Source organism: Cebus imitator, unplaced genomic scaffold (genome assembly GCF_001604975.1).
Source record: "Cebus imitator isolate Cc_AM_T3 unplaced genomic scaffold, Cebus_imitator-1.0 Scaffold770, whole genome shotgun sequence".
Classification (NCBI taxonomy): domain Eukaryota; kingdom Metazoa; phylum Chordata; class Mammalia; order Primates; family Cebidae; genus Cebus; species Cebus imitator.
In genome coordinates this window covers 50,192-113,130 of record NW_016108085.1, presented here as the reverse complement: position 1 = coordinate 113,130, position 62,939 = coordinate 50,192, and the positions used below count along the sequence as shown (strand labels likewise).

At 50.0% G+C, this 62,939-nt stretch overlaps 1 protein-coding gene across 2 annotated transcripts; it reads right to left on the bottom strand.

Moving 5' to 3' along the window:
* Nucleotides 1-20,333: 20,333 nt before the first annotated feature.
* Nucleotides 20,334-44,099, bottom strand: MAL (mal, T cell differentiation protein). Of its 2 annotated transcripts, none has more exons than XM_017519717.1 (4): nucleotides 43,870-44,099; nucleotides 26,027-26,194; nucleotides 24,523-24,648; nucleotides 20,334-20,937 (listed from the first exon to the last, which is right to left on the bottom strand). In XM_017519717.1, the coding sequence occupies exons 1-4, from the start codon at nucleotides 43,960-43,962 to the stop codon at nucleotides 20,863-20,865; spliced, it is 462 nt and encodes a 153-aa protein (XP_017375206.1). In that variant the 5' UTR covers nucleotides 43,963-44,099; the 3' UTR covers nucleotides 20,334-20,862. The 2 variants fall into 2 exon arrangements, with proteins under 2 accessions (XP_017375206.1, XP_037591206.1); XM_037735278.1 differs by lacking the exon at nucleotides 43,870-44,099 and adding an exon at nucleotides 27,728-28,047.
* Nucleotides 44,100-62,939: the final 18,840 nt, after the last annotated feature.

Below are 62,939 nucleotides of genomic sequence, written 5' to 3'. Positions count from 1 at the left end.
AGTTTCGCTCTTGTTGCCCAGGCTGTAGTGCAATGTCGTGTTGTGATCTCGGCTCACTGCAACCTCCGCCTCCTGGGTTCAAGAGATTCTCTTGCCTCAGCCTCCTGAGTAGCTGGGATTACAGGCACCCACCACCACACTTGGCTAATTTTTGTATTTTTGTTAGAGATGGAGTTTCACCATGTTGGCCAGGCTGGTCTGGAACTCCTGACCTCGTGATCCCCCCTCCTCAACCTCCCAAAGTGCTGGGATTACAGGTGTGAGCCACCATGCCAGGCCTTCCCCCTGCCCCCAGACGGAGTCTTGCTCTGTCACCCAGGCTGGAGTGCAGTGATGCGATCTCGGCTCACTGCAACCTCTGCTTCCCGGGTTCAAGTGATTCTCCTGCCTCAGCCTTCCAAGTAGCTGGGACTACAGGTAAGCACCAGCACAGCTGGCTAATTTTTGTATATTTAATAGAGACGGGGTTTAACCATGTTGGTCAGGCTGGTCTCTAACTTCTGACCTCAGGTCATTCACCCTCCTCAGCCTTAAAAAGTGCTGGGATTATAGGCGTGAGCCACTGTGCCCATGCCCAGCTGATTGTGATTTTAAAAACAACCTGAAAAAGAAAAAACCCATGAGCTTCACTTTCAAGCATAAAGTGGGATACCAGGAGTGGGTGGCATTGGAATGCTTCAGAGAGTTCTTTCTTGGCTCACAGCGCATTGAGAGACTCTACAGACTAAGGGTCACGAAGAAAAAACAATTTGCTATTCAAATGATGAGATAGGGTCCAACCTGAATGAATAATAAAAAGAAGGTTGAGTGGCCTGGGGCTGCTCTTGCTTCCTCTGTGTCCTCAGCCTCCCTATCTGTAAAACAAAAGGACAGACCAGACCCCATGATCCTTAACTGGGGCTGAGGCTACATACAGGCTTAGCCTCCAGGGTGCAGATCTGGATATTCCCTGGGCACAGTGCCTGAGCACGGTATCCTTTCTGGGGAGATCAACTCACATCCCCAGCAACCCTATTTGAAGTATCTGCCCGAGCAAGCAGCTCTGAGCCCTTAGCTGAAAGTTCATCTTTGACGATGGGATTCCCTGGAAAGAAAGCTGCCCCTTAAACCCGGGGGCTGCCCTGGGGTGCCCACACAGCAGGGCTGCAATATTTTTTTCTTATCCCTGGAAAGCAGCCCAATTCATGTCTAGTAAACACAAACCGGGAGGCCCTTTCTTTATGAACATTGAATATGTAATTGAAAAACAGGCTCAGATCTTCATCTTACAAATGCAGCTGCTGCTTCAGACATGGTGCTGCACCCAGCCCAGGCCTATGGGGATTCAACTCACAGACTCATGAACACACACGTAACCCACGGGACCCTTAAGGCCTGGGACAGCAGTCCAGAGCCGGCTTTCTGCCTCCTAAGCCTTCGAGTCCACTAACACCCAGATCCTTTCACTCAATGGAGGGCAGGCTGAGAACTCTTCTAAGAATCTAAGAGCCTGAAGTGTTGGGTGGGTTGGGGCCTCACTAGGATGGCAGCTACGGTGCCCTCACCCTCACCCTCACCCGAGGCAGTTCCGTGGTCAAAAGTTTCACTCTGTCCCAGGCCCTCCTCTCTAATGCTGCCCTCCCTATCACAGACTGGGATGACTCAAGTCCTGGACCGCACCCGGGCCAGCTGTCACCCGAGTGGGGTGGGAGTGGGGTGACTGCCTGCCCAGTAGCCAGGGTGGCAGCCACCCAGCTGCTCATTAACTCAGAGGTGGCCACTGACTCCAGGGAGGCCCTCTCCCTAGGACTTCCCAGCCTGTCCATGCTTGAAGATCTCTGTTTAATATATATATTTTTTAAATTCGCACATTGGTCCTCTATTCAAGACACATGTTAATAGTAGGTACACTTCTAGTAACTGTTGATGGAGACATAGGTTTGTAAAAAGTTGCTCTGAGGTTAGCGGTGTTTTTAATGTAGGTGCCACAAACACATGTATACACTTTGAGAAACAGCCCTGAAGGCGCTGGACTACAGTTGGATGTGCAGAGGTAGTCCCCAGAGCCCTCAGGGTGGAAGCCACAGGTTTAGAGTCCCCTTTAGTTTCCAGTGAGAGCTGGACTTGGCTGTGTGCACCCAGACACACACATTCTTGCTCTACTTGGGTTAGAACTAACACTAGAGGATGAGGCTGTAAGGCCCAGGGTGACCATGCCATCTCTGAGACCTTCCAGGCGCCCCTCGATCTCAGTGAGGCTGAGACCAGGACCTTCCAGTACCTTCTTAGTGGTTTCCAAACCTGGCTGACCATAAATGAACCTTCTGAAAAAGCTTTTTAAAAATGCAGATTTCTGGCTGGGCCTGGTGGCTCACGCTTGTAATCTCAGCACTTTGGGAGGCCGAGACGGGTGGATCATGAGGTTAACAGATCAAGACCATCCTGGCCAACATGGTGAAACCCCATCTCTACTGAAAATACAAAACTTAGCTGGGTGTGGTGATGTGCACCTGTAGTCCCAGCTACTCAGGAGGCTGAGGCAGGGGAATTGCTTGAACCCAGGAGGCAGAAGTTGCAGTGAGCTGAGATTGTGCCATTGCACTCCAGCCTGGGCAACAGAGTAAGACTCTGTCTTAAAAAAAGAAAAATGCAGATTTCTGTTCAGGTGCAGTGGCTTACACCTGGTATCCCAGCACTTTGAGAGGCTGGGGCGGGGAGACTGCTTAAAGCCAGGAGTTTGTGACCAGCCTGGGTGACATAGCGAGACCCAGTCTCTACAAAAAATAAAAATTAGCTGGGCGTGATGGTGTGCAACTGTGGTCCCAGCTACTTAGGAGGCTGAGGCGGGAGGATGCTTGAACCCAAGAGTTCAAGGCTGCAGTGACCTGTGATTGTACTACTGCACTCCAGCCTAGGCAACAGAGAGATAAGAGAACCTGTCTCAAAAAAAAAAAAAAAAAAATGCAGATTTCAATGTCCATCATTTGGCAACTGGATCAGAATCTCCAAGGCTTGGGTCCAGGGCTCTATTTTTTAAAGCTCCCCAAGTCTGGGCAACACACAAAAGAAAAGGGCATGTCAGTTCCATGAAGGCATCCAAAAGCCAAACTCCCCCAAAATTATGGCACATCTATAGAACATTACAGCATTTCTGTGGTGGAACCTGCTGAAATAGGAATTATTTCCTTTTCTGGGTGAAGCTTTTCTTTGATTCCTTTGGTATCTGAGAGATGAAGTTTTGAGACACCAGCAGATGGAGGCCAGTTAAAAGGCTGCTCATCTCTGGTCATCTCTCTTCTAAGGTACAATTTCTCCTGAGCCTGAATGTCCTGGACTCCAGAGCTGGCAGCTTATGTGGCCCCATAAGTGGACACAGATGGGTTTGGCTGCAATCCACAGACAGGTTCTGAGAGTGGGACCCAGTGGGCATGGGGTGTTCTGGCTCTTGGTTATAGCCCTTAAAGCAGAAAGCACAGGTCTGGGCCACAGTGTGCTTGACTCCTTCCTCTAGGACCTGAAGTGGGTCTCTGGTCACTACACAATAAGGAAACACAGCCTTGGAAGAGAGATTCAGCCAGGAAACTGCAGACCCACATGACACAGCAACCTGAGCTGACCTTCCCAGAAAGAGGTTCACAGATCGTGGTGGAACTTTTCTGAGTTCATGGGTCCTGATTTGATCTCTGCCTTTCTCCTTGCGAAAGAAAAATCCTCACATAATGGGGTTGGGGTGTCCCTAGGACTACCAGAACAATGGCCCCAGGACTGGTTCAATCATAGTCTATAACTGTAATTTACTAGAGCATCGGTTTAAAAGAAGAAAGGCTTGTGGTCATTCGCTCCAAGAGAAACCCCTAAAAACTGATAAAAGTCACACCTATTCTTGATAAGTCTCTTGGCAAACTAGGAGTAGAAGGGAACTTCATTGAGATAAATGGTGCTTACTAGAGTAAGCCTGAGATTGAATGGTGAAACTTTAGAAACATTTTTTCTTTTGCTGCAGGGAATAAGACATGCATGTTTTCTCATTCACCATTCAATATTCAATTCTGTCTTGGGAGCTGACCCAGCACAGCAAGCCAAGAGGAGGGACAGAAAGGAACAAAGCAGTCTTCATTCCAGGGGACATGATTGTCCACACAGATAATCCAAAAGGATCAATGGCAGACTCTTAGAGCAAATGCAAGCAAGGCTCAAGGTGACCCGATACAGGTGACCTCATAAAAAATCTCAAGGTAGCCAAAGCCCTAGCAATGGCCAGTTAAAAAAAAGTGACATGAAAGAGATTCCAGGCCAGGTGCAGTGGCTCATGCCTGTAATCCCAGCACTTTGGGAGGCCAAGGCGGGTGGATCATGAGGTCAGGAGTTCAAGTCCAGACTGGCCAACATGGTGAAACCCCATCTTGACTAAAAAATACAAAAATTAACTGGGCATTGTGACTCAAGCCTGTAATCCCAGCTACTTGGGAGGCTAAGGTAGGAGAATTGCTTGAACCCGGATCCAGGAGGCGGAGGTTGCCGTGAGCCTAGATTGCGCCACTGCACTCCAGCCTGGGCTACAGAGCGAGACTCCATCTGGAAAAAAAAAGGGGGGGATTCCAGTCATGGAGCACAAGTTACAAAGCACAGGAAGCAGAGGACTTTATGCTAAGTGAAATAGTGAAATAAGCTAGACACAGAATGACAAATACCAAATGATCTCACTTATATGTGCAATCCGAGAAAGTCGAACTCATAGAAGCAGAGAGTAGAATGGTGGTTACTTTGAGGAGATGGTAGTCAAAGTATGCACAATTTCAGTGGGGAGGAATAAATTCAGGAGTGATCTGTTGCACAACATGGTGACAACAGCCACTACTAATAATGTATCATATGCCTGAAAATTGCTAAGAGAGTAATTTTAAGTGTTCTCACTACAAAAAAAGTGAGGTAATGCATACGTTAATTAGCTTGACTTAGCCATTCCACAATGTACACATATATCAAAACATTGTGTTGTACACTATATATACAATTTTTGCCCGTTAAGTATGCTTAAATTTAAAAATATATATACATTAAACTTGCACTGCATACCAGACATTCTTTTCAGTGTGTTGACTATTCTGTTCTTGCAACACCTTTAAGAAGTTGGCATTAATTCCAGAATAGGCAAAGAAATTAATGGACCAGGCTAGGCTCAGTGGCTCACACCTGTAATCCCAGCACTTTGGGAGGCTGAGGTGGGTGGACCTCCTGAAGTCAGAAGTTCGAGGCCAGCTTGGCCAACAGAGTGAAACTCCGTCTCTACTAAACATACAAAAATTAGCTGGGTGTGGTGGTAGGTACCTGTAATCCCAGCTACTTGGGGGGCTGAGGCAGGAGAATTGCTTGAACCTGGGGGGCAGAGGCTATAGTGAGCCAAGATCACGTCATTGCCTGGGCAACAAGAGAAAATTCCGTCTCAAAAAAAAAAAAAAAATTAATGGAACAGAATAGAGTTGGAATGTTAACCATACATGTGTGGGAATTTAGAAGATCTTTCAGGTTATCTGTTGGAGCAATTGTTTATCCAATTTGGGAATAAATAAAGTCAGACTCCTACCCCACAGTATTGACTAATTAACTTCGCGAGAAATTAAAAGCAATGATAACCAAATTTAATACCACTATGTTAATAATACTTGTTAATGCATGTGCCAGTTAGTCATTGATATTCTAGCCAACAGCAGTCATTTGTGAGTGCGCTGAGTGCTGTCTGGGCCAGGCTCTGGGCCTGGTGCTTCCCTGCATCATCTCATTTGATCCTCATAAGAGCCCCGAGAAGTGGACACAAGTAGGTCAAGTCCCCGCCCAATGTTGCCAGCTAGTGAGTGGAGAAACCTAGGATGTGAACTCAGAGTATGGGGTGTTCTGGTGCTTGGTTATAGCCCTCAAAACAGCACAGGTCTGGGCCATAGCGTGCTTGACTCCTTTCTCCAGGACCTGAAGTGGGTATCTGGTCACTAAACAATATGCAAACATAGCGTCCAAAGACAGCTCCGGCCAGGAAACTGCAGACCCACATGACGCAGCAACCTGAGCTGGCCTTCCCGGAAAGGGGATCGCAGATCGTGGTGGAACTTGCCTGAGTTCATTGGTCCTGATTTGATCTCTGCCTTTCTCCCTGAGAAGGAAAAATCTTTTTTTTTTTTTCAACAAAATAACATGCATATAAAGTATTTATTGTAATTTTAGTAAAAAAGCTAAATGAATATGACTGTGGCCCAGAAATAGGGAAAGTCAGCTTAATCTCAAAAAGCCAACGCCATGAACTCACGATTGACCATTTGACCACATCCACACTAAAAACTTTCTGCAATAAATTACATCCTCAGTGTTACAATGTAAGGGACAGGTTAGGAGAAAAGGACAACACAGTGGAAAAGTAGGCAAAGGATGTAATAAATAGGTGATTCTCATAAGAAGAAACACAAATAACCAATATGCATTTGAAAAAGGCACAGAAACTCACCAGCAATGAGGAAAACGTGAATTCAAATGGCATACTTTTTTTTTCACAAAAATTAAAAATATCAATAATATGTGTGGGGTAGAAAGGAACAGACTCACACATTTTGGAGACACATTTAACATTATCTGTCAAAATTTAAGATGCACATGTATAAACTACTATTGAGAAGTTTCGCTTCTTGGCATCTACCCTGGAGAAATGCTCCCAGAAGGAATTCATGATAGTCCTGGCACTGTTTTTAAACAGTGGTAACAATCAAGTGACTGTTGACAAAAAGTCCTAATCAACAATATGTAATATGCATCTATCCAGATGTGCAGAGTTCTATAGGACATATGTTCATGCAGAGAGAAGTGTCCAAAAACAAGCTTGTGGAACACAAACACACCCCTGCTCATAAGCAAATCAGATGTCAGTGTGTGCCTCTCCAGACCCTTCCAATGCATCCGCCTAGAGATCACTTCACTTTACAGATAGGAGTTGATGGAATCCTCCAGCCTAGGAGGTCAGGTTTGGGTGGCGGCCATCTGCAAGCCAAGGAGAGCAGCTTCAGCATGAAACCAATTCTTGGAAGACTGAAAGTGTTTTTTCTTTAAGGGTAGGAACAAAGGAAGGATGCCTGCTTTGGCCACTTCTATTTACATAGTACTGAGTCTCAGCCAGAGCAATTAGGCAACAAAAAGAAATAAAAGGCATCTAAATGGAAAAGGAAGAAGTAAAATTATCTCTGTTTGAAGAAGATATGATCTCACATGTAGAAAACCTGAAGATGCCACGCACACACTAATCTGTTAAAATAAATGAATTCAGCAAAGTAGCAGAGTACCAAGTAAATACACCTAAATTCATTGCATGTCTATATACTAAAAATGAACAATCTGAAAAACAAATTATGAAAAAATAGTACTATTTACAACAGCATCACAAAGAAGCTTAAAAATTAACTTGACCAAGAAGATGAAATATTTGTATAAGGAAAACTACAAAACATTGCTGAAAGAATTTTTTTTTTTTTTTGAGACAGAGTCTTGCTCTGTTGCCCAGGCTGGAGTGCAGTGGCGTGATCTCGGCTCACTGCAACCTCCATCTACCAGGTTCAAGTGATTCTCTTGCCTCAGCCTCCCTAGTAGCTGGAATTACAGGTGTGCACTACCACACCCAGCTAGTTTTTTTTTGTATTTTAGTAGAGATGGTGTTTCACCATGTTGGTCAGGTCTTAAACACCTGAGCTCAGGCAATCCACCCACCTTGGTCTCCCGAAGTGCTGGGATCACAGGCACGAGCCACTGCACCCCGCCAGGTTGTTTCTTTTCAGGTTGCTGAGTTTCAGGAGTTCTCTATATATCCTGTGTATTAATCTCTTATCAGACACATGATTTGCAAATGTTTTCTCCCATTCTGCTGGTTGTGTTTTGCTCTGTTCTTGTTGCCTTTTGGTGCACAAAACTTTAAAATTTTCATGAAGTCCAATTTGCCTACTTTTTATTTTGTTGCCTGTGCTTTTGGTATCATATCCAAGCAACATTGTTAAACCCAGTGTTATGAGTTCACACTGTAAACAAATGTTCTTTAGTGCCCCTTCTTTCACATTTGGTGCTTTTGGGTTAAATGGCCCTCTAGCATAGTGCTGAAGTGCTGTTGAATGCTTGAGAGTGCTTCAGTGTGCCTTACAGAGAAAATACACGTGTTAGACCAGCTTTGTTCAGGCATGAGTTATAGTGTTGTTGGCTATGATTTCAATGTTAATGAATCAACAACATACATTAAATAGGATGTCTCTAAATAGAAATTCACATAAAACAAGGTTTCATATTTCTTAGCTGAGAAAAATAGTGTGACTATAAGCTCATAAGAGCCTAATCCTATATTTATCCTATGAACAGCAGTTCAGTATTCTCTAATTCAGTGTTTGTCATGAGTTTATAGAACATAACTACTGTGGTTAACAAGAATTGAGTCTATTTATCTATCTCTCATCTAACAGAAAATATGCAAAAGATTTGAATGCATACTTCACAAAAGAAGATATACAAATATCCAATGATCACATAAAAAATTGTCCAACATCATTAACTGTTGGGGAAATGCAAATTAAACCCTCAAAGGGCTACCACTATGTACCCACAAGAATGGCTAAAATTTTAAAAGATTGATAATAGCAAGTGTTACTGAGGATGTGGAGAAACTGGAACTCTCATACATTTTTGGTGGGAATGTAAAATGGTACTACCATTTCAGAAACCATTTTGATGATTTCCTATAAACCTAAGCTTCATTGACCATTTGACTTGGCTATTCTACAACTGGATGTACCCACATGAAGATTTTTATGTGAATGTTCCTAGCAGCTTTAGTCATAATAACTAAAACTGAACCAAGCCAAATGTTGGCAGATGGATGAATAAATAAACACATATTCATACAATGGGTAACTGGGGGAAAAACAGCAATTAGAAGAAATAAACTGCTGAAGAACTCAAGAACACGAATGAATTTCATGCACATCATGCTGAACAAAAGAATGCAGGCACCGTGTACACTGTGTATGAGCATACTGTGTAAGATTGTATTTACATAAAACGCTAGAAATGACAAATCTAATCCATAGTGAAGAAAGTAGATTAGTGGTTGCCTGGGACTGAGGGGTGAGGGTGGTGGGGCTTGACTGGGAAAGGGACCTGGAACTGTCTTATGTGAGGGAAATGTTCTTTCTTTTGATTGTCGTGGTTGTTACATGAGTGCATGTATGTGGAAAACTTATTGAATGTGTTTGGAAAATGGTTGCCTTTTATTAAATGCAAATTGTGCTCCAATAAGATTTATTTATTTATTTATTTATTATTTTTTGAGACAGAGTCTGGCTCTGTCTCCCAGGCTGGAGTGATTGCAACCTCACAGGTTCAAGCAATTCTCCTGCCTCAGTCTCCCGAGTAGCTGGGACTACAGGCATGCGCATTACCATGCCTGGCTAATTTTTGTATTTTTAGTAGAGATGAGGCTTCACCATGTTGGCCAGGCTGGTCTTGAACTCCTGGCCTCAGGTTATCCACCTGCCTTGGCCTCCCAAAGTGCTGGGATTACAGGGTAAGCCACTGCGTCCAGCCCCAGTAAGGTTGTTTTTAAAATATAAGTTATTAAATCAAGATTACCAGAAATCCCAGGAATGCCTTTAATATAAAACAGAGAGCTCAAAACAAACAAAAAGTGAGTTTAAGGGAGAAGAAAACATCCGTACAATTATTAATATCCTAGGAGGGGAAAAAAAGAAAAGCTAACAGATCCATGAAGCAAAGAAGGATGACTTTGAAAAGGAAAATAAGAGCACCGAAGAAAGCTCTTAGAAATAAGTTTTAAACAATTAACAATAAAAATTAGAAACTCAGTAGAAAGATAGAAAGACAAATTTGAGGAAGTTCTCAGAAAGTAGAGCAAAATGACAAAGAGATAGAAGACAGTAAAATAAAGAAGCTTGGAGAACCAGTTCAGTACACTGGATACACAAATAATAAAAAGCCCTAAACAGGACAGAGAAAAATCGGAGGAAATCATGGAAGAAACAGCAGCTCTGTAAGCTTAAATGCAAATGGAGCTATGCATCCTACATTTTAAAAAGAAATTATTTTTAACCCCAATTCTACTCCCAGCTTAACTATTAATCAAGGGTGAAGGTAGAAGAAAACATTGTCCAACACTAGCAGCCTAAAACCCAGCCTCCTCAACTCTCATTAAACAGTTTCCTAGTAGGTCAATGGAGCACGCGTTCCCAAAGGAGCGGGCTAACAGGAGCAAGAGCTGTGCGCACAGCAGGAAAGGGGAGCGGGGCACGGGGGGAGGAGGGTCACCTTAGGAAGATGACGCAGGGACCACTGGCCCCAGGCGATAAGGGCACCCAGTGTGGATGGGAAGGCTCTGGGAGAGAACCTCTAGGAGGAGGAAGCTGGTGGAATACGTGATGTGTCTGACGATCCTGAGGGAGACTTAGAAAATTGTCACCACCTAGGAGTTTGGACCAGCCTAGGTGACATAGAGAGATCCCATCTCTACGAAGAAAAAAATCAGCCAGGCGTGGTGGTGCACCTCTGTAGTCCCAGCTACTCAGGAGGCTGAGGTGGGAGGATAGCTTGAGCCTGGGAAATTGAGGCTACAGTGAGCTGTGATCAAGCTATTGCACTCCAGCTTGGACAACAGAGCGAGACCGTCTTAAAAAAAAGATTGTCACCAGATTTGAGTTGAATTAATGATAAGTAAATAGAAGAAAATAAGCCCCTTCTCTTGAAAAACAAACAAAAAACAAACCCAAACCGCAGGTAATTATTAGCTCCATGGGATACAAAAGAAAGGGGAAGCAGTTCTGGTGCACTGCATGACTTATCTCTGAATAGCATGACAGAGCTTAATACAGTGCTGCAAATGGTGAATTCTGACCTGCACAAGATTACCATGCAGCCACACAGGAGGGTGGCGGGAGGGGAACTGAATGCTGGAGGTGGCGGATGGAGAAGGACAGGAGCTCAATTCTCATCATCCAAAGTGAGGAGTCTGTGAATGTACTTGTTTTTCTTTTCTCCTTTTTGTGGAGAACAGGGTCTGGCTACGTTGTCCACGCAGGTCTGCTGTGCTCAAGCAATCCTCCTGTCTTTGCCTCCCTAAGTGCTGGGATTACACGTGTGAACCACCACACCCAGCAGGAAAACCTAAATCTAAAAACCCAGGAAGCCTAACACAGACTTGTTATTTACATGATTAGCGAGAGAGGTGGAAGTGGCTGCCTCTCTGCCTCTGGGGAAAGAGGAGGGTGCAGGAGGGCAGGAGTCCAGGGCAGTGTTGGGCGTTTTTATGAACTATTTGAGCCTTCAAACCATGTTCACATCTACGCTTGGTAGAAATAAAAATGTAAAGATTACTAACACAAGCGAAGAGAGCACATTGGAGGCAGAGAAATGGGCAGAGCCTCGGGCTGGCTCTTTCAAGGAGTCAGGCTGGGCAGGGGAGAAGAGGGGTGGGATTGGTGGTTTTCTTGGGTCTGGTGTGATTCGGGTGTTGTGAGTTTTTCATATTTTCATTTTTGCTGATGTGTTCATCTGGTTTTGGTTGTGGTGTTGGTGGTGTTGTCTTGAAGGATGCAGAGATTGGACCAGATGCTGTGGGGGCGACCTCGCCGGGAGCAGAACAGCCGCTGACGACGGGAGGCAGCTGTTGGAAGGAGGCCTGACGTCGGGCAGTGGGGGGTGGATGTGACCCAGAGGATGGAGGTGGGTTTGTAGAGGGGGAGGGATGGGCAGGAAGAAGGGGCCCAGGAAGAGTCCCTTCCTGTAATAGGGAAGCCTTTTTTTTTTTTTTAATTACAAAATTTCTATTTTTAAAAGTAGGAGGTGAAGTTACTCCCTATGCCAAAGGGAGAGACCAATAGGGGCTTGAGGCGTGAGTGAGTTCTGCAGGACGATTCAGTCTCTGGCTGAGGCCCTGTGGGGTGGGAGGCAAGGATGTGTGGATTCTGTGAAGCCACGGTCTGTTCTCAGCACCCCGGGTAGGAGGGCAGGAAGGGAGAGAACTGTCTCCATGCCTTGGGGACGAAGGAAGGTTCCCGGCGATCACCATCTGAGCAGGCGGCCAGAGCACGGCTTTGCACCTCCCATGGTTCTGCATGCAGATGCGGAGGCCCAGCAAAGGCCGCAAACCAGAGCCATGGCACCAGTGTGCTGGTGCCCAAGACTGTCATCTATACCTGTCCCTTACACCTCTCTCTGTCCCCAACCACTCACCACAGACCTCGGATGGCTTCTGCAACCATGCCTGTTTTCTCACAGCTGTCTTGGAAATAACTCGACTGGAGCTTGCTTGAGTCTGCTGGGGCTTCCTTACAGCTCCTCATGGACTGGGTGAAGGGGCTGCTCCTGTGGGTTTGTCCTCTCACCCCGGCAGGAAGCACATGCTCAGCAGACAGAAGATTTGGAGAAGGAAGGGGTGAGCAGACCTGAACAGCTGGCCTCTTCCCAAACCTGGACCCTCTGCTTGGACCAGGCCACTGTCAGGGCCAGGGAACCTGCTTGTCTGGAGTGGGAAATGCTGGAATTCCATTCCCCTGAAACAACACAGAGTGTAAAACAGGACCAGGCAACTGTCTTCTTCACAAAAGTCTCATCCGAGTCCTGTTAGGTCAAAAGATTAGCACCATTCCTGTTTGGGGTGTATAATAATCACGTTTTTTTTCCCGTTTTTGGCCATAGGATCTTGCTCTGTTGCCCAGGCTGGAGTGCAGTGGCCCAATCATAGCTCACTGCAGTCTTGACCTCCTGGGCTCAGGTGATCCTCCCACCTCAGCCTCCTGAATAGTTGGAACCACAGGTGCACACCACCATGCTCTGATACTTTTAAAATTTTTTTTGTAGAAACAGGCTCTCCCTGTGTTGCCCAGGCTGGTCGCAAACTCCTGGCCTCAAGCAAACGTCCCACCAAAGTACTGGGATTACAGGCATGAGCCACTGCACCCTACCTGTAAGTTTTACTGTAAAACATTAGTTTTTTGGCGGGGCGTGGTGGCTCACGCCTGTAATCCCAGCACTTTGGGAGGTTGAAAAGGGCAGATCACGAGGTCAGGAGTTCCAGACCACCGTGACCAACATGGCAAAACCCCGTTTCTACTAAAAAAAAAAAAAAAATTAGCCGGGTGTGGTGGTGTGTGCCTATAATCCTAGCTGCTGGGGAGGCTGAGGCAGGAGAATCCCTGGAACCCCAGAGGCAGAGGCTGCAGTGAGCCTAGATTGTGCCACTGCACTCCAGCTGCCTAGGTGACAGAAGGAGACTCCGTCTCAAAAAACAAACGAACAAAACAAAAAAACGTTATTTTTTGCTTTCCAAATCCCCAGATACTCCCCATTCTGGTGTGCGATGCCCCATCAGGAACACCTTCTTTGTGGATTTTCAAGGGTCTCTGGCCAAAGTGCAGGGGTCTTTGGGAACAGTAGCCCTGTTAAGCCTCAGAGGGAAGCTGGGACAGCAGAGATCATACATCCAGCGCAGTCTGCATATGGGGCTAGGTGGGAAGTGCTCAAGGGAAGACAGACTCACAGGGAGGCAGGGAATGTCAAGATGCAGGAGTCTATGCCATGCCTCTGCCTGGCTCCATCTGTATGTGGTGTTAGCTGGGCATGGTTCAGCCTCAGAGAATCTGCTTCCTCATCTGCACAGTGGAAATGATCATAGCATCTCCCTAGGAGGATTGTCTCGAGGTAACAGTGGAGCGTGCATGTGGAGCTCTTAGTTCCGGTCACATGGAGAATGCACGCTGGCTGCTGTGGGGCCTTGTGTTTGATACAGGAGGTAACGACATTCAGCAGATGGAGCTGGTGGGATGGGTCCTTAGGCTGACCACGTGGCCAGCTTTCTCTGTCCCTCTGTAACCTCTCTCCACCCACCTTTCTGCCAAGTGAGGCCAGAAACCCTGCCCCTTCCAGTCCAGCAGGGCAGTGCCAGCTTCCGAGAGCGTACCCTGTGGGGACAGCCACAGGGCTGGGCGTCCTTCACCTGTCAGCACCGGAGCCAGAAAACTGCCCACCTCAGGAAGTGGGGTGAAGGGCAGGGCAGGCCCTATTGAGGCATCTGGCTTCCCAGGCCGGCTTGGCGGGGCTGGCTGTCTCGGTGCACATTCCTGTCATTGTTTGTCCGAGGTGGGGCGCAGGCTGAGATCGGAGGTTCCAATCCCAATTGTAGAAGTGAGTAGTCCATGAAAATATGCTGTCCTTCCACCTGCACTTCCCCTTCGGGCCACGGTCTTCTGGCTTGGGTGTCGGGGATGAGTCACAGGTGAGGCCCTCAGGGTCAGTTCTCTTCCTCTTCCCTTGGCCAGCACCTGTCCTGGGGCTGCATGGGGTCCCTCAGTCTTCCTAGCCTTTTGGGGATGGCTATGGATGAGCATCAGCAGAGACCCAGCCATGGTGTCTGGGAGGCAGTGGAGTCTTGGGAGTGGGGTCTGGAGGGTGGGCGCTTATAGGCTTAAGGGCAGCGGGTGGGGTGCGGGGAGCCAGGATGCCCAGGAGCAGGAGTGGGACAGGTGTAGAGCCCTGGGAGGAGGGGGCATGTGAGCTGGGCAGGGTTTAAGCCAGTAGATGACAGCCTCATCACCATCATCATGCCACCTAACATCCACGGTACAACACACCTGGACTGTGCTGGGTAATGTGTGTGTGAATGCGAGGGGCAGCCATGCCCCTCATTCCAGCTACTGGAGGAAGCATGTCCTGCACAATCCACAGGTGTTACCAGCTCTCACCCCAGAAAGTGGAGGCCAAGAGGCCAGACTCCCAGTGGGCAATAGACTTGAATGTTGCCATCAGCGAGCCTCCTGGGCTCTTTTTGCCCCCTTTCCATCTTTATCATGGGTTACTCATCGCTCTCCTCAGCCCCTGCCTCTTCTTCTGCCTCAATTCGAGAAGCGTTAAGGTACCCTCGCAGGGGAGGGAACCTGGGAGGCAAGGCCAAGGCCAGAGCTGACTTGTCTGGTGCCCTGGGCTGACTCTCACCCTCCTGGGGCCTGGGCTTTTCGTCTGTAAATTCCCAGGCTTCTCCCAGTAGTACTGTGCTGGTGGCTGAGGCTGTTCTGACTTGGCTGCACATGCCCGGGGCCGAGGGAGCAGAGAGGCCCACCCAGTGACTGTGACCCTCTCATGCCCTCTGGGAGCTCCTCCCTCAGTGCCAGGAGCTGTGGCAGGAATGGCCTCTCCCCGAAGCACTGGAGCTTGGTTTCCTAAGTGGTACTATTTTAAACTCTGTTATGACTGATGAAATGTTCGGTTCTATGGGAAAAAGCAAAAGTACCAGTGCAAGTTTATGATAAAATGCAAAGAACATGGCATTCTGTCTTTAATGAATAAGCACAATGTGAAGCCATCATCTGTCCAGGCTGGAAATTTCAGGATCATTCTAGACTTTCCTTTTCTTCATTCCCACAATGATAACAGTGACCGATACTTCCTGAGATGTCCTTGGTCCCAGGGGCTTATCTGAACTGAGTCCTCAAATACTCCCAGCAGCCTGTGAGGTGGAATTAATATTCCCATTCTGCAGACAGGAAGCTGAGGCTGAGAGGGGCCACACACTTCGGCTGGTTCAGGCCACACCCTTGGCCACCTTCCTTCGGCTGCTCCCAGTTCACCAAAGTTGGGCCGAGACTCTCCCATCTCCCTGGTCTAGCCTGCCGGCCCACACCCACAGCGTTTCTTGGCTGGATGGCTGTCACTGCCCAGCAGATAGCCCCATAGGGATTGCCCCCTGGGTGAAAGCCAAGCTCAGCTTTTTCTGCAGGAGCAGCCCAGGCCCTTGTAACCTTCGACACACACCTGGCCCAGATCAGCCTTGCCCTGCCCAGGGAAGCCCTTTCTGACTTCTTTGTATGGCAAAATCTCCCTCATTTCAGACAACCCTGCCTGGCAGGTTGGGCTCCTGGCTGGGTTTTCCTGACACTCAAGTGCCATTTGGAGTTTTCAGTATTGGTGAAGTCAGTATTGTGGGTATGAAAGACTTCTTCATGTCTGTGCCCCCTGCTCCCAGAGGGACAGGGAGGCTGTCATAGTGAGACATGAAGCATGATGGTTAGCCTCAAGGGCCCAGGAGCCACTCTGCTGGAACCAGGATCCACGCCTACTTGCTGTGTGACCTTGGGTAAGTCACTTAACCTCTCTGTGCCTCAGAGTCCCCATCTAAATTGTATCTACCACATAAGGTTGTCACAGGATTAAGTGAAGAAGTAAAGCACTTCAAGCAGCACCTGGCACCCAGTGGCGCTGGCAAGTCATCTCACACCACATGTGCTGGGTGCCTGCCTCTGGCTGAAGGAAGTCCTGGCAGCTGAGCATGCTGTGTGGATCCAGCCTCTCTGGGTACCATCTAGAGAGCCTGGCAGTGTGATGATCTCGTTACCTGTGACGGAAGAGAGCAGCCACAGCTAGGAACCCCTGTGTCTGCCCCAGCGCCCCAGATCTTAGAAGCTGCTGTCACTGGGAACGATGCAGACAGAACAAAGGCCCCTGAATCGTGTGGAGTGGGAAAAATCACTTCAAATCTGTTTTTTCAAATCGCGTTTTTTTAAATGCCCTGGGCGGGTGCCCACGTGTGCAGGGACACTCAGCCTGTCCAGAGGCGCTTTGTCTCTTTGAAAGGCCCTATTGTGACCCCACACCGGCCCCAATTGATTCCCAGAACAACAGGCCCTTGTGTGGGCCTCGAAGGCAGGCTCGCTCCAACCCACGGCTGGCCGTGCAAACCCTTTGCTGTCTCTTTAAGGTCAGTGTAAAACAGCCTTCAATCCTCCATTTCGGCTTCTTTGCTGCAAAAATAGTCCTACAACCTGTGGGGGCGGAGGGTACGAGATGCTGTTTAGAATTCAGCTCTCAAATGTTGATGAAGCCCGGCTCCTGTAAACCGTGTCTTCTTCAGAAGGGCAGATTGATGGAGATCTATCGTGTGCAGAATGAGGGGCAGGAGCTTGGCTCCCTGGGACACCTCCCAGGCCACCCTACCCTGCACAGGGAAGGCCATCAGGAGGGTACCCCCTGGAATCCCCCTGAAGCAAGGTGCCACAGCCTGGAAGTCACAGGCCATAGCCTCCAAAATGTCCTGGTTGGATTTGGCTTGTAGCTGCCTTTTGCTGATTGCTCTCTGGTGACGTGCACTCTCCCTACGTGTCCATAACAAATCATAAGCCCTGTGGAGCTGCCCAAGGGCCATGGAAGACAGGAGGGAGTGCACTGATGAAATCACTGTCCAGTCAAAGCCACACCGGAGCGCTCCCAGCCACTGTCCCAAAGCCCTGGTCGAACCCCACTCAGAAGTCCCCTTTCATCTGGCATCTGTTCACAAGATCTCGTCTCACTGTCATTTCCTAAGAGGCCAGAGGACAGATACGCATGAGCTCAGGTCAGCTAGAGCAGCCCTAGGGCACTGGGCCTGCTCACTCATGCGGCCGTGTTTACTGAGCGCTGGACCCATGCCCTCCTGGCACCTGGCCGGGTACTAGTGTTCCTGGGTTCACGGAGAGCACACAAACCACAGGGACAATCAGGGGAGGAGGAGGGGGCCCTTAGCAGTGACCCACGAGGCCCAGTTGGTCCAAACTCCCCAGTCCTCTTCTCTGTTGGGCCCAAGACTTGATAGGGATGACAGTGGGGTGACTGACTATGGTTTGGCCTATTCTGTAAGCTTTGGCTCTTGGTCACATCATAGACATTGGCTTCTTCCTAATCCTTTCTCAGGCTTGTGGACAGATTTAGCTGTTTATTCTGTGAGCATAAAAATACCCTGTTCCTCACCTTTGCAAAGTATCAGCTGGACTGGGCTAGGCTTTGACTGTGTGGGGCTGCAAAGTAGACCTGGTAGTTACCTGAGCTGGTGCGGCTGTGGCTACAGTTCTGCGCAGCCAGATCCTTTCCAGAAGACAGCTGAGGCCAGGGCCTGGCCATGGCTGTGGCTGTGGCTTGCTGTAGGCCCTGGTGGTGATCCGGGGCTGTCTTAAGTGCCTGGCTTCACTCTCTGAAGGTCCCTGCCTACTGGCATCATGGCACCACTAAATCTTACTGCCACTTCCTGGGAGGCAGGAGGACAGCCCCGTGTGAGGACAGGTCTGGGCACCTTGAGGTCATATCAGGCCCAGGGCTCCAGGGCCAGAGGGAGGCCGCCCTCAATCTAGCTGCACTTCTCACCACCTGCACCAGCCTCAGTTTCCTCATCTGTAGGATGACATGGCCACTGGAAAAGTGACAAAGGCTATATATGGAAGGTGCTGACACAGTGCCTGGCACAAGGCAAGAACCCCAAAATGGCCGGGAAGATGGTTACACAGGGGTGAATTTGGGTCTTCTGGGCAGTTATATTTGATCCAAGTAAGGGTCACCAAGCAGGCAGTCTCTGAGTGCCTTAGGTGGCACCAGGCTCTGCCCTAGAGGAATTCCCCTCTTGTATAAGACCCAGAGGTAGAGAGGTGAGGCGTGCCAGACAGAAGCCTTCGGCTTTGGGGGCTAGACACATCCTCCCAATGGTCCCGGCACATAGAGAGTGCTCAGCTGGTGCCCCTGCTCTGCAGCCTGCTTCACCTAGAAGGCTTATTTAATGTCCTCATTTGCAGCCCTTCCTACCCAGGCACCGTGGGCTCCCAGGGGAGCAGCGCCCATGGCTGGCAGGGCTGCTGCCAGCACGCATGTGTACCTGCAAGTATGAAACAGCCGGAAATGGACAGAGCTGGGCACAGAGTTGCCGGAGCAAAGAAATCTGAGAGGGGGTGGGGGTGGGGGCAGTGGGCAAGGGGGAAGAGCAAGACCAGGAGGCGGCATTTTTTTGAGGCTGGAAATGAAACCTTGCCCATTCAATTCACATCCAAGTCAAATGTGAAATGAAACTGCAAATTTAAAACATGCCCAGGGATAGAAGGAATAAGAAGGTGGTGCCAGAGAACCATCTGCAAAGCCTTTGGTTAAAGAGAAAATAGAGAAAGAGTGTATGAAAAGTTTTTAAAAAGAGAATGATTAAAATGTCAAAACACTGAGAAGCCCTTGGGAAACTAAGCCTTCCATTTCTTCTTTTTTTGATGAGAGTAAGAAGTGAGTTTCATCAACACGATGTTGCTGGCTTCCTGTAATGCAACTGGACAGTTTTGTTGAAAAATGAGGCTTTCCTCCATCAACACTTGATGCAAGTTTTGTTAAACATGTAACAAACTTCCTATTACTTTTCATTTGTAGTTTAGTTTTTTAAGGTGAATCTCCAATCAAACCTTTTGTTCATGATGACAATGAAATGTTGGCTGTTTGAAGTGGACTTGCTAAAAGTGGCTGGTTTCTGGTACCAGTTATCCTGGGTTAACAAAGGACCTCCTGAATAGACCAATCTAGTTGTAGAATCTCCAAGTTGAAGAGGAGTAAAATGTCAACTAAACTCACCACTTGAGGCTTGAATTTTATTTTATTTTATTGTTTTATTTTATTTTAGAGACAGGGTCTTGCTCTGCTGCCCAGGCTGGAGTGCAGCAACACCATCACAGCTCACTGCAACCTCAAACTCCTGGGCCCAGTTGATGCTCCCACCTCAGCCTCCTGAGTAGCTGGGAGCACAGGTACCTGACACTGTTCCTAGCCTGAAGCTTGAATCTTTGCCTCCACGGCTGCCAGCAAGAGGTCATAGACGCTCTGCCACACACCTCCATAGCGGGAAGCTCATAGGTCTTGGAGCAGCTGTCCCAGGGTCCCATCACTGGAATGGCGTTAATTCCTGGGAGCCATGGGATAAAGGAGCATTTCATAACAGAGCTGGGCTTTCCAGATTCCTAACTCAGTGCCTTCTTCCTAATCATCCCACCTCCTTTCAACCCAGATATCTCAGACCTGAAACATGGCATTCTCCCTCTTGTCACTGTACTTCCTTTCACTCCGTAATTTCCCTTCCTTTCTCTCCTATGGAGTGGTCTAAGGAAATTCTAAAATAATGCATGATCCACGTAATTGGAACAGAACAGACTACCCAGAACATTCTGATGAGTTTCACAGTGAATGAATGGAAACTTCTGCACTGTGTTTTCTTTTGGTGGAAGGAGGTTCTAGTGGGGCCCAGACCACTGTGTCTTGTAGGAAAGAGAAGGGGCCCTGGGCTGGCACTTAGCCAGTTTCCAGAGAGAGGGGCAGCCATCTGGGCAGGTAGCTGAGAAGGTGGGCTCCCCAGAGTGCAGTGGCTGGGCACACACAGTGTTATCTGAGCTGCCACCTGATGCTGTCTCTTGAGATTCAGGTTAAGTCAAAGGATTCCTCAGAAAGAAAGCTGAAATGATGGCATTCCTGATGCTGGGGAATTCAATCCAAACCCAAAAAACACCCAACAAATGTATTGAACATAAAGACACTTTATAAAGTATTTTAAAGGGTTATCATCTTCCACCATGGATATTTGGAAAGATCTGTTGAGTGAGTTTTAGTCCCCATGACATGCAGACATCCATGAAGACTTAAAACATGTCACAAGATGGGGCACTCAGGAGAGCCTGTGGAAAATTCCAGATAGCCCTTCTCAAGAGTTGGTCCAGGGGTCAGCAGGGGATCTTTGTTTCCTTCTTAGGTCATGGTCCCCACTTCCCACCCCTGAGCAAGAAGGTCCCCTTTCCCAAACAGGAGGTGACCTAGCAGACAGCGCAGTAGTCGGAGGTTAGACACAGCAAGCTCCCAACCCGGACTCGAAGGCACACGGGAGAGTCAACACAGCACCCACAAGCAACAGGGCAGGGTTTTTTTTTTTGGGGGGGGGTTGTTTTCTTTTTTCCACCATCAAGGGCATTTCTGTTTTCTAGAAAGTTATGCTGGAAGGTGAGGTGACCAGTTAACACCATCTGGGTTTTCAGCTCAAGTTCTGCTGCGGCTTTATGAAGACTTCCACCTGATTAAAGAGAACACCGCATGGACCACGTAGAGCAGCGTGGCTACGTAGGAGAACACCTGGAACCAAGAGAAATGGCCGTTAATGGGCTTGCTCGGGGAGGACGAGGCACAGAGTCTGCACTGCATCCAGCCCCACATGGCGCAGGGTTACCAGACCCAGATAGCATGAGCTGCCATTGCTTCTCATCCCTCACGCAGAGGACACCCTCCCTGCTGAGCCCAAGTGTGCACCAAATCCTCTCAGTACGGAGCACCTATGGGCTCCTGGACATGGTGTGCAAGGTAAGACTCTCCACTATCACCCACCGTCACACTGGACTCAGCTTGAGGTATCAGCTGACTTGAGATGGAGTCCCCAAAGCCCCCTCCAGTGAAAGCATCTCAGGCAGGTAACTCTCCAGGGACAGCTTCCTTCCCCACACCAGTGAGACCAGCGCCCACCAGCTGTGGTCCTGGTAGCTCGGTTGGGAGATTGTAAAGACCTGGGTTTGCTGGCCCTGGTGAAAGTCTCCATGCTGCTTGGATATCCTTGCCCTCTCAGAACTGTGTTTTAGGGTTCTTAATATCACAGGTGTGGCCAAGGGAGCCAGGCTTCATAGGAAATGAGGGACAGGAATTTTGAGCTTTTGTTGAAAGAAGGGGGCTTACTGTTGGGACCACGCAGTCAGCCACTGTGGCCTTGGGAGGGATGGCCCTGCTTGCCGGGGACTTGCTGTGTCCTCCTGGGCACCGTCAGCTCCCATCACCCTACTCCCTAAATACTTGCCTGCCGCCAAGTCCAATCTCTGCACCTGATTTTGTGACCTTGAGTGGGGGTCAAGAGTTTCCAGCTCAGGCACAACATCCATTTAGGGTGGCTACGCTTCTGTGACTCCTGAAAATGCCCATCAACCCCAGCCCTTATGGTGCCTGCCCTCCTGCCCCCATGCCTGGGCAAGCACTTTCTCTCATGGCCTGGAGGTGGTGAGTAAGCCAAATTATTGAATAACACATTTACGAGAATGTATCCAGGGAGGAGCAGTCACACACCAGAGGCAGCCCTCCAAAAATGTGGGCATTCCAGACCAATGGGAGCCTTTGGAAGAAGCACCTTGGAAGTCCCCAACAGGTAGAGCAGTGGAAACTCATTTTTCAAGTAGGACCAAGAAATGGCCCACTGGGAAAACATAGAGCTGGGCATGAATGGACATGTTTTGGCTTCAGAAAGCCCTCTCCCTAAACTGCAGCCATAATTGCCCACCATAGTTATAATCGAGAAGCCTCCAGATTTCTCCAGAAATCTCCATCTCACCCCCATCTCGCCCCAATCAGCTTCCACTGGTCCCCAGGGTCTCTTTAGGAAAGCATCTCTGCCACCCACGAAGGAGAGAGGGAGGAGCTCAGCTTGGGACAGACCCTAATTAGTAGCCACAGAGTGGATGTGAGGCAGGCTGGCTGCCTCCAAAACCAGGTTTTGTGAGAGAGGGTGTGAGGTGCCTCCCTGTACCCGAGTATCCCCTGGACTGGGCATGCTGTGGCTTGGTGGGGGGGGGGTCTGGGGTTGAATCCTGAGTAATGAACTTCTTTCTTCCCCACGAACAGATGCAGTTGATACCGTGGGTAGAAAGGCGTGACTTTACATCCAACACCGTGCAGATACCCCCTTGGTGGTTTTGTTCGGGCGCATCTGCCAGCTGAGAACACTCCGGTTCTCATTTCTAATGGTTCTGTCTTCATGAGCATATTTGTGTCTATCCAACTCAACTAAAAAAATGGGGAGATGGTCAGTTGTGGGTTGGATAAATAGCTGTTGGTCTATTCCTACAAGGGAGTACAATATAGTAATGAGAACAAACAAGCCACATGTACACCCAGCCACGTGCATGAATCTCACAAACACAAGGTGAGAGAAAGAAGCCACACATGAGCACCCACTGTGTGATTACACTTACATGAAGTTCAAAGGCAGGCACAGCTGAACGGGGTGCTAGAAATCAGAATTGGGTGGTGGTGGGAGTGCACAACGATGGGGACAGGATTTGAGGGGATTTCTGGGAGTGGTTTATCAGGCCCTATTTCTTAATCCAGATGCCCACTCCACAGGGGAATTCACTTTATGAAAGTTCATCAAGCTGTGCGCTGGCAACTGCACACCTCTCTGGCTGTGTGCTGCATTTTGATAAAAGGTAAGAGAGAAAAATCAGAAGGCAGTAGAGCTTAGTGGTTCTCAACTAGTGACCTGTCCAGTGGGAAGGGGCATTCATTCATTCCCCTGTCTGGGTTTTTTTTCCATCAAGTGCTGACCCACTAACCACATACCATCTACATTTCACAACCCTTGTCCACAACAATTTTATGGAAATTGTTGTCAGACACTTTGCTGATGTTTGTTAAAAGAGAACGCTTAGTTGGGATGGGGGAGGTATGAGGCAGTCTTGGGAGAGGGAGATGAGACAGAACTGTGTGAAGAATGACGGAGGGTGGGTCACCAGCCTCTTGGGGAAAGGAGATCCGTCAAGATGTCACCTCGCTGTGCTGCTGCTTGGAAACCAGCCATGTTGGGAGATGGGCCAACACGGGAAATGTTTCCACACCGTGAGGCCCCTGGGAGATGCCAGGATCCTGAGGGGGCCCTCTTTAGGGGAGCAGTTGTAAGCTGGGAGCTTAAGGGCAGTGTGTGGCTTCCCCAGGCAGGGAACTGTGCAGAGGGACCACCAGGTGAGGCTTTGAGGGACTTTCCTCTGAAGAGTTACCTCACCAACCTCATTCCCAAGGCCCAGCTGTGCCCATCTGTGGGTTTTCTCTCAGCCTCCGTCCTACACTTTCCAAAAAGAGGGGATGACACGGTTTTGGCCACCGGAGCTGATATCTCAGGATCTATCACCACATTCTACCTTGGGATTTGCATAATTCATAGGTCAAGTTCTAGAGATCTGAAGGGTGCTATTTTGGAAACGTCTTACTTTTTAACAATAACCCGTGGTTAGAAGCATGCTTTATATTATAGACTGGTGCAAGGGCACACATGCACAACTCGGAAAAGCACTTGATGAAACAATATATTCTGTTACCCTGTCATTCTGATCCAGTCCATTAAAAAGAAAATCCACCTGGCTTCAGCGTCCCCACCCCTGGCTAGATGCTTCAATGGATGGTCACTCAGAGAGAGTCAGGAGACTCATGTGGCCAGACTCACAGCCCTGAACTGGTGTTGAGAGTGTGAGGACTAGGCCCCCAGCCTCGATGCCGGGCCCCACGATGACTGGCGATCTTGGGCCAGTCACCCACACTCTCTGGCCCCAGTTCTCCCTCTGTGAGATTGGCATCATGACCTTGGGTTGTAGGGTTGCTGTGGATGTTAAATCAGATTGTTCACGAAGCACTTGGACAGGGCGCTGGGCGGCCGTCATCCCTTCACACACCTGCCTTCTGCAAAGCCCACCCAGGCCTGGGACATGCAGCCCTGACAGGAAGAATAAGCGGAGTCTTGGGCATGACACTCCCCTTCTCGGAGGCTTTCCTGCTTCAAGGATGAGGGGATGGTTTGACCTCACGGAAAAATTAGTGAGCTGAAAACAGACGGAGGGCCTCGGCAGCCTCTGCACACCCCCTGCCAGCCGCCCAGCTGCCTGCGTGAACACAGCCCCAGACGCCCGGACTCACCACGGCAGCGATGTTTTCGTGGTAGTGCCTGTAGATGAAGCCTTCTTGAATCGTGATGGCGGCCAGGGCCTCCAGGACCGAGGCGCTGAGGTAAAAGAGGGCAGCGGTGCAGTGGTAGGCTGCGTCCTGTGGGGCAGACAGGGTGTCAGAGGGATGGGGAGAGAGAGACAGGGCCCAGATGCAGAGCTGAGGTCCCCTCCACCCCTGCCCCTAGCCTCTCCTCCCACTTTCTTTGAATTCCACCCCTCCCAGCCTCCTCATGGAAGTCCTGTGCCTGCCTTGCTGCACTGAGTCACACTTCACTGCTTGGGGTCAGAGCAAGCACTTCCCCGGGGATGGGACACTGGTCTCCCCTGAGGAAGGGTCAAGGGAGAGGTGGAGTAGGGGCCAGCAACTTGGGATGCCCCAGGGAGAAGCTGGTCCTGGGTCTGAGACGTGTCATGCATGGCCACAGTTCAGCTTGGGTGTGGCCTCACTGGCCAGTGCAGGGCGAGGGCGGCCCACACTGTTTCTATTGTGTTTTTTGTTTTGTTTTGTTTCATTGTTTATTTTTGGTTCCTGGTATATTTAAAAGCATTAAAGGGCTGGGTGTGTGACTGTAATCCTAGAGCTTTGAGAGGTCAAGGCAGGAGGATCTGTTGAGGCCAGGATTTGAGACCAGTCTGGAAAACATACTGAGATCCCCATTTCTACACAAAACAGTAAATCTTAGCTGGACACAGTGGCACATGCCTGTAGTCCCAGCTACTCAGGAGGCTGTGGCAGGAGGATCACTTGAGCCTGGGAGGTTGAGGCTGCAGTGAGATGAGATTGCACCACTGCACTCCAGCCTGGGCGACAGAACGAGACCCCCAACTCAAAATAAAGAAATAAATGAAAGTGAAAATGTACTAAAACAGGGTTTTGTGTAGTTATGATTTGGAAAGAGGCTTGGCCAAATGGCTTCCACCACCTCTACAGTAGGGAAGGGCAGTATCCCACATATAAAAGTTACCTTTTCACAGGCCTCAAAGCAGGATTTACATAGAATAACCACCGCAGACCATTTCTGTTTCCCAGTGTTCTCTGACAGCCCTGCTTGGGAGTCAGTGGCTGAGGACCCAGACAGTAAGCATGGCCTGACCCCACCAGCCAAGGCCAGTTTCCAGCCTGCGTCAGCCTCCGGGGCCCTGCTCCCCTGAGATGAAAACAGCCCTCCCGGGTGATGGGAGGGGCGGCAGTCACCTGGTGGATGCAGGTGGTGTGGTGGCTGGGCAGCTGGTTATCTGTGGAAAGGCAGTTACGCAGGAGAACACAGAACAGGTCCAGTGAGGGTTGGCCGCACAGACCTTGCCTCTGCCCCTGACTCTCCTGATTCTGCTGTCGGGAGCCCTGGGCAGGCTCAGCCTTGGAACATGGTGGGGTGACATCTATGGGGAAGTCTCACCTGGCACTGGAAAAGCCAGCCCTACGGGGCCAGGGGCCAGTACTACCTGCTCCCACAGTAGCCCTGGGCGGGACTCACCAAGGTGACCCAGGAAGTCTCCCCACCGTGGGCTCCAATTATGTACAGGACGATCAAGGTGGTGGTGGCCACGAAGCAGAACACAGACACGAACATCACCCAGCCCTGGATCAGGGGCCAGGGCACTAGGGAGGAGGCCACCAGGATCCACACCAGGCCCCCGAAGACCTGCAGGGGAGGAGCGGAGTGAGTGTTGGCCCAGAGGAAAGCCCCAGCCTGGGAACAGGCCCTGACCAGCAGTCACATGGGGTGACTGGGGTGCAGAAACACAGAAAGAGGGCAAAGAGAACAGGGCAGGCATTCTCTTCCTCATCAGGAATGCAGCTTTAGTCCCCCCAAAGGAAGGCACTGGGCTGGATCTCATTCCCAATCCCCTGCACACTTGCTTTGATTAACTTTAAAAAAAATTTTTTTTTCTTGAGACAGTCTTGCTCTGTCGCCCAGGAGTGAGTACAGTGGCATAATCTGGGCTCACTGAAACCTCTGCCTCCTGTGTTCAAGCAATTCTCATGCATCAACTCCCTGAGTAGCTAGGACTACAGGCATGTGCCATCACACCTGACTAATTTTTCTATTTTTAGTAGAGATGGGGTTTCACCATGTTGGCTAGGCTGGTTTTGAACTCCTGACCTCGGGTGATCCACCTGCCTCCACCTCCCAAAGTGCTGGGATTACAGTTGTGAGCCACTGCACCTGGCCTGATTCACTTTTTAAATACAGTTTAAATTTTTTATTTAACAAATATTTATATCAGACCTACATACCAGGCAGTATCCTAAGCACTTTATAAATAATAACTCAGTGATTCTTACAACAACCCTATGAGTAATGCTGACCCGTTCGCCAGATAAGGAAACTGAGGTAGGTGGAAGTTAAGTAACTCATCATTCTGAGAAAGGATTTATGTCATTCAGTATTGTCATGAGAAGGGCTGCTCTTCTGAGATTCTGGCCTTTCTACTTGCTTTGATATTAAAATGTCCTTTCTTTTATGCAACTGTAGTGACCAGCAGATCCTTTCCGTCTTTATTTGGCAAGACAAATTAGCCACACTGTCAGTAGTCACCCCCACCTCCTTTCTATCTCTCTCCCCTCCCTTTCCCTTCCCTCCCCCTACCCATCCCCTTTCCCCTCCCCTTCCCCCCCCCTGCTCCCCCTCCCTTCCCTTTTTTCCTCCTCCTCCTCCTTCTCCTCCTTCTTCTCTCTCTCTTTCTTTCTCTTACTTATTGTTTCTTTTTCTGGATTCAACCCCTTATATCCCCAAGTCCAGGAAGTGTTCTGACCACAGATTTGGAGTTGGAATAAAGAAACCCAGGTCAGCCTTGTCTCCTTGGACTGCCGAGGATGGGAGTGAGGGAAGTATAGCCTCGCGGTTATCCAGAATATATCCCAGTTGATGTCCCCAGGGTCAGTGAGCCCCATTTACTCAAAGAAGAGCAGACACGGGAGCCAGTAGTGCCCCTCAGCGGCCTAGCCCCGCTCCCGCTCCCCTCAGTGAGAATCAGCTCAGCCTCATCCACAGGTTCCCCACTCAGATGGGGAGGAATCTCTCTATGGAGATTCCTTTGCAGCCAAAAGTCTCCAAGGTACTACGGAGACATCTGGGGGACTGAGGATGGGGTTGCCCTCCGAGGCCTATGTCCCCTGTAGTGTGAATTCACACAGCACCTTGACCCTCCACCTCCCTGGACCTGCCATCCACCTGCTGGGTGAGAGATACTACTGTCTTCACAGGTGTTCTTTGAGCTGCTTGTCTGAGAAGCATCAGGAGAGAATTGCATTTGGGTAGAAAAATCAGTGCAATGAAGATTCTGGATTTATTAAAACCAAGTTTTCCCTAAGGAATCAGATGTGGGCATCTCTGACGAGAAAGCGTCCTCTGCTGATGGATCTTAGGTTGCCTGAAGACACATGGCAGGGCCGGAGGGATGCACTGTGCACCTTATAAAAATGGGAGCAAAATCAATTAAATAAAAATCCCCAGACCGCCATAGAATAAGATGTGTGTGTGGATTTCATCCACCATTGAGTTTAAGATCAAACAGATTATGCAGTCTTTTCCAAAGCGGGCACTGATGGAGGGACAGGAGTGAATCGGTGCAGGCGGGACTTGGATTCAGGAGGCATGCGAGGGTGGCGTGGAGAAATGGGAGGATCCATTGGACACATCCAGAGGGCAGAGGGTGGTCCTGGCCTGGGAATCCCTCCCCTAAGCACCCTTTGCCTGGTGGCCATGTGACCCTCCGAGGAGGACAAAACTAAGTTGCCTCCTTGTTCACATGCTCTCGGGGAGTCCTGCATGTCTTCTCTGTAGCACTCAGCACAAACACAGGGGTATTGGATTAGGGACAAAGTGGTGCTTCCCCTGACCAGGTGATAGTGGGCTTGAGGTCTGCCTTGCTCACAGCTGCCTCCCTGGAGGGGACCCGGAGAAGACCCATTCAGCCACGCATCAGTGTCCAAGTCAGCTAATGGGCCTTCAGTCTCCTGGTACCTGGGTATGGCTAAACTAGAGCCACTTATGAACCAAACCCCAAAGGAGCAGCTTGGGTTGCACATGGTAGGGAGGAGACTCCGTTATGGAATCCCAGTGGGACCCCATGGGCCAGAGGTGCTTATGGGTGACCAATGGGCATGCTATTGAGGAACACTCAATTTTACAGTGAGGGAATGATTCCCTGCACCTTTACTCTCTTTGTTTTTTCTGATGAAGGCAAGAAGGGCTCAGGGTGGAGCTGGGTGTCTGGAGTTCCCTTATAGTGCAGATAGGCAAAGGTGAACCGGATAATGACATTGTTTCTATGCTTATGATTGCAATGTCATCATTTGGGGAAAAATTAACTGTAAAATACATACGAGATGAATTAATGCACAGGTGGCACTTGGAAATGGCAAATCTGAGAAGGTAGCCCCCAGCTCCTATCTACAGAGTCATCTCTCTCCACTCCATTCTTCCCACATGGCTTGAGATGTGATATTTGAGGAATCAAGGGCAGGAAAAGTGAGGGGAAGTCAGTGCATGGAGGGCTGGCCACAGCCTCTGTGTGCACCTTGCTGACTGTAGCCACAGCATGGGCTCTGAGCTTCCAGCAGCTGCATGGAGAGCCTCGAGGTCAGGCTAGACTCTCTGCCCTCACTGTTCTGGTGAGTGCTTTTACCAACCCGATGAAGACTATTTTTCAGCTCCCTGGGAAACTCCATGCTCTCCACACTGGCATGCAGATTCCTGCAGTCTGTAATGGGACCCCTGTCCACAGTTGCCCATAGGACAAAGTCTACCATGGGCTCAGCCCCAGCCCCTGTCCCCTGACAGAGCTCAAAGCCCCATCCAAACTCCAGTGGCTTCACCTTGCAAGTGGGCCCTTTAAAAAAATCAGGCTGACTTTTTTCCTTTGCATGGTACATTCATGGCAGAAAGGGCACATTTCAAGCTCAGTGGATGCTGAAGCAGTTGTGAGGGCTTCGGAGGCTGAAGGCTGGGCAGCTGGGCACAGGTCAAAGAGTGGCAGAAGATGAGGCTTGAGGGAGGGTGAGGATCCAGCCCTGCTATATGCAAAGCTGAGATTTGGTGTGAACCCTGAGTCAAAGCTGGTTCCCGTCCTGCTCCACCTACTAAATGTACAGAGCAAACAGAATAAGCAGGGCACCCTCACCAGGGAGATAAGGCACTCCTGGGCACGGAGCAATCCACTCCAGCCTGGCCTAAGGACCCACCCCACCGGCCAAATATTTGTCAAGAGCAAGGGAGTAGGTGAGGGTTCAAGCATTTTCCTTCATCAAGGAAACTCCGGTGGCTCCCAGATTCCAGGTGGCCATGCACAGAGGCAATTATTTTGAAAGCATTATTGATACTCTGTAGGCATGGCACTGTGTCCCCTTGGTTTCTGTCAACAGGTCAGACTTCGCCTGAGCCCACAGCTGCACCCTGTCATTGTCCATCAAAATAGAGATGGTGCAGCTGGTTGGGTAATCCCAGACAAAGGTCTCCATTTGCATGGCGGGAGAGGGACAAGGGTTGAGCGCTCTCTGGGTTCCAGGGCCTTAAGTAAGAAGATGGGGATGGGGCCTAGGCAAACACTCTGTTGTCCTCAGCCCTAACTATACATTAAGTCACCTGGGATGCCTTTAGAAAAAAACACCAAAGCCTGGGACTCATGCCCAGTGTCTGATTCTGCGGAAAAGAAGCAGAGTGATGGGACAGATGCCCCAGACTCTTGGCCAAGGCCTCGTGATGTGTTACCATAACATAAGGCCATGGACAATGCTTTGTAGCTCCTGTCTCAGGGCCCTGCCTGTCCCCCAGTGATGCCAGCTGACTGCTCCCTTCCAGGTCCTGCCTGGCCTTTCAGTGCAAAATGTCACCCTAGTGTTTCCTCTCCTCTCTCCACCTCTCTTCTCCTCGAACTTGGATCTTCGTCTTGCCTGGAACGTGAGACTAGCTTGTACTTGGGTGTCCTCTGAACTCCGAGATGCAGCCTCACTGTCTGAGGATGGGGGCCGAGGGGGTGCATGAGTGATCGGAGGCCCCTCCCAACTCTGATATGACAGAGCTGGAAACCACCCATCTTTAATTCAGTCCAGTTGGGGGTGCTGAGCAGAGTTGAGCTTCTCTAAGAACAGGTGATAATGTATAAAAGTGGACAAAAAGTTTCAGAAGAGTTCACATCCATGGTCTACCTGGTGAAATGATGTTTGTGAAAAATATTCTGTCAGGAATTATTTTCCTGGAAGCTCTCGTGTGAACTTGAAGAAGCGTCTCATGTTTTCGTTCCAAATTAATCCATGGGAAGCAGCCAGGTTGTTAAGGGGTAGTTAATGGTGTATACTTTGGAGCCAGGGTTGATGAGTTTGAAGTGAGCTCTGTCACTAGCTGGGTGACCTGCTGTACCTGGGCAAGTTATTGAATCTCTCTGTCCCCTCATCTGGAAAGTAGTGATAACAGTAGTTGTGACTCAGGTTATACCTGCAGGGGGCCGGTACCCGGCTGCGACTAAGTGTTTGCTGTCACAAATGTCGTTAGATGAAGTAGCCTCTTCTATAACTCTGTGAAAAATCCCAGCGGTCTGAATCTGATCTCACTATGCACAATCATCTACTCCAAAACTTGTCCAAGAAGAGCCAGAATTTTAAAATAACCTCAAAAACATCAAAAAGAGAAATATCTATGGTCTCCAGAAACCAAAAATTGAGAACAATGTGTCTGCCCCGCACAAGGAAGCCCAAAGGGCACTAAGATATGAGCCAGCTTTCCTTTCAACAACGAGCCTGGTCATCAAGAACGGGAAAAGGCATTCTCTGGCACATTCTTGAGATTCGTCTGGAGTTTCCACTGCCTGTGTCTGAAAGAACTCTTCATCCACAGTCCCCAGTGTTTCTTCTGCTGCAGGGATGGGTAACAAGGGCAATGCAGAGGGCTTGCTCAAATTCTCTGGATATTTTTCTGGGGTTTCATTTCACTCTGTCAGGGCCTCCATAGGCAGAAATTCTTCCAAGGACACATCAAGATGTGAACCTAAGAGGTCTTCCCAGGCAAAGCTTTCCATCTACATTGATGGCGTGGTCCCCAGAGCCCAGCATCAACATTCCCAAGGGCATGGAACATGTGGTGTGCACCTTTAAAGGCATACGTGAACAGCAGTTTTTGCCTTGAATTCTTGAGAAGTAAAGGAAACTGGCCACGGAACAAAGGCTGTGCATCACTGCTGAGCTCCCCTGCCACTTAGATCAAGTGGCGAATATCATCTCCCCGGGAAGGAAAAGAAGAGATGTCCTCACCAGACGAGGGACACATGGAGACTCATCCTGTCTGCTGGGAGGACCCCAGGGAGCTCCCCGCCCTTCTGTGCCCTCCCAAGGCCACTAGGAGGAGCAACCCCCACTCATGTTGCTGGCAATCTACTTACTGCATCGTTTTAGCAGCCAAGGGTTATTTCAATGCCAGGAGGACATTTTGTGTAGGTGATCTGATCAGAAAAGTAGCTGCTTCAGGAGAGGCTCACAGTCTTTGCTCAGCTCTAAGGATTGATTTAAAACAAATCATTCTTGGAATGAGATAGAGAGTAGGAAGCATTTTCCTGTGTGTACGTATGCATATGTGTGTGTGTGCACATACATGTTTGTGTATATGTGCATATATGTGCCTATATGTATGTGTGTGTATGCACGCATGTGTGTGCATGTGTATGTCTGAGCTTCTCTGTGTGTATGTATATGTGTTTGTGTGCAGATGCATGCTTGTGTATATGTGCATGTATGTGCCTATATGTATGTGTATGTATGCACGTGTCTGTGTGCGTGTGTATGTGTGAGCTTCTTTGTGTGTATGTATATGTGTTTCTGTGTAGATCTGTATGCATGTGTGTATGTATGTGTGTATGTCTGTGCATGTGTATGTATATGTATATGGTGCATACATATGCATGTGTATATGTATGTGTGCATATGCCTGTGTATGCTTGTGTATGTGTGTGTGCACTTGCATGCATGTGTGTGCATGTGAGTGCACATGTGTGTGGGTATAGGTGGGGAGAGTAGGGTTAAGGATGAGCTACTGTAGAGCAGGTAAATGGCACGACAGGCCTGGATGCTAGGGTGAAGTCAAGAGGGCGCCAAGCACCAGGTGGTAGGAGAATGAATATACACAGAGCAGGAGGTCGGGGGGAGACACAAGACCCCTAAATGCTTAGGCTTCCTCAAAGTCCCGCAGCTCTTCCCCTCAGAAAGTGCATCGGAGAGGGAGGATGGGGGACTCTATTCCAGTTCTGAGAGGCAAGGAAGCAAACACGGCTTGGCTTCTCTACTTTTATTAGCCCTATGTATCTCCTGGTACGAAGGAACTCAGTCCCAGCAAGTCAGGGGAGCTTTCTTCACTCACTAAGTCACTCACTCAGTCAGTCACTCACTCAGCCACTCAGTCACTCACTCAGTCACTCTCTCAGTCACTCAGTCACTCACTCAGTCACACACTCAGTCACTCATGCAGTACACTCACTCGCACACTCAGTCACACACTCACTCACTCACACAATCACTCAGTCACTCAGTCACGCACTCTCTCAGTCACTCACTCACTCAGTCACTCGTTCAGTCACTTAGTCACTCAGTCACACACTCACTCAGTCACTCAGTCACTCTCTCACTCAGTCACTCACTCACTCAGTCACTCACTCTCACTCAGTCACTCAGTCACTCAGTCACTCACTCAGTCACTCACACACTCAGTCACTCATGCAGTCACTCACTTGCACACTCACTCAGTCACATACTCAGTCACTCACTCACTCACACAGTCACTCAGCCACTCACTCAGTCAGTCACTCACTCACTCAGTCACACACTCACTCAGTCACTCAGTCACTCTCTCACTCAGTCACTCACTCTCTCACTCAGTCACTCAGTCACTCAGTCACTCACACACTCAGTCACTCATGCAGTCACTCACTTGCACACTCAGTCACATAGTCACTCACTCACTCACACAATCACTCAGCCACTCACTCAGTCAGTCACTCACTCAGTCACTCACTCAGTCACTTAGTCACTCAGTCACTCACACACTCACTCAGTCACTCACTCTCTTACTCAGTCACTCACTCACTCAGACACTCACTCTCTCACTCAGTCACTCACCCGCTCAGTCACTCACTCAGTCACTTACTCACTCACTCACTCAGTCACTTAATCACTCAGTCAGTCAGTCAGTCTGTCACTCACTCACTCACTTAGTGGTTCATTCATTCATTCATGCATGCATTTAACAGGCGCTGAGTGTGGCCACGATCAACACTGAGGTAATGGATCTCATTCAAAGACATACTTTAATGAATGGAGCCCACCTCTCCCTTCTTCTCCTCTCTCATGCCACAGTCCCCACTGGAGCAGCTCTGGGTCCACAAGGGTGGATTCAGGCCCTGGTGAAAGTGTCAGTGTTTGAGCAAGGGTCGCCAGCTACAAATGTCACACTGGACAGAGACAGAGCCTGGTATTTGGCACAAGGTCCCCATCTGAGCCCATAGGGAGAGGTGAGGGGTAGGGGTCAGAGATTCTCTGGATGGTAACCCTCTCCCCATATCAACTGAAAAGGCAGATTATCAGGAGTCTGACCCCTGGGGCTGCCCCTAAAGAGAACTCTGGGAGTGGGAGTGGGGCTGGGATTTGACTTGGTTTACCTACACCAGTCACTCTCCCCTCCTGGCCTCTTCGTCAGCAGGCTTCTTTCTCTCAGAGGGACCCCTCACACCATCATCCCCCCGCAGCTAGCCTTAGACAGTGTTCCCTTATCTAATCTGAAGGCAAGACCAGGACTCAAAGAGTTTGGATCTGTTTGTGAAGAGGGGGATAGAGATTTGAGATTAAAAGATCTAAGAGCTGAGTTCAGGGCCACAGTTTATATTAACAAGGCAAGTTGGATTGGGAAGAACCCCTTGTTCAGGCTTGCAATCCCACCCCCCTTAAATCCCAGGGAAGCCTTTTCTCCCATAGCACATGCTGCCAGCAGGACAAAGTGACTGCTGCCTTAAACCCACCTCCCTCACAAGCTGGAGGACGGTCACTAGTTCCTGAATGAAGGAAAACTCCCCTCAGATCCACAAATCTATGGACTTTCTGATAGGCATGTCTTCGTTTGGATGGAAAATTCTGCCTACCACACCTACACCCTCTGGCTTTACCCAGCAGGGTAAACAGAAACCAAGAGGTTCCATGAAAATACCGGGTAAGCCACCTGTAAAAGGCAAAATCCATGGAAATGCTGGACCAGACAGGAGTGGCTTAAATGCAAGAAAAACAAAAGGTATTGATGGGAGTCACCCGGTGGGTTAGGAATGTGAGCAAATCAACAAAACAGGCGTATACTTGCAAGAGGCGAAAGAAGGCTGCCTGCCCAGGGTCTGGGAGAGTTCAAGGGAACTGGAACTCCCAGAGTCTCTTGGGGACTGGCAACCTTTGTCAGTTTCACCCTCTGTCCGCCCTTGAGGCCAAGGACTCATGATTAATCAATATTAGGTAGGTGGGAGAGGAGATCCGAGCCCCTTCCCTACTGATGCTTGCTAGGAACAAATGTTTCAGAGTTCTTGGTCTGTGTCAGGTATGTGGGCAGACTGAGGATGTAGGGATGAGACAGACAATAAGCAAGGTCTGCAGGAGGTGCTCTGGGTGCCAGGAAAGGGTACTAGGAGGGTGGGCTTCCCGGTAGAGGTGAAGGGTAAGCCCGGGCTTAAAGGGCCCCCTCCAACAAAGAAGCATTCCCACTGCCACCCCACAACCCAGCCACAAATGGAGATGTGGGAGGTCTGTGGCTGGTTTTAGAAACCGTCCTGAGACCCACAAACTGGGTGGTTCCTTTCCTGACAGGCCCTTCAATCCAACTGTGCCAACCTGCCAAGCAGCTGGGGGCCAGGATGGAGGCTGGGGGAGATGAGGGCACATGTTTGTGCCAGAGGCTGCCCCCTCCCTGAACTGATGCCCTTGCAGACAGCAGACACATTGACACTAATGACAAATCACTTTTGAAAGCTTTAATCTGAGTCCACTGGTAATTTGTTTCTATGCCTGTGGGTAGATATAGCAATGTGTATCACAGTTAGAATCCACAAAGCTCTCCTCGCCTGTCCTGGCACCAGGCTGGCAGTGTGGTGCAGAGAGGCTTAGAAAGCAGCCTGCTCCCTGGCAGAAGGCAGGCCGGGGCTGCCATCCTGTTCTCTCCTCCTTGGCTGCCCTGTCAAGCTCCTAGCTGAGGACACACCAACCTCTGCCCTCAGTTGTTCCTTCTTGGTGAGAGGAGAGCCACTGGGAAGGCCCCAGGAAGGTGGTGTCTGTGCAGGACTCGGTGACCCCAGGGACAAGTCAAGTGTGCCCTCCACAGCCTGGCCCAATCCCAATCATCATGTGGCACCTACAGCAAAGGTGATGGGGGCAGGCCTTGCGGACTCCACCGTGGACACAAGTCGGCCAGCTGGTCTCAGAGCAGGTGTTTAAATTATTAGTCAACTAATAATAACAGCACTTGATAGCTGCAGGGCAGTAGCTACGTGAGGCAGGTGCTGCTGCATCCCCCTTTTACTGATGCAGAAACTGAGGCACAGTTACCTGCCACATTCCCGCAGCTGCTCTGACAAGCTTGCTGAGGTCCAGGTCCAGGCCCCCATGAGTATGGCAGTTACCTCCTGTGTCTAGGATCAGCTTTGGAAATGGCCATGAGACTTTTTGTTTTGGTGACAGGTTCTCAGTCAGTCACCCATACTGGAGGGCAGTGATGCAATCACAGTTCACTTCAGCCTTGACCTCCAGGCTCAAGCCATCCTCCCACTCCAGCATCCTGAGTAGCTGGGACTATGGGTGCACACCATCATGGTTGGCTAATTTTTTACATTTTTTGTAGAAATGGGGTCTTGCTATGTTGTCCAGGCTGATCTCAAACTCCTGACCTCAAGTGATCCTCTCACCTTGACCTCCCAGAGTGCCGGGATTACAGGCGTGTTAACGTGGAGGAATGAGAATAACCCGTTAGTTTTCAGGCCACTCCCAGACAGCTTTTCCCTCCCTGGCCTACCACTGAAACAATGAGTCTCAATAACCTCTGTTCTTTCAGAGGAAAACAATAGCAAGGTTTGTGTTTAAGACACATAAAACACAAGATGAAAAGCCGAAGAATGCCGCTCCCTCTTCGACAGATGTCGGCATGGAATTCAGTCGGAAGAAGAGGGAAGGGCTGCCATGCAGATCTCACCCTTCCCCACTCCACTGATAGGTCAGGGAATGTCACCTTCTGTCCTTCCTCATGGCCCTATTCCTGGAGTGCCCACCTCCTGGGCCCCCCATGGGCCTCCCGCAAGCTGGTCCTGGGACTTTCACTTTCCGTCTCCTCCCCCTGCCCTTCCAGCCCCTTCCCTCCCGGCCCTCTGCACCCCTACAGGGACTGGTGGCTCTGGCCAGGAACTGCAGGGCAGTGAGACTGGCTGTGTGGCCCTGCGCCTTCTCTTCCCACTGCCAGTGTATGTGGAGGTGCTGTGGCTGATGACAGGCTTTCCTTTGATTTCCTACATACGTTTTTCAGGACCCAGGGCCTCGGTACATTAAAATGATTCACCCAACACATTAGCTGTGAATGAGCTGAGAGTGTCAGAGAGCCTAGGGCAAAGTGCTGCAGATAATCAGAGTGTGGCACATTCATGACCCCAGGAAGGGAAATGGTTACAATGCTCGTGCCCAGCTAGGTGCTCACCAGGAGCCAAACCTTTCCACCAGGGTGTTGAAGGCAATTTGGAGCTTTCCAAATGATGAGAGACCACCAGGGAACTACTCCCTGCTCCACGCCCCTGGGAACAACCTGAAAGCTGTGAGAAGGAGCTGACCACCCACCCCAGGGTGTTCCTGCTTCAAGTACAAGGGGTATTGACTCGCACTGTATTTACACCCATCAGCACCAGGAGGGAACACCTGCTGGGGCAACCTCTCAGCACCTGCCTCTGGGGCCTGCTGGTCCAAAGCACCATGTCCAGGGACTGAGACTGGAGGCCTCAGGAAGAAGCCCCAGAGTGGCTTAAGTTGGCCCCAAGCCCTTCTAGTTCAAGTCCAGCTGGCTTTGTCCTAGGTCAAGGCAGGTCCCAGGTGGTCCAGTCCCCACTCCCAGCCCTTTCTCTGGGGAATGTGTCCTGGGCCCAGGACAAAGCCAGGCTACTGCTAAGGCTGTGCAGAGCTGGCCTGTGCTGGCAGCACAATATGCTCTGCCCCTTGCCCACTGGCGTGGCGAGTGTAGGTGCAAATAGTCAGCCCTTGGCCCTGGCCGACCTGAGTGTGAGTCCTGCCGGCAGCAGCATCGTGGGGTCTCCTACTCACTCCTGAAAGCACTTGGACAGAAAAGGTGTGTGTGCACCAGCCCTGGCATTGCCCCGTCCCTGTGAGGTGGGGGAATGACTTATGAAAAGCTAAAAGGCAATCTTTTAAAATATAGCTCAGGTGTGATGACACATGCCTGACAATCCTGTGGAGCTGAGCCCCATCATCACACTTAGCAGTTTCCAGGGAGCAGCTCAAAGTCACCGAGTTCTCACCAAAGCCAGCCTCTGGTCTTGAAAAACTGGAAAAGTCACTTCTCCACCAAACCCCTGTGAGACCTCTGTCTAGAACACTTATCCTCCCTTTAGAGAGGGAGAGAGGAGAAAATATGGCAGATCAGGCCGTAGCCCTCTCTAAATAGCTACAGAGAGGGGACAAGGCAAGCAGCCAGTGGACACAGTCAGGGAAGGCCAACTCAGCCACCATCCCTTGCTGGCTAAGCAGGACCTACCCCACTTCCTGCGCTTGTAGGAGAGGCACCTAGCGAGAGCAGCAGGGAACTTTCTCTAGGAACAGAGGAGTCCCTGGCCTGACCTGTGAGAACCTTGGGGCACCTGGCTGCTTGCTCCAGACTCTCTCTTAGAACTGTTCCCACTATTCTGTCCCCCTGTAAAAATATCAAGAGGGTGGCCTGGCCTCCAGATGCCCTCTCCAAGTCTCAACGAGTCAGTAGAGGTGTGCCGTGCTTACCCAGTGTGGGTTCTTGGACCTGCTCTGGACCTCGTGACTCAGAACTTGTAGGGTGTGTTTTTGACAAAGAGGCCCAGGAATTGCGAGCTTCCCAGTGGCCCTGAGCTGGCCCTTCATTCTGCTGGGGGAGAGAAGGGATCCAAGCCTTGCCCAGGGCTTCCAGGTGGGCAGGGCTGCTCACTCAGAATCCCTGGGTCCCTTCTGGTGTAAGCAAAAGTCCCGTGTGACTGTTTAGGTGAAAATAGAAGCCTGGGTATGACCTGCTTGCCAGAAGGGCTTGCTGGACCCTGGAGTCGATGACCTGGGCAAGTTGCTCCCTGTCTGAGCCTCAGCTTCCTGCCAGCTCTGAAAATGACGTTTCTGTGATTCTACATCTCTGGTCTCCTGGGAGTTTCCATGCTGCCTTCTCAATGCAGCCACAGATCGGACCGCTCAATGTGAAACTGCCTCGCCAGCCCATGGCCCGGTCCTGGCTCTGTCAGGCTGGCTCTTCCCCAGCCAGGTAGAAATCTAGTGCAGGTCCTCGGACTTCTCTGGTCACTCTTAAATAATAAAAGTCCAGTCAGTTTGGGTCACAGAAAAGGTGTCATTTTAGTCATTACTCTGTCCAGTTTACTGTGTCAAAACTACAAACTGATTCCAGGTGGCCCCCCACCCCAAATCCAACCACACTCCTCTTCGCATTTCTTAGGCACAGAAGAGGAGGGTGTGCCCCTGGAAGGCTGGGTGGGATTCCTCAAGCTCTCACTCACAACCCTGCCTGGGGAGAAGGGGTCTGAGTAGATGATCTCACGGCCCTCTTTAGGCCTTTCCTTCAAAAGTCCTGAAAGAGTGGGGGGTCTCTCCTGGCAGTCTGTGGGAGACATGGCCTCTAGGGGCCACAGCTGAGACAGAAATCCTTCCCTGTGAACCTTCTGTTCCCTGAATGATGGCTCAGTGTCATGAAGCCCCTGGCTTAGAACGGAGAAGGAGGAGGAGACAGAGTGGCTCCAAAAGAAAAAGTTCCTCACTGGGTGGAGCTTTTGCAGGGCAGCAGACCAGAGCAAAGCCCTGGGTTTTGTTGGAGGAGGGGAGAGCATTGGCCATTTCGCCTCTGTGGGGCTACACCGATGACCCCACCACATGCAATAAGGGCACGGCCGCTGTGGCTTTGGGAGTGTTTGAAACGGCAGTCTCACTACCTAGTTGGGTCTGACTTCCTCTTCCTGTGAAGACCCTGCAGCTTTCAGAGGTCAGGAGCTCTGGGATAGGGGTGCTAGGCCAAGGAGAAGTTGCTATGCCCCGCCCTGAGCTGCCACCCTCACCTGCTCCAGCGGGCAGTCCCCTCAACATGGAAGTGGTGCTCCACCCTGATCGCCTTGGACATCTGTGCCTCCCAGGCTGCTGGGAGGTCAGGCATGGGAATCCGAATTGAGTTATCAGCAACTCAGTAGACTACAGATATAAAAAATAATCAAGCATTTCACACCCATTGGACTAACAGAAAATTATAAAGTCTGACGCTACCAAGTGATGAGGAACAATGGCGACTTTCATGCGCTGCTGGTGGGACTGGGGAAGGTCCAGGTTTAGCCTGAAGTTTAAACAACTGGGGGAACCATCTTTATAAAAGAATCAAAGTTAGGCAGAGTCTTGGAAGGGGCTTGCATAAGTGGAAGTCTTGAACTTAATTAACATCACCAGCTTCCCAGTAAATCTGCTCCTGGGGTATGTAAATTGGAACTACTCTTTTGGAAGGCAATGTGATGACATCTGGGAAAATGATGATGTGGATATCCCCTGTCACCCAACAAGTCACATCCTCCATGTGTTTCTGGGAGAAATTTCCAACATGTAACTACAGAGGCAAATATGAGAATGTTCTTGGCAATGCTGTCTGCAGTAGCTAAAGGCAGCAAGTTGGAAGTATCCAATATGTCTATTAACAGCAGACTGGATAAACAAAATCAACATGTATAAATCTCAAAACATAATGTTGCCCGGAAAGCATGTTGCAGAAAAATATGTACTGTATGCTGGCATTTTCAAAAAGTATGAAAACATGTAAAGCAATGCCATGTGTAGTTCATATGTGTGCAGTAAAAGTCTAAACTGTGTGGAAGTGATCACCACATTCAGCCTACAGGGGGCCCTGAGGATGGAGGGAGAGAGAGAATAAGATAACAGAAGGATGTCTAAGGGGCTTAGATGCCATCTGAAAGCTTCATTCCCTTAATACATAAAAGCAGATAAAGCAAAATATTAAGATTTGACAAAGTTGGGCAATAATTATGTGGGTGTCTGTTAAAATTTTATATATACTCTTCCGTGGCATTTGAAATATTTCTAATTTTTTTCATTTTTTAAACTTGAGGTGAAATTCACATTATCATCAAACCAACCATTTTAAGTTGACAGTTTAGTGGCATTTAGTACAGTCATGGTGTTGTGCACCCACCAACTCGATTTAATTCCAAAACATTTTCATTACCCCCAAAAGGAAACCCCATAGCGATCAAGCAATTGCTCCCCTTAGTCCCTGGCAAATCACCAGCGTTTGTGTTCCATCTCTATGGGTTTATCTATTCCAGATATTTAATATAAATGGAATCATACACTATGTGACCTTTTGTGCCTGGTGTCTTTTGCTTAGCACAGAGATTTCAAGGTTTATCAACTTTATAGCACGTATCAATACTTCATTCCTTTCTATGGCCAGATAGTATCCATCATTTGGGTATGTCACACTTTGTCACTCAGTTCATTGCTGATGGACATTGGGCTATGGGTTATCGTGAAGAGTGCTTCTATGAACATGCATGTGCTAGTACCAAAGGCCCTGTTTCGAATCCTTTGGTTATATACCCAGGAGTGGAATTGCTGGGTCAGAGGGCAATTTTTTGAGGGACCATCAAACTCTTTTCCACAGTGGCTGAACCATTTTACATTCCCACCAGCAGCATACAAGTGTTCCAATTTCTCCACATCCTGGCCTATACTTTATGTTTTGCATGTTTTGGATAGTAGCTATCCTAATGGGTGTGAAGTGATATCTCACTGTGATTTCTTTTTATTTATTTACTTATTTATTTATTTTTTTGAAACTGAGTCTTACTCCATTGCCCAGGCTGGAGTGCAGTGGCATGATCTCGGCACACTGCAACCTTGCCTCCCAGGTTCAAGCAATGCGCATGCCTCAACCTGCCGAGTAGCTGGGTCTACAAGCATGAGCCACCATGCCTGGCTATTTTTTTTTTTTTTTTTTGTATTTTAAGTAGAGATGGGGTTTCACCATGTTGGTCAATCTGGTCTCAAACTCCTGACCTCAGGTGATCCACCCACCTCGGGCTCCCAAAGTGCTGGGATTATAGGTGTGAGCCACTTCACCCAGTCTCATTGTGATTTCAGTTTTGTTTTCCTAAAGCATCTTTTGAGGTGCATATTGGCCATTTGTATATCTTCTTTGTGGAAACCTCTGTTTAAGTTCGTTGTCCATTTTCTAACTTGGTTGTCTTTTAGTTGTTGAGTTGTAATAGTCCATAATTAAAAAAAAAAAAAAAACTCTCCTGGGGTAGCCAGTGCCTTCTTAGATCCTCTAATTCTCCACTCCTCCCACACAACAAGTATATACAGCTTCATATTTACAGCCCATGCAGAGGACAACTGAGAGACTTGGAGTCAGCTTTCTCCTCTTCTCTCCCAGGCATCTGCGAGCGCACCCCTAATCTAGAGCATGAGGAAGACACCAGGAGATGACTATGTTTGAAGGTCTCCTGGGAAGTGAGGAAGGGAGGTGGACAACAGAGGTGAGGTGAAGAAGTGACTTTCTAAGACAGCTGAGAGAAGCTTTCTGGGCGAGGGAGAAATTGTTTCCTCTTGAAGTCACAAAGCCATGCTGGAGGAGCAAGCTGCCAGTAGCGGATGGCTTCAAGGTTTCTGACAGCCCTGTAATCTCTGCAGCATTGGTGGGTTGAGTTGGAGGCTTTGGCCCTCTTTCCTGCAGATGAGATCTCCAGGTCTAACTGGACTGTTTCTACTTGCAAGGGCACTCACTCTTTCTTGTATGCTGAACTTCTAAAAGAAGGCCAGAAGGGGTGGGCTCTCTGTAAGTGGTGGAGCTGGGTTCATTGGTGTCCAGGGATTTTTCTAAATGTAACTGCTTGGATTCTGCCAATCCCTAGGATTTGAAGTCACTGGTTCCACCCAGGTTTGGGTTCAACTCGACTTTCACCCCAAGTTCAAGACAGCCCTGCTCACAGAGCTGTGGCCCTCTTAACCTCTGTTCCCAAGCCCTCCTTAGATGAACTGACCTTCTCCCTTTGGTATTCACACCCTCCCCCTTCGATCAGGCAATAACAACCTGGGGTCCAATTTTTAAAGTCAGGCTCCGACATTTTCTTTCCTACCCAAATATCGACACCCATGGTTCTGAGGCAGGGGTGCTGGAAAACGTGTCCTTGAGGCGGCGATGCACCACACCCACATAATATACAAGGCACACCCTTCCCAGTTGAGGGCGAGCGGCCCCCAGAGAGTTGAGGCTGAGGGAGGTCACTTCAGCCTCGCGACACCGTGAGTGCTGACCAGGAGCCCAGAGTAGGAAGCGCTTTTCCGCAGTCTCAGGCAGAGACCCTGCGCGCAAGGCTGGACTGACAGCAGGTGCAGGGGCCTAGGGGCTGCCCAAGGTCAGCCGAGGCGCGCGGATCGCTCTCTCCTGCCCATCTCGTCCACCCCCAGCCCACACAAGCGGTAGAAGGACTGCGGCAGAGCAAACGACGGCCTCAGCTTCCTCATTTCCAGATCAAATTGGTCGCAAATACGTGAAACTTTAAAAGGCCAGAAGAAAATAAATCAGATTCAGCTCCCTCTCTTCTCCAAATCTCGGTTGGTAATACTAACATTTCTTTTGATGATTTTTTTTTTTTAAACGAAACCTTCTTCCTTGAAAAAGCCGGGCACTTCTACCCAACCCCCCAAAGCGCGGCGTGAGCTTCGGTGGTGCTGCGCTTGCCAAGCGGGCCTCGCACGCAGCTTTGGAACCAGCGCACCAAGAGCTGTCCCCATCTGGCCCGCTGCCAACATCTGACCTAGGTTGCGAACCCGGTTTTTCCTCCATAGTCCTGTAGACTGTTCCCCTCATTCCGTTGGTGTAGAAGGAGGCAAACGACCAGAGATGGGAGGGGACTTTCCTGGCTTAGTCCCCGCCCTGCCCCTGCTGCCCCGCTGCTCCCAGGACCTGCGCAGCTTGCGGACCCAGCCCGACAGCTGTGCAGGGTGCCCGCGAGAGGGCAGGGCTCAGCCCACCCCGTCCTTTCCTTTCCCCGGCCGCAAGTCACTCACAAACTCAAAGATGAAGAGCAAGTCAGGGAAGGTGGTGAAGACCGAAAAGCCACTGGGCAGGGTGCTGCCTCCCGACGCCGCTGCGGGGGCCATGCCGGCGTGCTGGCGTCGGCCTCTGGACTGGACGCGCGCAGCTCAGGCTCCGCGCAGACCTCTCGCTTGCTCGGCGGAGCCCAGTGGCCTGGGCGCCCCCAAGCGCGGGTTAAGAGCAGGGGAGCCCGAGGCAGAAGTGGGAGGAGTCTCGGCCGCCGCCCAGCCCCGCCCCTCCATCCCTGGGGACCTGGCCCGAGCACCGCGGGCACCGCCCTGAACCACTTCGAGGGCGCGCTGCGGGCTGCAGAGCTGAGGACGGTGGTCCTGACTCCTGCGTTCCAGCCCTGGGTACCACCTCTTGCGGGAAGCAGGGCAAGCTTTTCTAGCTTTTCTAGCTTGGTAGGTGACCAGCATCTCCTAAGAATGATAACCATCAGTAACCAGGATCCCAAACCTTCCCACCGAGGCACCCCTCCAGTCACCAGTGCTTTAACTTTGAAGTTGGATCTCCTTCATCTTTCCTCTGGATGCATTAATATGCGCTACCCACACTTCCAGGAGGTTTCCTGGCCGAATGGGACCACCGCTTCAGGCTGGGGGTCTATCGTGGGGGCTGGGACCGGCCCCGGCCACCGGCTCCTTCCGCATCCACCCAGCCAGCGCTGGAATCATGCACTGGGGCCTCTCTGCTTGGTACTGCGCGTCTGCCTGAGGGTAGCAGGTTGCTCCCAGCCGCGCCGGCCCCAGCAGAAGGCTGTGGATGGTGTTGCTGGGGCAGGTCTGCCTTGAATCCACGGGACAGGAAAAAACGTTACCAGAGGAGATGCATCGCTTTCTCCTGTTATGGGCAGCCCAGCCCTTCGGAGGGTGGGACCGCTGCTACCCCCAGCCCATGTTCTTTGCTTGCCTGTTGACTGCTGGCGTTTCATGTTTTGCTTTTCTGTTTCACTATTTATTAGTTTTTGTATTTTGCCTTTAAGCAAGTATTACCATACAGCAGTTGCCCATTTATTTTAATTTACTATTAATAGTATGATTGCTGTGTTTTCTCTTACAAACACTGAAGCCTAAAACCTGCTCCAGCCCTGAATTGGCCCCGCAGCCTCCAGCTCAGACTCCCAACTCCCCTTGCTTTCCACTGGCAGCTGCTGCAGGCAGGGCAAGGGGCTCCCCTTTTTCCATTGGGGCCCGCACTCTCTCTGCTGCACAATTCTTCCTCCTTCTCAGTCCCTAGGTAGAGAAGTACATCCTTGGACCCATTTTCCAAAGCAAAAGTAGCACGCCCATGAGCTGGCCATTCTAACTGCTTCTGTAAAGGGGTCAGGCATTTGAAATGAAACCCCACTGTGCCTCTGTGAGTCGCCAGCCTGGATGGCCACAACCAAGGTGCCATTGTGTCAGGTCCCCAGGGCAGTATCCTTCTGGACACAGTGGGCTGTGGGACTGTCAGGAGCCCTGGTCCTCACCCGCCTTGGACATCTCATAGCTCGTTTGTCAGACCTGCTGGCCTCTGAGAGGACATTTTTCTCCCCCAGGAGACTGTTCTGGAAACAAGCCTTAAAGTGAGATGGTCACAGGACGCCATTGCCTGCTGGGGTTGAGCTAACCCACAAGCAGTCCAGCAAAGCTGCTTGGAGATTTCCTATCAGCACATGCTAATTAAAACAGAAAGATCCTACCAGCTCCTAATAATGTCTTTGCCTGGCCTTGAGGGCTTTTGTTTGTGGTTTGGTTTGGTGTTTTGCTGCTTCTTTCAAGCCTTTGTTGTTAACCCTTTCCTACTGAGCCTGAGCCTCTGGGGAAAGGGCTAACTCCCTGGGGCACCTCAGTGGAGCTTGGCTGTCCCAGCCCTCCTTTGATAAGGCAGAGGGGCAGCAGTCTCTGAAAGAGGCTTCAGAGGATGAGGAAGGCAACCCAGCCAGGGTCAAGGGGTTTGTCCCTATCTCTGTGACCTCCTGCTCCCACCTGGAGTTCTCCACTAGAGGTTCATCTTCCTGACTGGACTCAATCCTCAGAAAGGCATCCTCTACACCCCCATCTGCCACTCTCCTTCCCTACCCTAGCATATCCTTAGCACCCAAGCAGGACCCAGTCTCTGGTGAGTGCTCATTAAACCTTAGCCAATGCTGGATGGCTCCAGCCTTATCTGTGCCTGACCACCAGTGTAGGAAGTGTAAGCACCTTGTTTGTTTGGATGTAAAAAGCACTGGTTGGCAGAGAGGCACTGGTGATAGAAAGACGTTGGTAAGAGAGAGGCATTGGTGAGAGAGAGAGAGAGGCACTGGCGAGAGAGAGGGCATTGGTGAGAGAGAGGCATTGATGAGATAGAAGTATTGGTGAGGAGAGAGGCACTGGTAAGACAGTGACATTGGTAAGTAGAGATGGGCCTGTCTTCATTTTCCAGCACAGCTTCCCCAGGTGTTCTGGGCCACCTGCTGATAAATGAGGTGGTTTATACTTACCAGAAGCCCAGGACCATATTTTGTTCCAGCAGGACATAAAAGAATAACTTCAGCCAATAAAAACTCAGTGAGCATCCTCAGTCTTCCCAGAGGGTGTGAATGAGAGGGTGGCTCTGGGGCTTCTGTCAAATTAATAATGTGGCCTAGGGTGGGTTTCCACAAAGTAGGAATTGGAAAGTCACAAATGCAGAGCCAGCCTGGGGAAGGAAGGGGTTACCTCCAGCTTGTGTGTGTTCAGGGGGAGGGAGGAGATTGTGGGGAGAGGGACGTGTTCAGTGAGAGTCACGGGGCAGGCGTTGCCATCCGTAACAGCAGGTGCATTGGTTTTTGAGGTAGGTAAGATGACTCCTGTTTTACTGATGAATTCACAGAGGCTCAGAGGTGTTAGGAAACTGCCCAAGGGCACAGAGCTGCTGAGTACCTTGAACCTGAGTGACGCTGCACCTCTAAAGCTTCAAGTCCTCGATGAAAACCCTGCTCAAGATAGGCAATTGCAAGTCAAATGCCAGCTCCGTGCAGTCATCAGCAGCCTCCCAAATCCAGTCTTCATAGTCATCTCAGGCATGGCCCTGGGCACCTGCCCTGGTGTACAGGGCTCGGGACCTTCTTCCTCTGGGAACACAAGGAAGTGGGGGTTGTCATCCCCATTTATGGATGGCGAGGCTGGGGGCAGACATGAGTTCAGAGAGCTACCCTGACCCTGCACTTACCCCTAGGGATCTTACCTGTCTCACAGACAGTCATGCACAGCACTGGGTTCCACAGATGGTGTGAAGCAGTGAGAGCACCTGCTGGTGGATGGTGGAAGGGCAGCCGCAGCTGCCTTGGCCTCAGCGTGGGAGTGGAACCCGTTACTGAGGGCCTGCTAAGTCCCAGCAACGCCACAGGCACTTTGCCTGCATGGCCTCATTTAATCCCACAGAGCCCTGCTGGCAGCATCGTACAGGCTGGGAGTGGGAGGTAATGTGCTCAGGCCACATGGCGGGTGACCAGGCCTCTTGATTCCAGCAGGCAGGCTCTGTGTCTACTGCACAAAATCCACAGACTGGAAAATCAGAAGTGGTGGCTGCTCACCAGAGCACTGTCCTCTGATGGGCATGGGCTTGTATGCCTGCTGCCTTCAGGGACAATGATCCGCATGTGCTCTTTTCCCCCATCCTCCTGTAGGATCATGTTTTCTAGAACCAGGGAGATGTGGCACTCTGCCACTGTTCGACAGAGTCCTCACGAGATTCTAGCACAAAACAGGCTGGCATTATCTGGGTGTCTTGTGGATGAGGATGGAGGATGGAGGGTGTCTGAGTAGGAAAGTCAGAGTCCCTGCTCTTTACAAGGACACTGATACCATTCACGAGGGCGCCACCTTACGATCTAATCACCTCCCAAAGGCCTCAGCCCTGATACCATCATCTTGGGGGTTAGGATTTCAACATAGGAATTTGGGGAGGGGACACAGACATTCAGATCATAGCAGGTGGCACATGGACCAATTGTTCAAGAACAAAGTTGGTGTGGGGGCAGGCTGCACAGTGCGGCCCCATTTCTGAGCATCTCTTGGGTGGCACCTCTGTGCTCACCCTGAAGATGTAACAGTAAACTCAATAGATTCTCTTGCCACCAGCCCAATTTCGGTAAGCACTGGGTGATGGGGACACTATGGAGGAGGGAATCCTGCTTCTTTGAATCTTGTCATGAGGCGCGGGAGGCAGACTTCAATCAAGCACAGCACACTGCAGGGAGCCCAGGTACAACATCAGCCCAGGCTGACCTATAAGGAAGCTTGTGGGAGGAAGTGTCCTTTGGTCTGGTGGGCAGCGGTTGCCAGGTGAAGGGGGAGAGCCTTCCCGACACAGGAACAGCACACATCAGGTCCCTTGTCGTTTCCTGGAGGAGCGCTGCGGGCCTCCAGTGGACATAGAGAGAGCAACAGTAACAGTCTGAGGAAGGCAATAGGGCAGGGAGGAGACAGAAGCCACAGGCGTCCAGGGCAGAAGGAACAGGCATGGGGGCAGGTTCTGGAAGGGGAGGAGGACAGAACTAGTGCTACAGGGGAGCTTGAGGAAGGCCTGTGAAGCTGCATGGAATGTGGATGTGCAGGAAGAGGGAGGATGGGTGCCAGACCAAGGGGACAGTGCAGATGAGTCCTGGGGCCAGGGAGACCTGTGACGTGTGAGATGGTGACTCCTGCGCAGACCTAGAAAGGCCAGGCACAGGCTGGGCTCAGGCAAAATGCAAAGGGTGTGCTGTACACCTTGAATTTAGTCAGTTCCCTCTGTTCAGCCCCGAAAGTAAGATCCCTCTTCTTCCCTGTTTGGAGCCCATCTTCTCTGCCCCGGAGAGGGACTGGACCCTGTACCTCCACATGAGAGCTCACAACCTGCCCAGCAAGTTGCACCAGGAATTTGGCCCAACTTGCCCGAAATATCAGACCCACAGGGCTGGGCCAGTGGGTCTTTGGAATGCAGTCTCAGCATGTTTGGGGCTAGGCTGGTTTGCTCCAGTGCAAAGCATCTTCCTTCAGGTTTCACTTATGACACCCCTCAGATGGCCGCTGCCTGCCTTCTTAAACTCTGGAGTGGCTGTTAAGTAAATAACAGAATTTAGCAGATGCATCCTGCAATGAACTTGGCCTCAGTCTTTTCCTGCTCAAACTTATACTTCCACCTGGGGCTTCCTCCAAAGGCACCCCCCATCTTGCAGTGAGGTCACTCCCTCATGGATGGCCAGGAACCCATCTTCTAGAGAAGCCACCTGGCCCTACAGTCAAGGAGAGAGACTGTGGCAGTGGGGCTCTCCTGCTAGATATGGTTCTTCTTATCATTCCTATTTTCTGTTGGAAAAAACACACCGTTACTTAGAAAACAGAGAAAAACAGCATTGCCCTAATGCCCACGATTCTTCCAAATCAAGGCAACTATTTTCATTTCTGCACGTGATTTTTTAGAACTCATGGAGAGATGAACTCATTCCCTCTCCGAGCTTCTCTTTCCAGCTGGTGACTTGTCCATTCATTCAGCCTCAAACACACTCCCCCAGTGTCACACCCAGGCTGTGCAAGCACAGGCAGCCAGGCTGGATGGGGAGGCGCATGTGGAAGCCTGAGAGGTGCAGGTGCAAGCGCTCCAGGGTGTTGCCATCGAGACCTTTGACAAGGACAATGTGGGTTCTCCTCTGGGGGAAGAAAGCAGGGTCCAGTGAGGCTTGGCTGCTCTTGAATGCTTGGCCAGGGCCAAGCACTTGGAACAGAGCCAGAAGAAACAGGGCAGAGACCAGCCCAGATGTCTCTGAGTTGGCCCAGCGGCCTTGGAGGTCAGGCATAGCGTGAAATCAGGAAACACAACAAAACCATAAAACCTCAATGAAGCAGAATGTAAAAACTTGCTGCAAAAGAATGGCTTGTTTGCATGGAGGGTGGTGGGAACTTGCTACTTCATGTCTCAGTGCCCAGTGCTTAGCGCAGTGCCTGGCCCATAGGCGGGACCACGAGTGCTTATTGAAGGACAGGGAGAAAGGGGAGAGAAACGAGCTTGCAGGCAGGCATCTAGAAAGCTGGGGAACTCTCAGACCCCACAGGGCCTGTCCTGTTGGTTTCCTAAACTTGCTGCTCATGACACAAAGTGTGTCCTTTGGGTGCATTCGTTCCTGTTGTGGTAACAGACCTGCTTTTCCAGCTGTAGGGCCTAAATGAAGAGGAAGGAAAACTCTTGGCTGCCCTAGGCCTTGGTCTATGTGTCAGAGCAGCCAAGCCTTGGAAAGAAGGGAGGGGACTTGCTACCGCCCCACCTGGATCACCTGGATGACAGATGAGGAGGCACCCACAGAGGTGCACCTCAAAGGCATATAGGAAACCAGAGGGCAGCCATAGCCACAGAGGGAAGGGCTGCCTGCATTCGACCAGCTTGGCTTGTTTGTGAAGCGGTCCGGACTGTGCAGGACTAGTCATTGCATCACCGGGAGGATTCAGACCCATCCCTTCTGCCTCACCTCTCAGACTCCGAACCCCCCAGACCCATGTCCTTCCAGACCCCACTATCTTCCCAAACCATCACTACTTGCCAGACCCCATCACCTCTCAGATCCATCACCTCCAGCAAACCCCTTAAAAAATCAGAGAGGTCAGAATCTTGGCACTACCCGCTCCTCTGAGACATGACAGTCTCCCCCCACTGGCTCCAGGCCCGATCACTTGCTTTTTATGTGGGAAAGGACAGTCCCTTCTCACAAAGTGTCCATTTCGCTTGGAATAGGGGGCCTGTGTTCAGGCTGTGGATGACACCCTGCCGGGGTGGAAGAGGGACAGTAGACGTCCATGTGCTGAAACAGGAGGATACTGGGACAGCGTCCTTTTTGGGGTAAAAGAGGAAGTGGCAGAGCTGTACTTAAGGTGTAATCCATTTTTTGTGTCTGCAGATAACAGAGGCAAATGTACACCTGGATGGGCAGAAACTGCACTCCTCGCAATGACTCCCTTTGAGGATGGTAGGGTGGTACTGGGGTGAAGAAGAGCTGGGCTGAAGGCAGGAGATGTCACTTTTTCCTTAAACAGTGAACAAAGGATGTAGAATTTGCAACTGAGAACCCACTAAAAGAATGCATGCCTTGGTGGAGACTGTAGTGAGCCAAGATCATGGCACTGAACTCCAGCCTGGGCTACTGAGTGAGACTCTGTCTCAAAAACAAACAAAGAGACAAACAGACAAACAGACAGACAGACAAACAAACAAAATCTCCCTTCTGCTATTTCCTTGCTGTGCAACTTCAAATTACTTGACTTCTCGGTACCTCTGTTTTCTTGCCTACACAATGGTGATGGTAATCTCTCTCTTCCAGGGCTATCCATGGATTAAATGAGATAATGTGTGTGAGTGCCCTTGGCAGTGCCTGGCATGAGGTAGTGCCCAGGACATGGCAGCTGGTGTTGACATAAATGGAGGCTCCCTTGGTTCCGCCAGGATTCTTCGCCATCCTGTGCATGCCATGTCCTGTCTCATAGCTTCACTCTCAGGAGAAAAGTTTTCTTCCCTATTTGAATGTAGTTTCTATTAGGGAACATTCTGGTTCTCACACACATACCTGCGTCCCCACCTTTTCTCCAGGCTGTCACCTCCCAAGCCTAAGGCTATTTTTGTACCTACTGTTCCAGCAAGTGGCAGTTCCTGTTCTGGTCACTGCCAGAGCCACTGCACTGTGAATTCCTATACAGCAGAAGATGGGACGGCCACGTGAGCCAACCTCACAGCTGACAGCTGAGCTTCCGGCGAAACCCAAGGCTGACACAGTGTGAGTGTCACCATGCCTCACTATGAGCTCTTATAAAGGGTCACAGTGGCCTTTCAGTGCTAGGGAAGGAAAGCAAATTCAAAAAGCTCCCGGAGTTGTCATCAACCAGTAAAGTCTCTCAGCTCCAGTGGAAGCCCAGCCTTCCCGGGAACCCAGCCCTTATGGGCTTGCTCCCTCCACAGTTCACTGGACCATCAGGTGCACTGTGTCATGGCGTATGTGGAGCAGCTGATACGGGGCCCTGTCAGCTGCAACTGAAAACCCACTAAAGGAATGCATGCCTTGGCTCTAGCCTGCTCACCTGTGCAGGTCGCTTCCTTCTGCCTGGCCAGGAACTCCTGTGTTTACAGAGTCGGCTGGCTGAGCAGGAGACCTTGGATGCCACATTTCTGGGGCCTCATCATGGGGCCTTAGTCACCTGCTGAGCTGACTCTGGAGGTTTCACCTCCAGTGGCCTCTCGGGCCTGCAAGGGAGGGCTAGGGCCCGCCCAGCTCAGAAATATGACAGGGCAGTCTCATCACTGGCAGGCTCTGCTTGGGGTCAGGCCTGGATCAGGGGTCCTGAGTGACAGCTTCAAGCCCAGAGGTTCCAGTTCACTGCTGGGAAGCGAATGTGGTTCACAGAAGTCCTTCCCATGCATCGGGACCCACTGCACTAACGTGGGGACTCGGTTCTTCCTGCTCTTTCTGTGTTGGGGAAGGAGGGGTGAGCAGTACGGTCACATAGTTGAATAAAGAGATTGGCTCACATATGATGAGGACCCCCTAGGGGGCTGTCAGACCACTCATGATAAACCAACAACTCATTTAACAGGTGCTCCCTGAATCTTTCTTGATGGCAGTTGTTCTTTTTTCTCTTTTTTTCTTCACCACTTCAGTGAGATATAATTGATGTGTAATACACTACACAATTTAAAGTGTATTACTTGTGACGTATGCATACATTGTGAAACCATCCCCACATTGACACATCAGCCTCCAAATTTCTTTTGTTCTCCAGCCTTATTGGGGTATAATTGACAAATAGAAATTGTAAATATTTAAGGTGTACAATGTGACAATTTGATATATTGGTCATTGTGAAATGATGACCACAACCAAACTAATTGACACACCGATCAGCCACATAATACAGTTACGTTCCCCTGCCCCCCCCATGAGAACTTAATACCTACTTTCTTACAGATTTCAAGCACACAATGCAGTGTAATTAACTATGGTTACCGTGCTGTACATTAGATACCCAGAATGTATTCATCTTATAACTGAAAGTTTGTAAGATGAATACATTTACCCACACCTCTCCATCCCCTCTCCCCTGACCCCCAGGTAGCAGCTTTTGTTGGAATTTGTTTTTTTTGAGACGGTCTTCCTCTGTCACCCAGGCTGAAGTGCAGTGGCACGATCACGGCTCACTGCAACCTCTACCTCCCAGGTTCAAGCGATTCTCCTGCCTCAGCCTTAGTAGCTGGGATTAGAGGCACCCGCCACGACTCCTGGCTAACTTTTGTATTTTTAATAGAGACAGGGTTTCACAGTTGGCCAGGCTGTCTTGAACTCCTGACTTCAAGTGATCCACCTGACTCAGTCTCCCAAAGTGCTGGGATTACAGGTGTGAGCCACCGCACCTGGCCCTGGTGGTGGTTCTTAACAGACAAAGGTCAGTGGCTTCCTGGACTTTCTGAATAACTTTTGCATGAATGGAGAGAGTCCTCAGGGACTTTCCGAACTTGGCTAAGTTTGATATTCATAAATGAGAAGTTTGGTACCAGAGTTTTCTGAGGCCCCAACTCAGTATTTCCCTAAGAAATCTGTCTGAGAAGCAGTTGTCTAGCTTCTGGGCCTGCACACACGCACATACACGAGTGTGCACACACATGCATGATTACAGTTTCTGCAATTTTGAGGAAGCCCTCAATATCACAAGCGTTGTTGCCATGAGTTTCTCACAGTTTTCAGCTGCTCCTGCACTCTTATTGACAAATACAGCCTTAGAGAGATTTACTGCTTTCTTTTGTTGATGGCTTTGTTCCTGCATTGATCTATCACTTCCATTTCACCATGCCCTTTCTGCATGGGAAAGCAGAAGCAAGTCTGGTGAGTGGCTGCCGAAAACCTTGCAAGCCCTGGCTGAAGAGCTCGTGTCTAGAGATGGCCTCACTCAGTTGATCTAAGAGGCTTCCAGATAGCCAAGGGGTCTGGGGGAGGGTGACCTCACAAGGAACTGAGGACGTGGGAAACCACCCTTCATGCAGGTGAAATAGACCAGCAGGTGCAGGCTTGGCTCCATCTAACATCAGGGAGGCCTCAGTCTCTGTGCCAAGCTTGTGGGGTGCAGCTGGCATGGTCAGCTGTATGGAGCTAATGGGCAGCTGTATGGAGGCCCACCGGCTTAGGGGCTCTGAAAGCCTTTATTTTCGGGAGAGCCCAGTATGCGGCCAGCAATGTTTTCTCTAAGGTGTACAGCATGGAGCCAAGGAGGGCAGTTTTTTATTTTTGTTTTTCAACAGAAGCCCATGGGCAACTCACAGCTGCATAGGTGGTCCAGAGACTCCAGGAGGCTGGAGGCTGCCAAAGCATCTGCAGGGAAGGGGTCTCCAAGTGCACTAATGGGAGTGGTAGCGGGGTTGGGAGGATGTGAAGCAGCAAGGTGTGCAGCACAAAGGAGACCTGTAGGCGGCAGCTCCCACCTGAGCAGCATCAGCATCGAGGCCTGGGTTTCACTTCTGTACTGGGGGTGAGGGAATGGGGGAGCCCCACAACACCTTCTTTCGCAGGAGTTGCTTGAAAGACACAGAAAAGCCAGGATTCTGCCCAACTAATTGTGAACACTGATGTTGTAGAAGTAATGAGCCCTAGGACGGGCCTCCACCATATACATAGGAACGCTCCCCGCTCCCCCGCCCCCGCCACAGGAAGAAAAGAGCTGCTCTGGTTCTCATCACTCCCCCTCACTCTAACGTGGGCCCCCTGGGCTGGTGTCTAGTCCTGGAGTTTGGACAGTTAGCTCTGTTCACTTTGAATCGTCCCATGCTGAGGACATTTGGGTGGGGAGAGACTTGGCAATCCCTGGCAGATTCAGTAGCAGGCAGCTTGGCTGAAGTGCAGGCTCGAGCTCTGCCCCAAGCCCTCTTGAGGTGGCCTGGGAGAAAATGGCAAGCCAAGGGCAGTCCCTGACAAAGCTGTCCAAGAGCCAGCGCCACAGCCATGCCATTCTGCTCACAATGCCGATTGTTTTGTAATATTTCAATGTTCTTTTGACAGTGGACACAAGACAAACACAGGAAGAGATGAAAGGCGGAGCTTTTTGTTACTGACAACTCCGAAAGAGAGCCAGCTGCGAGGCAGGGCCACACAGGGGAATCACTGGGGGATGGTGGACCAGCAGGCCGGGGCTGTCAGGACACCTCATGCATGGCAAGTGGGGTGGCTTTATGGGCTCCCTGGGAATTGATTCACTGACACAAGTTTGCAAGCTCAGGAGGCTGAAAGGCATCCCTGGTTGTCGGGAACTTCACCCCAGGCAGTTAGGGCGGGTGTATGGTGGTCTGGAGAGACTGTCATAGTGACAGCCCCCTAAGGGAGGTGGTTGGACTGTAGACTTAACTGCTCAGGAAATTAAACTAACTGACCTCTAACCAGGGCTGCAAAACTGGGTCAAGACAGTGTGTGTGTATATATATATATATATATATATAATGTTATTACAACTGGTTCAGGTGGCAGAGGCCTCTTCCAGGCCTGAAGAAGCCATACCTCAGCACCCAGGACCTGCCCACCCCTGCACACCAGAAGAGGAGCGCCCAGGTCGAGGCCAGTCCTGGTGATTCCAGTCTCCCTGCTGGTTGTTAGCTAGGGTGTAGGCATGCGACACAGCCCGGGCAAAGATAGAGTTGATTTGTTTGGTTTCCACCCACACATTTACTCTACTTGCATCAAGCACAGGCAGAAAAAAGCATTTTTTCTAGGCACTATTGTGTGAACAGGGAATTTGCATGGGATAGAACAATGTCCCTTCCTCGGGGAGCTTCTGGCCTAGGGAGAGAGCTCTGCTGTGGGTCAGGGTGTTTTCAATGGCTCCCACTCACCCTGCTGGTAAGGAAGGGATTCTCACCCCAGGGTTATGGGGATGGGCTAACACATGACCTCGACACACTGGACAGATGACAAGGACAACAGTCTGGGAGAGGAGGACACAGGGCCCATGGGTGCTGCTGTGGGAACAGAGGAAACCAGCAGGGGCTGGGGAGGCAGGCTTTGCAGTACTAAGGGGATGGGGTGACCCTAGTTCCCGTTTGATGATGTGACTGGCTTGTTTGAATAATTCTGTGGGGTGGCAGGGAATGGAAAGGCAGGGACAAGCAGGAACGGTGCCCAGCCCCCTTTGAGAAGGAGGGTAGAGGCTTACAGAGGGGAGCTTGTGGTCAGGACATTCAAGGCCCTCCCGGTTTTACCAGATGTCAAGGCAGCACATAATGTCATTAATAATACTAGTTTTAGGCCTTACACCACAGAGGGCTGCTTCAGGGATGTGGCTTTTTTATGTTCTTGGGCCTTATTGTGTAAAGACATGATGCTTGGAGCTGCTGCAGCCTCTGTGAGAAGATGACTGAAAAACCGCAGAAATGACAAAGAGGCCAAGGGGGGCCCTGACTAGGGTGGAGCTGCTGAATTACTCAGCCTGGAGGTGCTGCCCGTCCAGCCTTTCCATCACGTGGGATGTGGCACTCAGTTCCTTATTGTTTTAGGCTTCTCTGGGTTGGGATTCTGTTCCTGCCACTTGGAAGTAGCCTGGTCCTGTGCTCATACTGCATGATAGCGTGTATATCGTGGCCCTAGCTCCGCAGTGCTGAGGAACACAGAGCAGATGTGGGTTCCTTCTGCGTCTGTGCATGTCTCTGTGCAGGTCTGATGATATCTGGTGTGCATCCTTTTTTTTTTTTTTGAGACAGAGTCTTGCTGTGTTGCCCAGGCTGGAGTGCAATGGCACAATCGTGGCTCACCGAAATCTCAAACTCCTGGGTCTAAGTGATTTTTTCTTCTTAGCCTGTCAAATAGCTAAAACTGCTGGTGCATGCTAACATGGCTGGATAATTTTATTTTTATTTTTTTGCAAAGACAGAGTTTCATTATGTTGCCCAAGCTGGTCTTGAACTCCTGGTTTCAAGCAATCCTCTCACCTCCTCCTCCCAAATGTTGCGATTACAGGCATGTACAGAATGCCTGATGTGCATTCTGTACAAAAAAATATAACAAGCCCCAATGTCTTATTGGAGGGTAACAGGAGGAGGAGTCCATGTAGGGGCTGGTCAGTCCCGGAACCAGAGTGTGGGCCTCTCAGGAGAGATGTCCCCCTTGAGGGGACTGCAGACCAGTAGGGCTGAGGTGAGTCTTTGGCCACTCTGGCAGCAGGGGAAGTCAGAATCAGTGACCCACACTGGTCAGCCAAATATGATGAAGCTTTAGAAGAGCAGAGCGTCCCCTCTGTTGTTGTCACTGATGATCTGAAGACCCTTCTAAGTGCTGATTGATGACCAAGAGAACAAAGTGCTGGTACTCATGACTTGGGTCCGCACCTGGAGGTAGAGGAGCCCTCTAAAGGATGGTAGCCTATCTCATGGCGAACAGTAAATTACCTGTGTGCTTGTTGGGCTTGGGGACTCTTCCTTGTAACCAATGACTTACACACAAGGTCGCTGGTACAAGGAACTCTTTGCCAGGTTTCTGGTTGGTGGTTGGCCACTTCTGTCCTCTAAACCCCACCTGCCCTTCTGAGAATTAGAGGAATGGCGTGGCCACTTATTGAACACATATTAACTGGCAAAGGTTTTTTACTTGTGATCTCTAAACCTTACAACCTTCATTATAAACAAATGAAGTGATGCTCAGAGAGACTAAGTGACTTTCCTAAGCCCACACAGCAAGAAAATGGTGGAGTGTGATTTGAACCCAGGTTCCTTCTGGAATGCAAAGCCTGCTCTTCCTTCTGGCCATCATCCGTGTATCGAATGCTTTGAACAGTTGCCTCGGTGGCAGGCTCTTACTTCTTCCATGAGCCTCAGTCCCCTCATCTGTTAATGAGGATCACAAGAGTTGAGAAGGCAGTGTCTGATACCTGGCACAGGGCAGCCCTTGACTACTGATGCCAGCACCTCTTCATGACCTGCCTCTGGGTCAGACTCTCACCCTCTTTAAAAATCTCCCTCCACAAATGGGAGACAAAGAAGAGGATGACACTAATGATGGCAGCATTGAGTCAAGACTGAGGTCTTAGAGAAAGTCACAGATGATTGCATCGCTTTGTTGCCCACCACAGAGCCCAAGGCACAGAGGGCCTCTCACCCTGATGACTCCCAGGTACTGGAGCCGGAGGCAGTGTGCACGGGGTGGGGCTGCCAACAGACTGTAGGCTTTATGGCCAGTTGAGAGACCCTGGAATGTAATCTGGGCTTTCATCACTCTGCAGCCGGAGCCGGGCAGGTCACCACCAGCCTGCGCTGGGCTGGGCTGCTGGTCACCAGGGAACTCTAGACTTCTGTCCACAGCAGACTGCCAGGCCTAGAGCCCAGGGAGCCCAAGGTAGGACTGATGGAGTGGGAGGAGGGAAAGCTGAGGCCCCTACTCCTCCAGCTTGTAGGCTCGGGCAGCATTGGAAGGGAAGCCTGTTCTAACGGCCTCCTCCAGGTGGAGGGAGTGGTGTTTAGGGGGCAAGGACCACAGGAGCCTGAGAAATGGCCCTCAGTGAGCTCCATGAGGCCTACTGGGTGCTGGGTCACATGGCATGAACTCCAGACCCCTTCTACCATCTGGTGACTGTGACAAGTTCTTTCACACTCATATGTGAAGCAGGCATCCTGGTGGTACCTCCCCGTGGGGTGGTTGAGGGGTTAAGGGAGCCTTTCCTATCCTGAGCCCACCCCATATGAGTGACTCCTAAAGGATGATCACAGCATTCATTACCCCTGGGAGGGCCTCCTGTCTCTCCTCTCTCTGCATTAGCTGCCCCAGCTGCCTTCCCACCCAGCATCCAGGCTTCCAGCCCGCAGAACTGGGAGACATAAATGGCTGTTTTTTCAGCCACCCAGTCGGTGGTATTTGGTTACGGCAGCCTGAGTTGATCGGAGTAGAGAGCCCACACCCTCTGATTTCCGCTGGAAGTGGTGACAACAGTGCTCAGAGCTACCATGGCTTTGTGCAGCAGCCCCTGGGCCAAGCCCTGATGTAAATGAGTTCCCATCAGCTCCATCAGGGCAGCAGTCACACAGGCGTGCCCAGTGTAAGGATAAGGCAACAGAGGCAGAGAGATGGAACAACTTGCCTAGAATCACAACGGTTAGAAAATGGCAGAGGAGGGATTTGCACTTTTGGGCTCCAGAGTTCAGCCTTTTTTTTTTTTTTTTTTTTTTTTTTTTTTTGGCAGGGTCTTTCTGTGTCGCTCAGTCTGCAGTGCAGTGGCGATCATGGCTCAATGCAGCCTCGACCTCCCATACTCGGCTAATGTTTTTTTCATTCTGATTTTGGACATGGGGTTTTGCCAGATGTTGCCCAGTCTGGTCTCAAACTTCTGGGCTCGTGATCCTTCTGCTTCCGCCTCCCAAAGTGCTTGGATTACAGGTGTAGCCATGGTGCCCAGGCCTTAATTACAGTGTTCTATTCTGCCCGAAACCAGCTGAGTTGCCTCTGGGTCTCAGCAATTCAATTTTTAAACTTGCTGTTTATATACCTACAGTCTGTGAAATATACACAACACATAATTATGTGAACACACTGCCTGGTCCCCTTGCAGGGCCATGGAAGGGACCGGCCAGCAAGGGCCCAGCTGCTGAGGCTGCACAGCAGCAAATCCTCCCTGTCCTGAGCAGAGCTCAACGTTACAAAGAATTGAAGAGCAGGTTTATTAAATAATGGGATACATGATGAATTTTGAAATTATTGCCCAGATAATACAACTTTGGAGCAATATGTAAAAATTGTGACCCCCTAGGGGAGGCAGGTGTTATCTTGACTAGACTTTCCCTGTTTAAGTTATACTTATTCTTTGATTCCACTTTTTTGCTCACAGTGCTCTGGGCTTTAGGGTCTGGCTTTAGGGTCACTCTGGCTTCCTCTGACTGGCCCCAGAAAGGAGGCCTCCCTCATGGCAACTTTTGCTGTCCTTGAAGAAAGTTTTCGGTACAGGAAAGGTTAACCAGAGATTATTCTGCTTTATAGAGTTAATATCTCACTCATTAAACCCACACATTCAAAAACCCAGTTTTTACTCAGGCATTTAATTTCAGCCAGCAAATTTTAAAATTGTACATATATATTTTTAAAATCTTACATATTTTATCTAACATTTTTTGGCAATTGTTTTAAGAGCAACATTATTTCTTAAGGATTAAATTCCCTTAAGCCTTTAGAATTGTATTTATAAATAGAATAGTTTCTATTTTTCTTTTAAGTATTCCAAGTATTTGAATTATTAAAAATCTTCCTGAATATTTAAGCAACTTATGAATCTAATAGGTTAAATCTAGAAATAGAATGTGTTTTAAGTTCTCTTGAGTCTTCTAATCCTGCTTATAAATTTAGGATATTTTAACTGAAAATCACAAATCTCAGCTGATGACATATTTTAAATTAGAATCAAAAAAGTTGAATTTTTACTCCATTAAGGCTAATTTCTTTTAAACTTGAAAAACACCTAGAATTTGTAAACTATGTGCAAACATACAAGAAATACTATTATTTTGGGTTTGGTTTATTTAATAATTCTCTACTTTATTCTGACCATTTCTGGGCCATGTTGACTCAGAGACAGGTCAAGTGACAAGTGACAAGTCCTCAGGTGTAAGGACAAGAATGCAAATGGCTCTTCCTTAAGTGGGAGAAATGAGGAGTCCAGTGCCTCATTATGCCAAAGAATCACAGAAGAAACTGCATCCCACTAAATGGGAAATACGGTGCTATTTGCTAAAACTTGGAAAAGAGTGAATGCGAACCTCTCAACTCTCCACAACTTCATATGCTGCGGACTAATTTTAATCATAGCCACAGCTGGGGCAACATAATTCCCAAAGCAGAAAAAGTCCCAGTTTAACCAGGAATGTAGTGTTAAAATAATTCATAAGGAATTCTTTGAAACCAAATCCTTTGAAATCTAATTCCCGGGATTTCTAGGTTTTTGTAATTAACATATTAATTTATTTCTTCAATAAATTGTTAACTTCAAAGTTTTATTTAATTTATATCCTTATTAAATTTATTAAGTAAATTAACAATGGGCTGGGTCAGTAGAGAGCAAGGCATCCAGGGCTTATCGAGGGCCACTAGCCGGGGCTGCTCCCCTCCCTGCTCTTTAAGTGATTGTAACAGAAATGGGTGACCTTAAGCCAAGCTGGAAGGGGGTTTCATTACATCTGCCTTGTAGGGATTCTGGGATCTGTCATGGGGACACACTATAATGTGTACCTTCAATAAGATGGAAAGATGTTCAGTTACACTCTACACATATATACACATCAAAGGGAGGGACCCCATTTTGCTTTGCATGTGTGCAGTAGATGCTTACACGGAAGGTTCAGTGAGGGCAGACAGAGACAAGAGGCTCTGCATTTCACGAAGGAGCAGATCTCTACAGTGTCCAAGGAGGAGGGCCAGGTACAATCTGCTGGAAGCTGAAGGGCAAGTTCTCAACTTGAACACTGAGGGCACAGAGGACGTTACCACGCAGGTGCACAGCTATAGAACAAAAATGTCCTGTGATAGAAACTGGAGTGCCTGCTGAGAGTAGAGCCATCTCTATGTGTGTGATCACAGTCCTGTGACATCAGGTGTGTCACGTGCTTGCTGGTTGATGAGGCCCAGAAAGGGCCTTTTGGAGGTGGCTGCTAGGCAGCACTACTGTAGGATATACTTATAAGGAAGCTTTTGCCAGGACCGGGCAGGCAGCTGTCCTGGGAACCCCAACCCCACGATGCTTCTGGCTTTCCTCATTGTTAGCGTCTCCTTTCCTGTCAAATATCCCAGCAGAGGTTTAATATTAATTGTGTTTTTCTCCTGGGGCAACCACCTGCAGAATCTCCATGGAGGGGCTGGGAAAATGCTTTGCAGGACCCCTCAAAGCTCCCTCTCATCAAGGGAAAAAAGGCTGAGAGGTGGGCATGAGAAAGAACTTTGTGGGAGCCAGGAGCCATCCCTGGGGGAGCAGAGGGGCGCAACTGGTCTAGTCCATCTGAGGTAAGGGCTTTAAGGAGGCTGCTGGGAGAGTTTAACCTGGGACCCTGCAGCATGAGGGACAGAGAGACTGGCCTCAGACCCAGGACTGGATGATCCAGAGGGTGAAGGTAGGCTGACTGTCTGCCTCTCATGCTGGAGCCCACGTGGGTCATGGGGAGGAAGAACCAAAGAGTTTCCATTGACCAGAGGCCAGGTGAGAGACTGAGATGGCCCAAGGTGGTGGCAGCTCCTGTGGGAAAAGACCACCGGGGGCTGGAGGTGAGACCGGCTGCCCAGAGGCCAAGAAGGGAGTGAGCGACCAATCTGAACAGAGCGGCCTTCTCCTCCTCAGAGCCTGCAGCCAAAGGTGCGCCGTGCAGCACCTGTTGTCGCAGGTGGAGGGGAAATCTTGGAAGGAGTCAGGAGAACACCTATCTGAGAAAGAGGTTGTCTCCACCTCTGCCAGGGCCAGATCCCATCACAGGCCCACCGGGTGAAAGGCTCCTGCCACTTTCTGTTCTCCTTTTACCATCTCCACACTGGAAGGGTTGGAAGTGGCTTTGAGGAGAAGGGCGGTGAAGAAGAGTGAGGCAGCCCATTGTGCCATCACCACCCCGGCTGCAGCAGGCTGGAGGGGGTTTCGGGGGCTGGCAGGAGGAGAGGGGGGGTTCCATGTTGGATCCAGTTTTTATCACCTAAGAATGACCAGACTCTCTGCTGTGCTTTCATCCAGAACAGTAGCTGCCCCCAAGAGTGAAGTAAAGGGGTGGTGGGAAATTCCCGTGCGGCTGCTGATGATGTCCTGTGCCATCGAGGCCCTGCATAGTCTGTTGGAAGGGAAAAAATGAAAACAGGAAAGTAACCTTCATCCTCCTCCCCTCACCCCTTTGAATGCCAAGCAGAGGCCTCCTCCCAGCCCTGGAAGAAACCTTGGCTATGTCCTTGTGCTGTGGCGTCGGAGAGAAAGATGACCAGAGCCCAGTGGCTGCATACCTAAGCTTCCATGCTCTAGTGGCCACATTAGAAAAAGTAAAATGGAACAGGTAGAATTAACTTTAATAATGTATTGTGTTTAGCCCCAAGATCTTTAAAACA

What these genes read in the sequence shown, in the direction of transcription:
- MAL (XM_017519717.1), bottom strand. Translation starts at nt 43,962, where the DNA reads ATGGCCCCCGCAGCGGCGTCGGGAGGCAGCACCCTGCCCAGTGGCTTT. An exon ending in TGCTCTTCATCTTTGAGTTT is followed by an intron (nt 26,195 to 43,869) that starts GTGAGTGACTTG and finishes CCTCCCCTGCAG; the next exon opens with GTCTTCGGGGGCCTGGTGTG. An exon ending in ACGAAAACATCGCTGCCGTG is followed by an intron (nt 20,938 to 24,522) that starts GTGAGTCCGGGC and finishes TCTTGGTTCCAG; the next exon opens with GTGTTCTCCTACGTAGCCAC.